This window comes from Trichomycterus rosablanca, chromosome 14, assembly GCF_030014385.1.
Source record: "Trichomycterus rosablanca isolate fTriRos1 chromosome 14, fTriRos1.hap1, whole genome shotgun sequence".
Lineage (NCBI taxonomy): Eukaryota > Metazoa > Chordata > Actinopteri > Siluriformes > Trichomycteridae > Trichomycterus > Trichomycterus rosablanca.
The window spans coordinates 32,448,884-32,520,972 of NC_086001.1; the positions used below are offsets into that span (position 1 = coordinate 32,448,884).

Genomic DNA, 72,089 nt, shown 5'->3' on the forward strand with positions numbered 1-72,089 from the left:
AAGCGTCGCTTTTTGCTTTCCTATGCAACGTGCATCGGCTGAAGATCGGAACATCGCGTTTTCAGCTCCACTGTCGCATCAGGGTCACATGGAGCCGTGGTCAGAGAAGCCCGCTTGGGACTGAAAGATCACCGGTTCTATTCATCAGACTGTATCAACGATTTTAAAGGAGCAGAGATGTACATGCAGGAAAAGTAAAGCCAAATATTACCCATAAGAAAAAGATTTTTCACTGATACTATCGTCAACAATAAATATAAACTCAAGACACACGAAATTCACTGTTGGTTTTAAACAGAAAATGAAATTGCTATATTAGATTTATATGCACTGCCCCCTGGTTCCATGAACTATAGCTACTGTATAGAAATCTGAATCTGTAACTGGTCATATTGTGTACACTGCCAACCCTGGTTACTATAACAACCACTGTATCAGAGAATGTAATGTGGCCTTTCATTAAAAAAATAAATCAATGTCAGGTGTAAAATGATAACCAGACAGTAGCAACATTTACAGTCACAAACAAATCAGGTTGGTTTACTGCAATGGTAGTTTGAAATGCAGTGGCATTAATAAAAATATTGTTTCAACAAGAACACAAAAAGCTCAATAAGAGCATTTTCCACACCTTTAACTGTATACACAGGTGTAAAATATGTAATTTTTAAGATATAAAATATTCTTTGCCAGCCCATTACAGCTTCACATAGTGCCCAGCTCACTCTCTTCCTGCCAGCAGCAACAGAATTTCTGTTATCCATCAATGAACATTTAAAGGAAATGGTATCCTACATCTAACACCAAAGATTGCTGTGGCCATTTATGATCTGATAAGCAAAACATAATTTATCATGTAATGTTGAGCATTTAGCAGTTTGCAATAAAATAAATCCTTCAGCTAATAATTAAGGTTGCTGTGGCTGTTTATGATCCAATCAGCAACACTTGCTTCATTTGTACATTAGGCTTATTAATGCTGGCAAATTTTCTCTTCTGATTTACAAAAAATGAATTTGTAGAAATGCTTCAGCTGATGCCAAGTAGCCTTTATTACATGGAAACTTGCAGAAAATATAAAAATATTATAAGGTCAACATCATACAACAGATAAAAATTGAGTTTAATGTGCATATAACAATATAGAACATGATGTAACCTTAAAAATAGTGAGCCTGCATGAGATTACACCCACCTGTAATATAGTTTCAGTTCAGAGTTGACTGAATAAAATATTTATCGATTTAAACACATTTACGAATGATGGTAGAACCAATCATGTTAAAATACAACATAAATTGAACTTGAGTTGCATTAGATACAGCTGGGAAGATGTGATACATTACATAAATTAAAATGAAAATGACAGCACTTTTCACAATCAGACTCGAAGTAGTTTACAAAAAACCCTGGTCCAAACCTTAATGAACAAGCTAAGCAAAATATTGGCAAGGAAAACTACTCCCTCAGAGCAAGAGGAAGAAACCTTAAGAGACTCATCCTACACTGGTCCAAACTAGAAAAATTAATAAGAATAACGAATAATTAGCCTTGGCCTAATAATTAGAGGACTGGGCTTGGTACCAGAAGGTTGCCGGTTCAATTTCCAGGATCTATGGCTGAAGTGCCATGGGCACCGGGGATGGCTGCCCGACACACTGGGTGTGTGTTGACTGGTGCACTGGTGTGTGCGTGTTCACTGCCACAGATGGGTTAAATGCGGAAGACATTATTTTATAGTCAATGCGAAATCTGACCGGGAGCCAGTGCAGTGTGCATAAGACAGGGGTGATGTGTTCATATTTTCTGGTTCTAGTAAGGATTCTGGCTGCTGCATTCTGGACTAACTGCAGTTTGTTTATACACCTACTGGAACAACCAGACAAAAGGGATTACAATAATCCAACCTAGAGGTAACAAAAGCATGGACAAGTATTTCTGCGTCATGTAGTGACATCATAGCTTAGCAAGGTTTCTAAGATGATAGAAGGCTATCCTGGTGGTGATAGCTACATGAGCTTCAAAAGAAAAACTGGAATTAATAATCACACCAAGGTCTATAACAGCTGTACATGGTGTAACTGAAATACCATCCAGAGTTACTATGTAATCAGAAAGTTTACTTCTAGCTGCCTGTGGTCCTAATATTTTTTATTATATAATTTAGTAAAAGAAAATTGTTCAACATCCAGAGTCTAAACTGGTGTCTCTTATCTGGATGTGCTTAAGTCAAGCAGTACAAGCAGGGAGACACAACCCTGATCAGAGGCCAGTAACAAGTCATTCACAACTTTAACACACAGGCCTAAACCCTGACTGACAAATGTTATTTCTATGCAGGTATGAACATAGCTGCTGTGCTACAACCTTTTCTAGGATTTTGGAGATGAAGGGGAGGGTTGATATCGGTCTGTAATTAGACAACTGGCAGGGGTCTAGGTTAGGTTTTTTGCCAGAGGTTTGATAACTGCTTTAAATGATTTAGGGACATAGCCAGTACTAAGAGATGAATTGATCTTTTTTAAAAGAGTTGTATCTGTTTTAGGAAAGTTGTGGGTACGGGATCTAGTATACATGTTGTCAAGAAATTAGTGAAATTAACTTGGTCTCACGGAGAGGGTTAAAAGACTCTAAACGCTGATCTGATGTAACTATACTGACATCTAGTTGGTTTGTCATCAGATTGCTCAGGTTTAGATTAATAGTATTAATTTTGTGCCATATGTTTTCAACTTCATCACTGAAAAAATTCATAAAGTTGTCGCTGCTAAATACTGATGGTGTGGATGCTTCTGTAGTGGTGGTCTTCCTAGTTAGTTTTGCTACAGTATTAAATGTAGGATTAGTTTTGTTTTCTTCTAGCGAGGAGAAATATTTTGCTCTAGCAGCACTAAGAGCTTTTCTATAATTTAGGAGACTCTCCTTCCATGCGGTTTGGAACACAACCTGGTTAGTTTGACTCTGTTCTAAGACAGTCATTCTGCTGTTCACTCAAGGGGAGGCTGCTACAGGAAGTCAGGGAAGGGTACACAGGAGGGAAGTGATGTCTTTGAACTTTTGAAGGTTGAAGACAACTTAAGCTGCTGCTCCATAAGATGATGTCCGTTGTACATGCTGAGATTCGAGCCAAAACCTGTGTCAAAAGGAAGAAAAGAAAGAGTAAGTTGAGTGTTGTTAAGCAAAACAATGGTAGACAAAGCCAAGTGAAGAAAAGATCACCAAATTAGGTTATGACGAACACTGCCATATTGTTATTGCTGTACTGTCCTGCTGCAGTGGCATCAGATCTGTTTTTTTTTTTACAAAATATATACACAACAAATGAGTGTTTCAGCTAAAATAGCTCAATAGATCAAGTTACAGAAGACAGTATATTTGCTGTACACGTTACATAATAACCAAACATTAAGTGGTTTAGTTCCTTAAACATCACATGTACTGCATGCAGCACCTCAGATTGATCTTTCAGGCAGTCCTTTACGCCAGACTTGTTTTTAGTAGGGTTGAACTAATAGAAAAACTAAAATTAGGGCAATAATCTTTGAAAAGCAATACAGCAGTGTATTCTGATAGTCAGTCAGACATTTTCTCATCTGCTTAGTCCGTCAGAGTGGTGGTTTGTCCGGAGCCCACCCGGAATCACTCAGCACAAAGCAGGAATACATATACCACATACCACACACACACACACACACCGAGGGGCAATTACGTGTATCCAATAAGCCTACCCTTTGTGTTTTTCAGGAGCAGGGAGGGAACCAGAGCACCTGGCGAAAACCCACACAGACACAGGGAGAAGCTCCAAACTCCTCACAGACAGATGCTGAAGCGAGACTCGCCTGTATAGTTTTTCAATTCTAGCAATATCTTTAAGTCATATATTTGACACATAAAACATTAAGTCTGGTAATACCTATAAACTGTGATTGCCTGTCATTATTTTCACATTTGTTTAATTCTGTTTTGTGAAAATAATAAATATTAAAATATAAAATATCACTCCAACGGGTCACATTTTTTACCCCAGTGGTGGAGCATGGAGTGATGCACATTCAAAGGGTAAAATATTTAAAGCATAAGACTGAATATCTGTGCATTAACACATCTTAGTGAATTATCCCATACTAAATTAGTCAATTTAGGGAACATTAACAAATAAGGCTAGTATACTGAATAAAGTATGCAACACATTAACCACAAACAGCCTATTTATTATGCTGTAGGCATTGTGATTCTCTTGACTATCACCTTATGTTGCAACTCATCTGATTTTAAATTAATAACAAAGGAAAAAGAGAAAGTTAGTGAGACTGAAAATACAAGGCGAGTTAAACGTCTTAAACAATTGATCATAATAGGCTTTATGGGAAGCTCATGCTCAGTACAAAAATATTGTACTACCGTATAAAAGTAAAATGTAAAAAATAAAAAAGTTACTCTTTTACTATATTAAATGTAAGTTATACTTAAGCAATCTTGATGGTGTATATTAATAACCTACTGTAGGAGCACTGGGTGCTGCATGGTGAAGGAGCAGTGATGCCACAGTGATGCTACAGACTGCCAAGTGGACCATGGCTAGATTAAAATTCAACATTTGCTGTGGCTGCAATTTCATTCAAGGTCAACACCCATTCCATTTCAAGTTATGTCAATCCATTTACCTTCAGTTTTAGAAAACCAAAAACCTCTGTGAACACACCAGGCCCAGTTCTAACACCCTGCATCCATCTTTGCAGGGCTCTTATTCTTGGTAGAGGAACCCTGCACTACCTGCAGGGTCTTGTAACCTGTTGGACCAGCAGCAAAGTGATTGATCTATTTCGTCCCTTTTGTGTTTAGTCTGACTAATGCCTCAATTTGGTCATTTTGAAAAAGTGGTCTTTAAATGATTTGTCCCCAATTCACTTTGTTTGAGAGCAGCATTATCGTTCTTTATTATTTTAGTGCTGCTTTTGCTTTTTTTCTTGTCTATATTTTTTTAACAGATCCCAATGACCTTTCCCTATTCCTTACTTTAAATAAATCAAACTTTAAGCTTCCCAGTGCTGTGGTTTTTGTTTGTAAAAAGTGCAAATGCAGTGTTTGAATAGGATTACCTCATTTTTGTTGGTGTAATCTCTGGTAATGTTAAGATGTGTGTCAGTCACTCTGAGCGACAGGAGCATCTCCAGGCAGCACAACAAACCATGGTGGAGACTATATGCAGGACAACGCAGAGGAAAGAGCACAGACAAACTGTTTAAGTTCATGAGACATTCATTTAATGAATTTATGATGAATGGTAAATAAGTGCATAGTAAAAACAAGGACAAGGCACATGTGTGTGTGTGCACAGATATATAAATGTGTTTTAATGTGTCATGTCCTGTCTAGACATGAGGCGTTTGAATGTTTCCCTTTTAATAGCAGATTTCTGCACCTGCAAGTCAATTTTGGCTTCTTCTCCTTCTGTTGTATTTAAAAGTCAAAGTTTACACTAGTCAGTAAGTTAAGATTACACAGACCCTCAGTTAAATATATCAATAAAAATTAGGATATGACTTCTTTTGACAACCATACCAAGTTTAAGAACATAAAGGTGCACTCACACTAGGCGCTGTTGCCTTGTACAATACCAGAGAATGATTGTACTCCCTTTTCCCCTGTGCACACTGCTATGTTCTGGGCCCGAGCACACTTGTGTCTTCACTATGCAACTGTTTTGTTGGAGAAAGGTATGTTTGCTACGACAGCATATTAGGGCCACTGCTAAATACATGAATAAATACATACATTCATACATGGATAAATGCTCTTTAACCAAGGTAACTCTTTTCTTTAAAAAAATGCATACTGATGTAACTATGTAAACATGTTGATGTGCTATATAAATATTGTTAATCAATGTATTTATGAACTATTGATTACCAAAACTCACTGTTTTGTCTGTGTATAGAGTCCACATGAATCTATTGACCACCAAGCGTACTGAACTGCCTTCGATGCGTCTCACTCAACACATCTATGCTTGCAGGCTTGTCACGTGTCACTTTGTTCCCTAATTTTGGTTCAACTGCAAATACATATGACCAGTATAAAAGCAAACCAGGACCCAATGTATTTGTTTCGTGTTAAATATAGCGTCATCCCCTGTAGCAAGTAAAAGTTTCTCCTCCTGATCAAATGCAATGAAGCATACCTTGGTCTAGCTGCTCTAAATCCTACATATACACCTAATAGGGACAAAAGTATTTGGACACCTACATATTACACCTACAGGAGAATTCATGACATCCCACTGTGAAGGCTTTCTACAAGATTTGAGTGTGTCTGTGGGAATTATTGTCCATTCATCCATAAGAGCATTTGTGAGGTCAGGAAGTGATGGACAAGAAGACATGGCTCACAATCTCCATTCTCCATTTCCCCCCAAAGGTGTTCGATGGGGTTGTGGTCAGAGCTCTGTGTGGACCGATCACGTTCTTCCAGACCAAACTCACCCAACCATGCCTTTATGAAGCTTTCTTTGTACACTGGGACACAGTCATGTACAAACAGAAAAGAGCCTTCTCCAAACAGTTCCCACAAAGTTGAAACCAAATAACTGTCCAAAATGACTTGGTGTAATGAAGCATTAAGAATTCTCATTCCCAGGCCTAGACCAAGCCCTGAAAAACCCCATAACATTATCCCTCCTCCACCAAACTGGGTTGACACAGTGCACTCATTCTCCTGGCATTCACTAGGTGTTTGATTTTATATACCTGTGGCAATGGGAATGAACAAACCCCCTAAATTTAGTGATTAGGAAGTGTGTCCCAATACTTTTGTCCATATAGTGTATAAAATCAAGCACTTAGTGAATGCCCATACAGAGCTCTGACCTCAACCCCCTCAAACACTGCTGGGATAAACTAGAATGAAGATTGTGAGCCAGGTCCTCTCATCCAACATCACTGTCTGATCTCACAGATGCTATATGAACTGATACATTTCCCACAGACACACTCTTGTAGAAAGCCTTCCCAGAAGAATGGGAGCTGTTATAGCTGCAGAGGGGAACAGACTATATATAAATGTCTATGGATTTAGAATGGGGTGTTATAAAAGAATACTTTTGTCCATACAGTGTAGCTGATGATATTTACTAGACTGAACACCCTGAGGAGGGCGGCGGGAAAGTGTGAAAGTGACTGCACGCGCTCGCAGTCTCGCGCAGTTTGAGGGTATAAAAAGCCGTTTTTAACCCTCAGTTCGTTATTTCTGGCTTTAAGGAGTTTACCGGAGCAGAGTTTAGAGGTAAGAAATAAATACAATAAAACACAAGATATGAAAAATTCATATGTTATAATGGGTGACAAAACAATATAATATACCGGTATATTAATCAGAATAAAATAAATCTTTTTAGATTAACCAGGTTAACTTGAGTTAGCTTTGAGGCTAACACAGATGGATTGTTGTGGTAAATAAAATACCAAACAATATTTTTCATTTTCAGTTTGAGAGGAACAACATTATTAAACTTTTAATATTTTATTAATTCTCGAAATATATAATTCAGAGGAGTCGATTCCTCTACACCGATCGCCAGAGGAGTCGATTCCTCTACGCCGATTACTGTTGTTATTGTAAAGTGTAACGGAATCGTGGATCCCGCTTTGGTCCGCGATGCGTGGTGCCGTGGTTAACATTGAGTCGACTCAGAGTCGTGATTTATTAGTTGACCATCGAGCACCAACAAAACGGAACACTGTAAATTATCTTAAGCTCTAAGATGTTCAGTAGTAAAACATTAGGCACAGTTTAAACACACACTTTAAACTAAATGTCCAACGTGTCTGACTCCAACAGGCTAAACAGCTGGGCTGCTCACGTTCAGCACAATATCACTGACATATACTGGACAATTACCATTTAAACAAGAACTTAACACATTACCGACATTTCTTAAAGCTTAATTACGTGCCACTACTGATAACAGAGGAGGACAAATCCACGAGCATCCCCCGTTCTGCTCCCACACGTGGACTAACTGTTTACAGCTCACTGCAGACAACAACCGCCTACTTTCAGAGAAAGATCTGACTGACATCCAGAACCACCAATCACCAAATTATGCCGATCGGACCAGCGAGCTGAGGGCGGGACTAAATTGATGTCCCATATGCAAATTAAATATGTAAATAATATAAAATGTTCGAATATTTTTTACATTTTAATAGATATTGTATTTTGTGATTTAATTAAAAGGGTAAAAAAAATTGAGATGCAATATTGTTATGTGCAGTGCGCTCTGGCCAGGGATTCGCTTACAACTCTGGGTCAGAAGAAGTGATTGACACTTCTGCAAACCAATAGCAGGGACTTGGAGGAAGACAAAAGGCTTGTTCGAGATGAACTGCGCCTCGCCTTGGTGGTCAGCGAGAGCTGCCGGTTGCAGTTGGGGGAGGAGGTTAAAAGAAAGCCGTCAAGTCGGACAGTCGCCACCTGCAACCCACGTGAGCTACAGCGGATCTCGCGGCGTTTGCGTTCTTCGTGGCTGATGAAGTAAATGCAGTAGAAATCGCTCTGCTTTTGCGTGAAATCGAACTAAACATTCTTGATCACTGAGCAGGTTAAACCCAGCGTTTGTTTTCCAAATCCATAGTGGTGAATATAGATGACCATAAAGTGTCAAACTAAGTTTCTGTAAAATCTGTAAATATATATAGTTTTACTCATCATTCATTTATCTTGTAGATTGGTGAAAAAGAAAAGTTCTAACAAACATGTTATCAAACACATATTTATGTTATTGAATAGATTTAAATATTTGTCTACAAAAATTTAAATGAATAGACTTAAACTAAGAAGCCTATTTTTCAAGACCATCTATTGAAACATTTCACATGAAAACGTGTGAATACATAATTTCAAATATATGCTTTGTTCAAGGTAGAATTAGTGAATATGATAAAACAATGTACGTAAAAGTGTTCTAGAAATAATTAGATGGAAATTATAAAGTGCACTCAATCAGACCTTAATCATTATGGTTGTGTATATGGTAAATAGACTGCAATTATATTGTGTCAAAGTGGCTTAAAGTCCAAACTGTCTAATTATATTGTCTACGTAAGGACTTAATCACATTTACCCTTCTTTAGGCTTGTTCCAAAAATACAACATTTTGTAGAGGATGTTGTCCCCCTCTATAGTCTCTCAGAATTTAGAGGTCATTTCAGACTCTCCAAAGGACAAGTGGAGGTACGATATGATGACCTTCTTTTCTCTCACTTACTATGTAGGATCTTATAAGCACCATTGGCCCTGTCTATATGAATCCACAGCAGACAAAATTGCCACTGACAAAGAGTGTCCTAGCCTGTCTATGGACACTGTCGAACCAGGAGTCATAAAGGGGTATTTCAGACCGATTCAATATCACAAAATCCACTCTTGCCAAACATCTCCATGAGTTTTGTACTCTGGTAAATACGCACATGGCACACCACATTTCCTGGCCTTTAGGACAAACCCTGCACAATTCTTTGTTAGGCTTTCAAGCAGCTGGATTTCCAAACACTATCTGTGCAGTAGATGGATGCCACATTCATATTCAGAAGCCACACTGTGACAACCCCTGGCATATTTTAACAGGAAACAGTTCTATTCTATCATTCTCACTGGATTTTGTGACAGTCACCGGCGGTTCACCCACATCAGCGTTGGTCATCCTGGTAGCTGGCATGATGCCAGAGCCTTTCGCCTCACAGAGGTTGCTCTTCTTTTGGAAGAAGATCCCCTGTCCCTGGTCCCACAAGAGATGTATATAATTGGGGATTCAGCCTACCCTCTATTGCCCCAACTGATGAGGCCTTACAGAGACAATGGGCACTTGACAGCTAGGCAGAAGTGCTTTAATAGAAAACTAAACACTGGCCGTGTGGTCATTGAGCATGCCTTCTGCAAAGTTTAGGAGACTCCGATGCCTGCACATGAGGAATGTCCAGTCCATCAGCTCAGCAGTGTCAGCTTGTTGCATTCTACACAGTGTTTGCTTGGAGCCAGGAGACCATGGCGATGATGTGCAGGATGAAGAGGATGATGAACAGCATTCACTACAACCTCACAACCAAGATGTAATTCATTATAGACATAATAAAAAAATGTTTTTGTGTCATCTTTAACTTCATGCCTTTTGGAGATCATTTTATCTTCAACTTGCTTAACTGTTCACAGTAACAGTAATTTTGACTGAGGTGCCCAAATGTTGGCTGTATTTTATAGATGCATTGTTAAACAGTAAACTTCAGTATGCTCACCGATGTGCCCGGTATGAGTCACTAATGAATAATGTGGTTAATATGTACATTGTACAATTGTGTAGAAGTTTGTGCTTCTTCGAGCACTGACAAATCAGTTATTTAGTCATTGATGATGAATAGTGGCTGTGGTTTATTGAAGATGAATCTCTTAACACAATCATCTTCTGAACAAGATTGTTTTGTTCTTCCAGAACAGCTTACCTTCTGGCCTTGGTTCTTGTAAAGAAACATGACACCATGCACATCCACACATTTTTATTTATGTAGCATATTTTAAAATGTTTACAAAGTTTACAGAGAAGAATGAAAAATAAATCAAAGTGTAATAGTGATAGTGGTATTAAAACAGTTAAGATATAAAATATTAAAGCAATTCAGATTGCTTTATATTAATAAAATTAGAAGACAAGAACCATCAGAAGTTCTAGAAAAACATCAAGATAAAAAGATATGTTACATTAAAGAAATATCAGGTAGCTTACTTGAGTCTTTTCATGACATGGAATGATAATTATGACATATGTCGCAATTTGTACGAAAATAAACTGTCATGCTACTAGAAAGCATGATAGTATTTCGCACATATCAGGTCTTTAAGACAAATAAACTGAGATTTACATTTTAGAATGAAACGAAACTACCGCCAGAGGATTCAGCGGAGCTTCTAGCCAATGAGGATTAAGCTCTGTCGTCATCAAGCCGTCTCTCAGGTAGCGCAGCCCGTGGAGAGCAACTGCAGAGACTGGTTCCGCCGCCTGCAGCCGCCCCGCTCTTGCGAGATTATAACTAGTCTGTCATTGTGACGCGCCGGTGGCGCCGACGCAAGTCGGACAAAATAAACTAACCGGCATGGACCGTACCGAGCCAGGCGGCGATCAGTCTGCGCAGCGCCGGGTTAAGTCGAACAAGCCTATTGTGATCAGTACCGTAAAACAGGGTGTAAATGCGCACTAAAACTTTATTAAGTAGAAATAGCGAGACCGAGCAAGTCCAGAAGATCTAAAACAAATGCAGCTCCCAGTTTCAACCTCAAAAAGCTTCATGAATCTCTTTTCTAGCAAGAAAACTCAATAAAAAACAAGAACACAACAAGAACTCAGCACGTTTTCTCCACTCAAATGATCCACAGGTGAGTTTAATAACAAGCAGCAGAAACAGCGTCCTGTAATAAGAGTCCCAATACCGCTAGATCCCACCGTCACTCTGTTCACTGTAGTGCTGCTGGGTCCTAGTGCCCTATAGTTCACCTACCATACTGCGCTCCATGTGTCTCCTACATGCAGTAACCCACAGTAATACTCAGTATGAGCAGAAAGACGCGACTAACTTACACTTTTACATTTAGTTCTTATTGTTATATTCTGAATTGTGTTTGTTTGTAAACTGTGAATTAGTTCTTAATCTGGTCGTGATGTTAGTGAATTAAACCTACATCTCTCTGATGGTCTGATCGATGAGCTGTCTGTTCTGACATGCTGCTTAAGTCTGTCTAGCTCAGTCAGTAGAGCGTAAGACTCTTAATCTCAGGGTTGTGGGTTCGAGCCCCACGTTGGGTGAGTATCTTCATTTAACATCTACTGAAACCAAAAGGACTTTGGACAGCTGGTCTCCGGTGACCTATCAGGTGGATATTTGTGCTTGTAGGACTGTTTTTTACTGGATGTTTTCAGTTACTTATTTTCACTATTCTGTGGGACTACACATTGTTGTTGTGAATTGTTTTATAGTGAGTTGAAAGTTACTAGATTAACTGGCCGGTTAACTCAGTTGGTTAGAGCGTGGTGCTAATAACACCAAGGTCGCTGGTTTAATCCCCGTACAGGCCACACCCACCTTAACGGTTAAAGGTAGCATGGTTGAGAGAGAGTCAGGTGAGCATGTGCTGTGTATCAGGACTTTCTAACCTGAGTAATTTAATCACTGAAAGTAAGAATACCACCCTGTTCTTCTGCCATCTTTAATTCTGGCTTCATTTCACCTAATGAATGTGGCATGACCTTTATAAATGCTTACAATCAATTTTGTTAATGGCAAAAATAAATAAATAAAAAGAGAACTGCTGTGTAACTTAGTGAATTCTTGCACTGCACATGGCAGAAGACTAAAAGAAATGTAGGCCGTGTAGAATAAAAGTATTAGCAAAGTATGAGGTTAAAAGCATCAGCTTTTATTTATTCTTAGAAGTAAAATACATGAACCTCAGTCATCTCACATGAAGATCTGTTCTGCTCAACTACAGTAAAGCTCTCCATCGTTTCTGTGTGGCAGCTCCATAACTGAAGGGCTGTCAGTGTAGAATCTGGTATGTGGGTATATGCCCTACCCTTGGTCATCGGCTGGTTAGCTCAGTTGCTTAGAGCGATCCCTGTACAGGCCACATCCACTTTTTGACTTAAACTAACAAACAAGTGATCCTTCTCTAACTAGCAGGTCCTATTGACCTGGGCTTCAAACGTTGTCTCTGACAAGTGTGAGATCTGTGTATGTTGGTCACTGGAAGTAGTTTTTTTAGTTTTATAAAAACATTTTACTTACGTGTCCAGCCCTGCTACACAAACTGTCATTTTTGTCCCTGTTAAAAACTTTTGCTTAGTTAAAGCAACTAAAGACACATTTAAAATGTTCATCTTTTATTACAGGTTTAAAGTTGCATAAAACAAATGTTTGTACAAATAATATAAAACCAAAGTACAAAATAAACATTTCACTTATTTTAATGATCTCACAAATAAAGGTCAAATGCAGCAGCATCTTTTAGATCAGAACAGCTATTAACATTAAATATCACTAAAGAGGAAATCCTGAAGACAGCAATAAAAACCTTTTATTTAAATACAAGCTTTAGTAAAGTTACATAGTTGATCCATGGTAAAAAAAGAACCTCACAACTCAGCACAATGATTAAACTGCACAACCCAACAAGTTAAAAATAACCCATCATGTTTTCTGTCCAATATTCACACAGTGCTGGGTTGCCAAATAACACATTCTCACCTGAATTCATCCTTTTCTTTCCTGTATACCAAAAACAGTCGCCATTGCAGGTCTACAACACGTTACAAAAACACTTGGGACAAAAGAGCCATAAACACTCTAATTTTTATATATTATAAAATCTGTACCCAAGCAACAAGATAATTTATTTTTAGCACCACTAGATGGCGACGATGTCTGTACAACATTTTGAACTTCACTTTAAAAGTCAGTTGAATGTGTTTTACTGTAGTAAGAATGAAAGTATGAGCTGATCTTTGTCTCATTGTGTAGCTTTGATGAAGAAAAAGCCGCTGGGTCAGTGTGTAACAGGAGGTTTGGAGTGAAGGTGGGTGTGTGTGGATAAAAGCTTCCAGCACCTGTTATTACCAGGCGGTCTACCATCTAACCAGGCCCGACCCTGCTTAGCTTCCGAGATCGGGTGATCTCAGGGTGGTGTGGCCGTAAGCGAGAGACGCTGTAAACAAGCTGCTTCTTATAGACGTCCGTCGTTCAGCCTTTCACTCCGCTGTGTCGTCTTTTACTTTCTCTGTTCTACACGCAGCTTTTCAAATAAAAGATCCTGAAACAGTGACCAATCACACAGAGAACCACACACACCGCTCAGCTGCTGCTGCTGATCCTCTTTCACCTGCATTTAGTACAAAAACACCACAACAAATCATCTGGATTCAACCTTTTCTTAATCATGTACCAGAAAAGTCGCTCACTGCTGCCTACAAAATCACACAAACACTTTATACACAAGAACTTTTAACTTTTATTTTACATTGTTCCTGCCGGCTTCATGTTAAAAGCTTAAAATTGTTTAGGTTAGGTTTGTGTATGTATGATTTGTGTACATTTTATTTATTTAAATTATCCTCTAGACCACACAAGGAGGATGGAGGTCCCTGCTGAGTCTGGTTCCTCTCAAGGTTTTTCTTGTAATTTTAAGGGAGTTTTTCCTTCTCACTGTCGCCCTCGGTTTGCTCAACAGGGGTTTTTGGTCTGTTGGTCCTGGATTCTGTGAAGTTGCTTTAAGACAATGTTCAGTGTAAAAAGCGCTATATAAATAAATGTGACTTGACTTTAATTATTGTTTGCCCCCCATTTTGTGGCACTATTGGATAATTGTTAAAAAAAATATATGATATGGAGATCTTGTGACCATTGTTCACACAGGCACTGACTTAATTAAAGTAAACATAAATAAAATTGAATTAAAAAACAATATCAAACAATAAATCAACAAAACCTTTTGAATGGATAAAAGAAATGGAATAAATAAAAATTAGGAAGAAAATGATTAACTTGAAATTAAAATAAAACCTGAAAGTAGAAATAAACAATAGAATTTGAACAATGCAAACTAAACCTTTCTATAAACGTTTACTAGGAAAAGTGAAGGTACAACCTAAAGCTAACACATACTGGAGCAGATATAAAAAAAAAAAAAAAAAAAAAAACACTTTTGCTAAAACACAAGTCAATTTTAATGAGTTAAGATTATATAGAATAAATTTGTGTGAATCTCCAAATGAACCTGCTAATATCATTTCTAACAGAACACTGTTTAACATAAGGAAAGAAAGTTTGTTTTGCTTTTTTATATATTTATTGTATATTACTGTCAGTGTTTTTAACAAACGTGTCCGTCCAGAAGCGAATATTAGAAATTTGTCCTTTAAAAGTCACTTTCTAGCTGTTAGCACAATAAAGTGTCCGTCTGTCCTTTTTATTCAAGCACCTACAGCTTACAGCCACACCTGAATCAAATGAAGACAGACCATGGGAACCATGTGATGATTGCAAGAAGGAAGTGCAAGCAATGATGGAGGAAAGGAGGAGGATGTAAGATGCTGTCTAGCATCAGTAACTGTAAAATCTTACCATGATTTGTTTTTGAGGAACTTGGCTTCCATATATTTTATTGTTTGCTGAATATTGAAGGCTAACACAGAGTATCACATCATGACCACAAATTTTTTACTGATATGTTGACAGTTTTGAACAGGAAATACAGACTACACAACAGTCTTAAGACTCCTGAGATTATATATGAAGTTAAAAATTAGAATAAGTACAAATAATCATCAATACAGTAAAAAGTAAAAAGTAGATGTATTGTGAGCTGGTGTGAAGAACAAAATTTGTTTTCAGATGTTCTCCTTGATTGCATGAACTTGTTAAATCACCAGCACACTTAATTTAAAATTATGAAGTGTTGATTAACCAAACTAGGTACTGGATGATAACCACAAATAATATTAAACTATACATTCACATACAGAAAAGCACGACTTACTGTATTAATGTTGGTTGTTTTTATTCTAACATTAGTTTTTTCTGAACAAATAAACTCTTACTTTTAAACAGTTTTATTTTTATAGCTTTTAATATCTCATTTTCTCAGGTGCCTAAAACGTTTGTATGTGTTTCACTTTTCCTATTTAGTTGTTTGCTAGAAGACAGATTGAGAATAAAATATAATCACAGTTATCTACAGTGTATCACAAAAGTGAGTACACCCCTCACATTTCTGCAAATATTTCATTATATCTTTTCATGGGACAACACTATAGACATGAAACTTGGATATAACTTAGAGTAGTCACACTGTAACAAATTGCTGTAGTTTTTACAGTAAAATCGTACAGTAAATTACTGTTTTATGCTTTTCCATGGTTATACTGTAAAACGCAAAGCATTTTGGGTCATAATGTGCTTACAACTGCCAGCTGTATATTTAGCAGTAAAATATGAGCAAAAAACAGGCGGTTATTTTGCCTGCTGTAAAATCGCAAAATTCCAAAGATTTACTGCTGTCAGGAGTTTCTTGCTGCCTCTATCAGCCGTTCAGACAAGTAACGGAGAGCTTTGTAAGTATAAACACCCGTTTCTTTTTTAAAACGCACCAATAGTGTGACCAAGTTTATAAAAATACTAAACGTTTAGTACTTTTATAAAACTAGCGCTAGCAACCTGTGTTAATACAGTCACTTGGGATATGTGCAAACTGCGTACCAACAAAGGTAACGTAAAAAAAAAACTATTGTTAATAGTGACACATTTATTAAGCGAAATCGTGCAGGTTAAAGAAGGTATAAATGTTAATGCTATCGTTTGTGTTTTGAAAGACTGGCTACGCTAAATAAGTAGCTCTATACTGACTACTTATTTACTATTTTGCTAAGTTCAAACGACTGCATTCCTTTAGTTTAAATATTCGTTTTAGACTTGAAATCAGCAATATACATTTGCAAGTTGTGTGAAAACGAATGTAATACTCTTCTTGCCTTTACCCAGCACCTGAAAGTGCATAAAATGCACCAAATCCACCGGACCTACTGTACTGGTACCATGCATTGTTCTTCTGCTAATGGCATACTTTAAGGAGAAGTCTGATGGACTGATTTTTGAAGTTGATGTAAGTATTAATTTGATTTGCTTTTACTTAGTGAAGATATAATTAGAGATATAATTATATCTTACTTAGTGAATATATTAAACTCTAATTCTAAGACTGCTTGTATTTATTCCAGAATGAATCTCAAACTGTGTCAATAATTTAAGTTTATATATATATATCCTGTGTTTTAGGACATGGCCACACCAGCCACTTTCTTTGCCAGACTCTCCAAGACTGATTTTTCAAGGTAGTGAACTAAAGTATTATTTTGGCATAAAGGGAAACATTTTTTTAAACTGGGCTCTATTTTCTCATTGTTTTGGGTTAATATTTTTACAAAAATGATCAGTTGATTCAGTGTTTATTTAAAACTTCCATTTTGAACTGATAATAACATTATAAACCGGTCTGTGGTAAAAAGTGGTTTATTTTTATGTTTTGTAACATTCTCTAGCAATATTGTTGATTCAACTCAACACTGAATTTATTATTTTTGTCTCTAAAAATATGAATCCAAAATTATTAGAAAATAGGGCTCAGATCTGGTTGTTTTCCTTTAAATATTTGCTTGGTCTTATTAAAGGTATTAATATGCATAAATGTTTATTAATTTAAGGTGAAATAATGACTTCAGTGAAGTGGATGATTAGTATTGAGGGGCAGGTGGTCATGTCTTCACACTCCAACTTTGCAGCAGGCCTGGCAGCTTTGTTTGACTCATTCTACAATTTCAACCTGGAATACCAAGAGGAAGCCTTATGCACTCTCGAATTCATCCATAGGTAAATTATGGTTTTTATGCGTGGATAAACTGTGAAATACAGCTCTCAGTATTTACAGATCGGTTAATTAATTTGAAACAAAACCTAATACATAGTACCACAGAGCAATGTTTCAATCATAATTATAAAAATTGTGTATTGCATATCACGATCATTGGTAGTAATCTAGAATGCATTTCTGTGAAACAAATCTCTGAGCAGAAACTAAAATTGTTTAGATTTTTATACCTTTTTTAAAATATTTAACTTTTTTGTAAGGCTACAAAGTATGGATGTAAGTAACTTCAAAGTAGCATTAAAAGTCTGCATTATAACATCTTTTTGTGTGATATTTCCAGGTGCTTCATGGGGATTAACCCAAACACTGGCTCCAAGAACTCTGCTGAAAAGGTTATCAGCAAAAAGTGGCAAAGTAGTGGAGAAAAAGAAACACTCAATGAATGCTAATGTTTGCAGTCTTCTAAGAAAACTAATGGATTTTGACTGGCTATCCATGTAAGTTTAATGAAAATGTTGTGACCACAGTAGAGATAGGCCTACACAAAAGTTCTCTGTTTTTCATGCTATGTTTAGGGTTTTAGAATGTAGAATGACTGTGTGTTAAGTAAGTTTGGAGTTACCCTTGTTTTTGTGGCCTACATTTTATATGCATTTTAAAAATGTCTATGGGGCTTTACAAAAGTTGTTCAGTCCAGTGTGTGCTTATTCTATGCCAGTTTGTTTCTTATGTAAAATTATATTTACACACACTGTCCATTTTATCAGCTACACTTGCCATATAGAAGCACTTTGTAGTTCTACAATTACTGACTGTAGTCCACCTGTTTCTCTGCATGCTTAGTTAGCTCCTTTCATGGTCAGGACTCTCCCAGGACCACCACAGAGCAGGTATTATTTGGGTGGTGGATCATTCCCAGCAGTGCAGTGACACTGACATGGTGGTGGTGTGTTAGTGTGTGTTGTGCTGGTATGACTGGATCAGACACAGCGGCGCTGCTGGAGTTTTTAAACACCTCACTGTCACTGCTGGAAGATGACCAACTCAAACAGCAGCAATAGATGAGTGATCATTTCTGACTACAAGGTGGACCAACTAGGTAGGAGTGTCTAATAGAGTGGACAGTGAGTGGACACCGTATTTAAAAACTCCAGCAGTGCTGCTGTGTCTGATCCACTCATACCAGCACAACACACACTAACACACCAGCACCATGTCAGTGTCACTGCAGTGCAGAGAATGATCCACCACCTAAATAATACCTGCTCTGTGGGGGTCCTCTGGGGGTCCTGACCATTGAAGAACATGGTGAAAGTGGGCTAAAAAAGTATGTAGAGAAACAGATGGACTACAGTCAGTAACTGTAGAACTACAAAGTGCTCCTATGGTAAGTGGAGCTGATAAAATGGACAGTGAGAGTAGAAACAAGGAGGTGGTTTTAATGTTATAGCTTATCAGTGTATTTACATATATTTTCTTAATGGTCTGCAGAAAAATGTCATTAATTTAACATATTGCATATATTATTTTGATATTAAAAATGCTTCATGAAACATAAGCTGTTGTATGGTTTGTTATTTGTAGATGTGCATAATTTATATAGTAATTTGTCAAAAACATTTCTCAAACCAGAGCTCTAATGAAGTAAGATAACAGATAGTAGCCGTAATTTTCCTGTACTATATCAGTTAATATTTTACAGTCTTTAATTGGCAACTGAGTTGCCAGGTATATACTGTAATAATAAAAAATTACAGCCAATTTTTGTATATATTTTTACAGTACTATAATGTATTTATTCTTAATGACTTGCTGTAAAAAAGTGGTAGTCAACTGTAAATAATTTACAGTAAATTACCATTCCAATAAAACAATAATTAATTGTAATTCAAATCCGTAGTAATTTACTGTAATTTTACAATACTTTATTGGCAACTTTTTTGCCAATAACTTACTGTAAAATTTACAATAAATTTTTTACAGTGCAGTGTACAGCTTGTATAGCAGTGTAGATTTACTGTCTTCTGAAAATAACTCAACACACAGCCATTAATGTCTAAATAGCTGGCAACATAAGTGAGTACACCCCACAGTGAACATGTCCAAATTGTGCCCAAATGTGTCGTTGTCCCTCCCTGGTGTCATGTGTCAAGGTCCCAGGTGTAAATGGGGAGCAGGGCTGTTAAATTTGGTGTTTTGGGTACAATTCTCTCATACTGGCCACTGGATATTTAACATGGCACCTCATGGCAAAGAACTCTCTGAGGATGTGAGAAATAGAATTGTTGCTCTCCACAAAGATGGCCTGGGCTATAAGAAGATTGCTAACACCCTGAACCTGAGCTACAGCATGGTGGCCAAGGTCATACAGCGGTTTTCCAGGACAGGTTCCACTCGGAATAGGCTTCGCCAGGGTCGACCAAAGAAGTTGAGTCCACGTGTTCGGCGTCATATCCAGAGGTTGGCTTTAAAAAATAGACACATGAGTGCTGCCAGCATTGCTGCAGAGGTTGAAGACGTGGGAGGTCAGCCTGTCAGTGCTCAGACCATACGCCGCTCACTGCATCAACTCGGTCTGCATGGTCGTCATCCCAGAAGGAAGCTGACGCACAAGAAAGCCAGCAAACAGTTTGCTGAAAACAAGCAGTCCAAGAACATGGATTACTGGAATGCCCTGTGGTCTGACGAGACCAAGATAAACTTGTTTGGCTCAGATGGTGTCCAGCATGTGTGGCGGCGCCCTGGTGAGAAGTACCAAGACAACTGTATCTTGCCTACAGTCAAGCGTGGTGGTAGCATCATGGTCTTGGGCTGCATGAGTGTTGCTGGCACTGGGGAGCTGCTGTTCATTGAGGGAAACATGAATTCCAACATGTACTGTGACATTCTGAAACAGAGCATGGTCCCCTCCCTTTGAAAACTGGGCCTCATGGCAGTTTTCCAACAGGTGATGGACTAAACCCAATTGAGCACCTGTGGCGCATTCTCAAGTGGAAGGTGGAGGAGTTCAAGGTGTCTAACATCCACCAGCTCCGTGATGTCATCATGGAGGAGTGGAAGAGGATTCCAGTAGCAACCTGTGCAGCTCTGGTGAATTCCATGCCCAGGAGGGTTAAGGCAGTGCTGGATAATAATGGTGGTCACACAAAATATTGACACTTTGGGCACAATTTGGACATGTTCACTGTGGGGTGTACTCACTTATGTTGCCAGCCATTTAGACATTAATGGCTGTGTGTTGAGTTATTTTCAGAAGACAGTAAATCTACACTGCTATACAAGTTGTACACTGACTACTCTAAGTTATATCCAAGTTTTATTTCTATAGTGTTGTCCCATGAAAAGATATAATAAAATATTTGCAGAAATGTGAGGGGTGTACTCACTTTTGTGATACACTGTATCTGTGTTTGCTTTTTTCTAGATATTGAGCAGTTTCAGGCAGTCGGGGACGTCTTAAACTGAGTTGAGGAACACGAAGGACTCGAGAGTGGACTTCCAATCCCAAAGGCTAGACCTGGCTAACATGAGTTATACCCAAACAGTGGACCAGACTGACAGCAATTCAACAGGAGGCAAAAAAGGACTTGAGGATGTGAGGAGTGCATCTACTCTGTTGCATTTGGAGAGCATGGCAAAGTTCCAGAGGGGAAGAAGAGGCTGGATAAATCCAAAGTGAATGGAATACTAAGTAAGTATCTTTTAGCTTTCTCATTTCATACTGAAGCAACCTTAGATGTATACAGTGTGGGTAGCAGTCATTACATTGTGGTCAGTATAACCAGTATAGCAGTGCTGTGGATAGATGTGTTGTAGACTCTTAGTACTCATTTATAAAGTCAATCACTGTACATCTGTTCATTTTATTTTCTACTGGAGCTTATACCATGATCTGTGGTAAACTGCATGGATGGGAACCAGTTGAGAAAGTCAAACTGAAGAAAGCCGTTATCAACAAATGTCGTATCAGGGCCAAGTCAAAGGCTTTATAAAGGAAGGGAAGAAAAGGACTCGAGGTGCTGTTTTTGGATACAGAAAGCCCTTTGTTTACATTTACATTTTCAGCATTTAGCAGACGCTTTTATCCAAAGCGACTTACACTTTGTCTTTACTACCCACCCTGTTTTGTGTCCCTGATCCATCCAGCATTTGTTATTTTGAGTTAAATTAAGACAAAGTTCTACAGTTTGTCTCAAATTAATCCTGTTATTGTGAAATCTTTTTAAATTCAAAACTTTTGACATCAGTTGTATTAGATTCACTTATTATTAGACGTGTTGTACTTGTATTAGGTCATTTTTTCTAGAGAAAGTTTTATTCCTTTGAACAAATTGCATTATCCAAGAAATAATACTTGAATCAAGCACGATTATCTTTCATAGGAACCAGACACTTTCATTAGGTAAAATTACTTAAAACTAGTTAAAACAATCATAAAATCATGACATATATGGACTAGATTTAAGATGATTTCACTTGTGAAGATGTGATGTGTGTTATGAACATAAGCTTTAAATTGATATTAGCTAATCATTTTAGACTGTTTTCTGAGGGGTTTATATGGTGTCAATAACTCAGTTGCTTTAGATTGTATCTGATTTATTATTGTAAGTTGTTTTGCTGGGAATATTGTGTTTCTACTACTGTCAGCTGTATAACCCATTTATCTGTTGTATAATGATTGCAGTCCCACACCACATTACGCATTCTTAAATATTTGCTACTGTTCAGTTGTATTCAGTTGTACATTGAAGTTTCAGCACCTGAAATTTTACTTATTTTATTTCTGTAATATGTTATTTTTTTACTATACAAAATTATTTCTGTTTAAAAATAAAAGGTAAAACTGATTGGACAGTTGTTTGTGTTGATTGAATTGAATGTGTTTAATTAGGGTTACAAAGCTTTAGTTCTTAACTTCTGAATGATTTTTCTAACTTAAAAAAAAAATACTTGTTGAATTATTAATTAAAAATAATATGATATAGGTAGATAAGATAGAACTTTATTAATCCTGATGGAAATTGTTTCGTTACAGCAGCAAAACACAGAACTCTACACAGAACTCTACACATATTGCACAATCATAGAATATAGAAATAAAAACAGTAAAGGAGAAATGTACAGGGGCACCGCTACATACAAATATGGAGTAAAAACAGTATACTGTATTAATAAAGTATCAATATACACATTTATTATTACCATTATAATTACCTCTACCATTATCACCACTATTATCAACATTATTACCATTACTATCACTAGATTATTAATAACAGTAATAATAATGACAATAACAAAATGTGACAGCAAATTTGGGGTCTAGAAAATAAAGTGACTTCAGTGAATAAGTGGTTTACGATAAAGGAAAAACAGCCCTAATCAGTCCAACAACATTAGATCTGGCTGCCTCGACTGTGAAGAGACTCGTTGTAGAGTCTGATGGCGGTGGGTAAAAAAGATCATTAAAGATTTTATGGATTTTACTGTTTTTACTTTAAAAGAAAGGAACCAGATCCTGAACCAACCCCTATTTCTGAATCCAGCCATAACATTAGAATATAAATGAGCAAAAATCAAGACATTTAATATGAATTTACACGGAGATTTTTACCCACACAGGCATGCACTGACTTAATGAAAGAAAAATAAGTAAATTTAAAAAATAAAATGGAAATTAAAAAATAATATAAAAAATAAAACAACAAACCATTTTAAATGGATAAAAGAAATTAAAGAGAATAAAACAGAGGAAAAAAATGATGAACCTGAAATAAAAGTAAAAATTAAAATGAAAACAATAGAATTGTTACTCAAATATTATTGTAACTCAATTCATAATGTAATAATACAGACCCTGTAGCGGTGGTCTAGCTAAAAGAATCAAGAAACAGTCATTGAATGAAAGCTTGGGTTCTCAAACATACCACATTTGTATGGTATAAAGTGAAAGATTTCTTCTGGAGAAAATAAACATTACATTGTAATGAAATTTTATTTTATTACAATAAATTGTATTTTTTGTAAGAAATTTTTTTTTTTTAATTTTATTTTAAAAATTAAATCTCTCTCTCTATACAGGCTCATCGTGGAGGCAAATTGGTGGTTAAGTGGGCAGGTCTAAACTGCTGTAGGCTGAATGAGCAGAGATAAACTGATGAAGGCTGAATGAACGTACCACAATACAAATAACTATTTTTGTGAAAGAATCAAATCCCCTCTGAAACCATCCACACGTATCTAAGTTCTGCTGTATTATTCCTCACCATGTGCTGGTTTCACTTTTAAACTTGTGTTTTACAGCTCAGGAGAAATCAGGTGAGAATCAGCTTCTCCAGGAGAGTCTAAAACACCTAATGTGACTTAATGTACTAAACAGCCTAGAAACACCAAACATCTCTCAGTTATTACTGCTCATAAGCGCTCGCTACTGCTGAAATGACCAACCTGTGGTTCAAAAGGAAAATTATCATTTTTATAATAAGATTTTTTTTATAATAGACTTGGGAAGAAAGAAGTTTAAGGTGAAAATGATCACATTTACCATTTTGTAATGTACACACATTTTCTCTTTTAGGTTTTTAAATATTCAGTTTGTCTTTTATTTAATTTAGTTTTAATATCTGAATCCATTTAGATGATAAATATTTAAGAAAAGAAATCAGAAAAGGGGGCAAAATTTTCACAGCACTGAATAAATGTTGGTTAATAAATTGAAAAAGAAAATCTTCATAAATGTATCACTGCCTCACAGATTCTAAAATCACTCAAACAGTACAATGTTACACTTTCATGTAAATTTTACATTTAATTTGTTAAATCTGACAGTTTCACTTTTGATCCTGAATCAAGATAAAACCCCGGGTAGAGGAGCTGAGTGAACGTGGTCTGAACTCTGTGGAGGAGCTTCATTGTATCAGAGACGCTGTAGAAGGACAGAGTTCCTGCTTCATAATCCACATACACTCCTATTCTAGAGGAACTCGGCATTATGGGAATTTCAGTCTTTTTGTACTTTTGCCAGAATAAAAATCTGGATGGAGAACATAACAAACTCCAGGACTGATCATTCCGTCCAAACACACACTCATAACCACCTCCCTTCCTGCTGATGCTTTTATATGACACTGCTATATAAACCCCATAATCCCCACTCCACTCAACCTCCCAGTAACAGCGTCCACTCACACTCTCTCTACACAGAACCTGGTAGTAACAATCAAATCTATCTGGATGATCAGGATACGACTGTAATGTTCCACTCCAGGTCGCCACTTTGTTCTCCTTAGACAGATGGAGCTTTTTATTTACTGTGTTTGGATCCAGTGTAAACTGACAAAAATCTGGAGATGAAACACAAAATAAACCAATTAACATACAAGAGAGAGAGAGAGAGAGAGTGTCTAAGTGTGTGTGTGAGAGAGTGTGACACTAAACAAACACTGCACAAATACACTCATGAACACTACACAGACATATAGACACCGCACAAACACGGCACACTCACAAAAAGTACACAGACACACACCAGTATGGCAAGCCGTTTTTAAGAGCTTTTAATCCTCTTTTTCTTGATATCAGGAATTCAATTTTTGATATCAAGAATTAAATTCTTACTAGTGAAAATTAAATTCTTGATATCCAGAATTAAATTCTTACTACTTTTAGAAAAAAAAACAGATCTTAGATTTTTTAAATTAAAGTCAATTATTGATAATTACATTTGATTTCCAATCACTTGCAATGCCTGTTTAAGTCAAAGCCCCTGATTCTCAGTGTTTCACATGACAGTGATTTATATACAGTAATGCCAGGTCTATGGTCAGTGTAATGGGAGTATGGTTGCCAGACACCTATGTAAGTCATCTTACAGATGGCAACAACAAAAGCGCTACAATAACCAAAACTAAAAAATATGAACTACCGTATTTTCCGCACTATAAGGCGCACCTAAAAGCCTTAAATTTTCTCAAAAATCTGCCGTGCGCCTTATAATCCGGTGCGCCTTATGTGTGCACTGAGTTCCAAAATCTGTAAAAATGTTGTTGTGCGACTTTGGTAAGCACTCCGCTTGATTGACTATCGGACCATTTCCCGCTGACACAGGGACGTAATACGTACACTACGTACGCTGGCAGCGATAAACCAATCAGAGAACATTACGTAATACGTACAGTACGTACGCTTACCTCCGCCATGCCTCCGGTAGGTATCCTTTTTTTGTAGACCGTATGTTTTAGCGCCTTATAATGCGGTGCACCTTATGTATGGGTTAAGTACAGAAATAGATCCCGTAATTGAGACTGCGTCTTATAAACCGGTGCGCCTTATTGGGCGGAAAATTGGTGTATTCAATTTAATATAATCTATTGTCATTTTATTTACCACTGTCATTTATCAAACTCACATTTCATTGCACACTTGGCAACTCTGAATATTTAAGATGATAAGATAAGATAAGATAAGATAAGATAGCCTTTTATTATCCCACAGGGGGAAATTTGTAGTGTTACAGCAGCTTTCAAGAATATAAAAAATAGAAAATTACAAAATTACAAAATGTTTACAGGTATGTACACATACATTAAAAAGTAAGAATATGTAAAAAATTACAAAAATATAAACAGTGTTTATGAAGGAAGTTAACCAAATATTGCAGTTATTAAAAAGTATTGCACAAAGTACAGCAGGTATTACACATAATTTAAAAGTGATTGCACAGAGAATATTAAAAACCATGTGAATTATTGTGATGGTGATTATCTACGTTTGGGGCGGTGCTGGTTGTATAGCCTGACAGCAGAAGGAAGAAAGGAGCTGTGGTATCTCTCCTTTGAGCAACGCGGGGGAAGAAGCCTGTCGCTAAAGGAGCTGCCCAGTGCAGCCACAGTTTCATGCAGTGGGTGATCAGTGTTCTCCATTAAGGATGACAGCTTGGTCATCATCCTTCTCTCCCCCACTGCTTCCACCGAGTCCAGGGTGCAGCCCAGGACAGAACTCGCCTTTCTAATCAGTCTGTCCAGTTTCTTCCTGTCTGCTGCAGTCATGCTGCTGCCCCAGCAGATAACACCATAGAAAATGGCTAATGCCACCACCGAATCATAAAAAGAGTTGAGAAGGGCCCCCTGTATTCCAAAAGAATGGAGCCTCCTCAACAAACACAGTCTGCTTTGGCCCTTCTTGTATAGTGCCTGTGTATTGTCCGACCAGTCCAGTTTATTGTTAAGGTGAACACCCAGGTACCTATAGGAGTTAACGATCTCGATATTCCATCCCTGGATGCTCACCGGTTTCAATGGATGTGGTTTAGACTACATGTGGTTTACTACAGCTGTGTACAAAGTGTGCCGGTGGCGCAGCGGTAAAACACACTAACGCATAAAAAATGACATGTGAAATTCAGGGGTTCGAACCCCGCGTCTGCTAAAAGTCTGAACACCACCCCGAAATATAACAAAATAACGACCCCTGCTGGTTACAATTCAGAGATCAGTGCTTGGCTGTGAAGCTTTTCTCTGAACTACAAAGAAGTGTAAGAATGTTTTTGCTCTAAAATAAATATATTTAAAGTCTATTTTCAATGTACTCTAAGTGCACTTGAAATACTGATTAAATGTGCTTCAACTTCATTTTAAGAGTATGTGAAACGGAATTAAATACACATGCAGTAGTATACTTAAGTTAAATTAAATATACTTGAACTTGTCTCAATTTAGTACAGTTTAGTACACTTAATACAATTAAAGTTGAGCTTCTGTATTATTTTTGTACAACTAAAGTATATTAAGTACAAAAATAGTTGTTCCATTTTAGCACTCTTTAAGTGTATTGATCATTAGTTTGACAATAATACACTTCAGTGCACTTTAGCATATTGAAGATTAGTTTGTATTATTACAAGCCGGAACTTACATTAATACCGACAACATTTATACCAAACAAACCAGCACAATCTCATGATCACATTTCTGCTGTCAGTTTTACTTCAAATAAATCAGCATCAAAAATATCCCAGAAAAGTTTCAAATCTGATAAAGCTCTGTCATCAATGCATAATCAAAGCGCTCGGTAAACCACAACACCGCGACAAAGTTATATCAAACAATAGCATAAGAGCTAAATCAGCGCATACCTGGTTCTGTTATCTTCAAATTGAGACCAAATTTATATCCATTAGTCGTTCCATTCGAGATAAAATCCACTTTTTTGTAAATGTTTACAAACATGGTGGCCATTTTGGATATGGGCAGAAAATATTTATAATTTATAATAGCAATAACTCGTGCATGTGAGCATAACTCTACAAAACCCTGCTCAGAACATTCAGAAAACGTCACTCTAACTGATACTGCTCATTGGTTATCCATTTTGTCACGTTATACCTTTACAGCCAATGTAGAGACAGTTATTTATCAGCAGATAAATAAATGATTTTCCTTGGAGAAATGCAAAAATATTAGCATATTTTGCTTTTGATTGGAGGACCAGCTAATATCCCACCCATCATTTTGAATTTGGCCGGTCTGATTGGTCTAAACAGCTGTATTTCACTGACCGGAGCTTTGGAAACACGCGCTCCGGTTTTGCGCACACACCAAACACACCACTGAGTCAAAACAGTGACTGATTCTTTACCTCAGATGCTTGGCAAAGCACTCTAATTCGATTCAAACGAATCTTTAGTTTGAAACAACTCATTCTGGCTGCGTGCAGCTCAGGTTACAAAGTAACATTTTCAGTCTGGAGTGAAGGGGGAGGGGTGCCTTATAGCTGCAAGGACAGAGCGTGGGAAAGTTTTACACCCCAAAACACACACACATGTTATAAATAATCACTTTATAAAGTATAAATAATGCATTTTACACATTTGATATGCAGTATAATCTGTTTATTTTGAGTTGGAAAGCTTGGAGAGATTTGGAGAGCAGCGGGGTCTCATATTGTTCCAGCTTCAATAACTCCAGATCAGAATGAGTTAGAGGCCTAAAATTTGGGTTGGTGATAGAAACCCCCTTTGGCCACAACTCTATAGTGTTGTTAGGTGATCTGCAGACCTGCAGTCCTACTTATACTCACTAAAACTTTGGATTTTCAAAAAATAAAAAGCGCCTACATTTTTGGTTTTGGAACAAAAAGTACCTTGTATTCATAATAATCAATAGGCCTTAGAATGAACATGTCGATCTGCACGTACACCGGAAAGTAGAGAGATAAAAGCGGAAGATAGAACTTACACAAAACAATCAAAAATACATAAACGAGAAGTGTATGCTAATTCAGACTAACAACTTGAGTTAACTTTGGAATCTGCCCAATAAGACATAATGTTCTAGAAATCGCCATATAAGGTAACAACTAAGACTTCGACCACACACCCTGGTGGGTATAGCTTAAAAGGGTCAGATTCTAACAATTCAGAGAGAGATAAACAGAGAGAGACAGAGAGAAACTTGCAGTGATCGATCACTTCAGAGATCAGAGACTTCCTTTCTTCTTTTCTAAATAAATAATTATATTTTATTTGCTAATTCTGAGGTTACTGGTCCTCATTCAATAAAAGATTTCATCGAGATTCTGACAAATTGGTAGCAGAGGATGGTTGAATGAGGACAGTTTGAAGCCGTCCAAGGTCGCAGACGTCATTGGCTGATCCCGTGCAGGGCAGAACCAAGAGTCTAACTGATCATCTACACTCACTCAGTGTGCAAAAGGTAAGACCCATTGTGTCTATATTTAGTTGCATTTTATTTAGTGAAGTGAGTGTGGAGCATCAGACAGATTTTGTAAGTGTTTTAAATGCAAATCTAAAATTGTTCATAGGCTTGAATAAGGAGTCTCTGAGTTATTATATGTGTTTGTAGAATATTCGGAAGTACATAGGGGTGTTCATAGAGTCCATGCTGCTTATGCTGTTAACGAGGTCAGCGGAGGGTGTTAACGAGATCACCTAGGTACTAGTACTGATTGTGTAAGGACTCTTTTGAGGTATAATCAGGACTTGTACGCCGGCGAGACAAGTAACTTGATTTTTGGATGTGCTGTGTCTGGAGTACACGGCTAGGAACTGGATAATTCAATTTGAGATCAGGGTTATAGGCTGCGGAGTATTTCCCAGTTCTCCATTGCACGCAGATAAATAACCTTGTACCTACCGGGTGGTAGGTTTTGGAATTAGACGGGAAGGGGTTAGAACTCACACGTAGTGGAGTCCCAGAAAAGCAACATGACACAGAGGCGGCCGCCACGCAGCTGAAACTGAGTAAGCTTGCGCTGAATAAGGAAGTGAAACCAAAAACACAGATGTTGCTCACTGACGAGCCCTCTGCTGTGACCACGGTCGCGGTGCTTCAAAATTCATCAACCGGCAGAACAGAGCAGTCTCCAACTTCGGCACCTGTGCCACCTGTTGTTCAACCTGCACCTGTGGCTGCTCCTACCGTGGTGTATGTGCAGGCACCTGATCAATACCAAGGGAACAGATATAACAATCAGGGCAGAAGGCCTTATAGAGGTAACCAGGGCGACAGACAAAATTACCAAAATTTTCCGGGACAGCATAAAGGTCATAGACCATATCAGGGACAACAAAACTCACAGGCTTCTCCCAGATACCCGTTCTATGGCTCCTCAGGGTGTTGGATCTGTAGTCAAGAGGACCACTTCTCCTATTATTGTCCCAATCGGGGACAGCCGCAAAAGGGGCCATATCCTGTGCCAAATCAGTCCTTGACCCCCTACCAAAGCCCTGGGGGCCCAGAAGGGCGAAACTACTGATGATGCCCAGTTGCCACACCCTCCTCCAACCTGTCTCCAGAGCCAATATTATTTGCCAAAGTAGGAGGGGAAAGCATTGAATTCCTTGTGGACACTGGAGCCACCACATCAGTCCTAAAGGACAGTGTGTGGGCTTCCAGGTTGTCTGACAGGTCAATCACTGGCTTCTCGGGAACACCTAAACAACAGTACTTCACAGTGCCATTGGTTCTGGAGATGGGAGGATTGCTGATTACACACAGTTTCATATTTTCACCAAGTTGCCCAGTCAACCTTTTAGGTAGAGATTTGCTTTGCTACTTTTCTGCCACAGTACAATGTATGTCTGACGGCACTCTGTCCATTTCCTTTGGGGAATCTCAACGGGGTGTAACCAATTGCAGACTTTTAATGATGACTATCAACCCTGACATTACACCTAGGTCTTGTGACATTGACTGGGGACGTCTTTTGAACCCAGAAGAAGTGGGGGGACCTGGTAACATTTCCTATGTTTTGCATGTTTGGAAACCTTGGCTCATGTCCATGTCGTGTTTGGCCCCACCTGAGGATCCGTTGCATTGCACGATGTATTATGCTAGGGAGCAGGATGATGTTTACCAGGATGACTGGGATCAAGATTGGACTAACCATTTGGGTCTTTTCCACAGCAATGCAGTTTTTCTGGGTCCTGAGGGAGTGGCCGCCAGCGTACTACTCACACAAGATCAAAAAGAGGTCTTCAGGACTAAACCTGACCATCCCAGTTTTCCTCACATTTCTTTACTTTTATCCACAGGACATGAGGCCAGATCTTTGGGCCCTATGGTCAACAAAGCCAGGTCCCTGAAGTTTCATCCCACTGAATTACAGCACTTGCACCGGTCTGAGTGTGGCAAGTATTGGGAAATCACCTGTGCATGCACTGACATTGCACTGTATGAACATCTTCAGGTCTCCAGGTCACATGGCAGAGAACATTCAAATCACCCAGATTCTGATTCCGTCTTGTACGTGGTTCCGGCTCACCTTTGGACCACCTGTAAGGTAGACGTGGGATGTGTGCAGCATCACATCGCCCCAATCTCACTGAAGCCAAATGCGCCGGTTGTTCGAAAACCACAGTACCAATTAAAGCAAGAATCCATTGACGCCATTCAATCTACAATTTCAGACCTACTGAAGGTGGGTGTTCTTGAACTGACTTGCTCTAATTGGAACACGCCTATTTTGCCTGTCAAAAAACCTGGCAGAGACGAATACAGGATGGTCCATGACCTTAGAGCCATCAATGAGGTCACTATCACTGCAGACATTCCTGTTCCTGATCCTTACAGAGCCCTACAGAACATTACTCCAGACCATTGTCATTTCACGATGATTGACTTGGCCAATGCTTTCTTCAGCATTCTTTTACCATCACACATCAAACCAATCTTTGCCTTTACTTTCAAAGGCCTGCAGTACACCTACACCAGATTACCACAGGGTTACAAAGACAGTCCTGGCATTTTCAATCAAATGCTTGTTAAAAGACTTGACTGTTCTTACAGACAGAGGGCAACTTTCCATTGGTACTATTCTTATTCAGTACGTAGATGATCTACTCATTGCTTGTCATACTGAACCTTCTTGTCTTTCAGACACTCTCACAGTGTTGACGCATCTTTCTGAACTTGGATACAAAGTCAACAAGTCCAAGATACAGGTTTGTAGGCCAGTGGTCACTTTCTTGGGAAGAGTCATTTCCAGCAGAGGGCATGCCCCTACTGCTTCCACTCAACAATCCATCCTGCACTTCCCACGGCCTATCAAGGTCAAACAAATGCTTTCCTTTCTTGGCTTGACTGGTTACAGCAGGAATTACATTCCTGATTACACAGGTCTCACCAGCCCACTGCGTGCTGAAGTCACCAGACTAGGTCACAGAAACACATCAGCCTTTCTAAAATGGTCTGTTGACCTGGAACAAGCCTTCATTGCCACAAAACAGTCTCTTGCTAACGCCATTAACCTACAGTCCCCGGACTACGCCAGACTTTTCCAACTTGATGTTTCTGAAAGAGCTGGCATTGTACAGTGTATCACAAAAGTGAGTACACCCCTCACATTTCTGCAGATATTTAAGTATATCTTTTCATGGAACTGCCTTAACTCTCCTGGGCATGGAGTTTACCAGAGCTTCACAGGTTGCCACTGGAATGCTTTTCCACTCCTCCATGACGACATCACGGAGCTGGCGGATATTCGAGACTTTGCACTCCTCCACCTTCCGCTTGAGGATGCCCCAAAGATGTTCTATTGGGTTTAGGTCTGGAGACATGCTTGGCCAGTCCATCACCTTTACCCTCAGCCTCTTCAATAAAGCAGTGGTCGTCTTAGAGGTGTGTTTGGGGTCATTATCATGTTGAAACACTGCCCTGCGACTCAGTTTCCGGAGGGAGGGGATCATGCTCTGCTTCAGTATTTCACAGTACATATTGGAGTTCATGTGTCCCTCAATGAAATGTAACTCCCCAACACCTGCTGCACCCATGCAGCCCCAGACCATGGCATTCCCACCACCATGCTTGACTGTAGGCATGACACACTTATCTTTGTACTCCTCACCTGATTGCTGCCACACATGCTTGAGACCATCTGAACCAAACAAATAAATCTTGGTCTCATCAGACCATAGGACATGGTTCCAGTAATCCATGTCCTTTGTTGACATGTCTTCAGCAAACTGTTTGCGGGCTTTCTTGTGTAGAGACTTCAGAAGAGGCTTCCTTCTGGGGTGACAGCCATGCAGACCAATTTGATGTAGTGTGCGGCGTATGGTCTGAGCACTGACAGGCTGACCCCCCACCTTTTCAATCTCTGCAGCAATGCTGACAGCACTCCTGCGCCTATCTTTCAAAGACAGCAGTTGGATGTGACGCTGAGCACGTGCACTCAGCTTCTTTGGACGACCAACGCGAGGTCTGTTCTGAGTGGACCCTGCTCTTTTAAAACGCTGGATGATCTTGGCCACTGTGCTGCAGCTCAGTTTCAGGGTGTTGGCAATCTTCTTGTAGCCTTGGCCATCTTCATGTAGCGCAACAATTTGTCTTTTAAGATCCTCAGAGAGTTCTTTGCCATGAGGTGCCATGTTGGAACTTTCAGTGACCAGTATGAGAGAGTGTGAGAGCTGTACTACTAAATTGAACACACCTGCTCCCTATGCACACCTGAGACCTAGTAACACTAACGAGTCACATGACATTTTGGAGGGAAAATGACAAGCAGTGCTCAATTTGGACATTTAGGGGTGTAGTCTCTTAGGGGTGTACTCACTTTTGTTGCCGGTGGTTTAGACATTAATGGCTGTATATTGAGTTATTTTGAGGGAAGAATAAATTTACACTGTTATATAAGCTGCACACAGACTACTTTTCATTGTGTCAAAGTGTCATTTTGTCAGTGTTGTCTTATGAAAAGATATACTTAAATATCTGCAGAAATGTGAGGGGTGTACTCACTTTTGTGATACACTTTAAATGCTGTACTCTTTCAGAAATGGGGGAGTACGACAGACAGGAAAATTTTGCAATTTCACAGTTCTAAACTTGATCCAGTGGTGTTGGGACAGCCTGGATGTACAAGGTACATAGTTGCTCTAACCATAGCAATTGAGAAAACAGTGCACATTGTAATGTGTCACCCTCTGAACATTAACACCAACCACGGAGTGGTGGCATTTCTGACTTCATCAGCATTCACACTGTCACCATCCCGAAAGAACAAGATCCAAAATGTCCTGACCCAACCACACATTTCTTATGTGACAAATAACAATCTAGTTAACATGGCTGAGGCTATCCAGATAGACCCTGAATCAGAACCACATGAGTGTGAAATGGTAGTGGAAAAGTTGTTGAAACTAAGACCTGACTTACAGACTGAACCCCTGGAGAATCCAGATGTGGTGCTGTTCTGTGATGGGTGTTGCTACAAAGGGGAACAGGGACTAGTGGCTTCCTATGCAGTGGTAGAAATGACTAATGAAGGGTTCATCACCAGAGAGGCAGAGATCATTCTACAGCCTGCATCAGCACAGTTGGCAGAAATCAAGGCACTGACAAGGGCACTGAAGTGGGTGTGGAGAAGGGATGCCAACATTTACACTGACTCAGCGTATGCTTTTTCAGCCGTCCATATAGACGACCCTCAATGGTTGAGGAGAGGTCTAGTAACAGCACAAGGTACACCCATAAAACACCATAGGGAAATCAAGGAACTCACTGAAGCAGCTCATTGCCCAAAAAGGGTAGCAGTGATGAAATGTAAGGGACATGCAAAAGGCGATGACTTTGTGGTAGCTGGAAATGATGCAGCAGATGCAGCAGCCAAAGAGGCTGGAGGTTATTGCATTACTAAAATAATGGTGTTGGGGGAAGTAGGACTTCCAGAATTGACCACTGAACATGTGCAACAGATTCAATCTAAGGCCATGGCATATGAGAAAAATGTGTGGCTCAGTATGTGTTTGGCAAAGGAAATTGATGGTATCTGGAGGGGTCCAGAGGGAAAGATGGTGGCTCCAAACGCTCTGTTGCAAATGCTAATGAAAGAAACTCATGGACCCACTCATGTAGGGGTCCCTGTGATGCTGCTAACCATCAGTGAGAACTGGTGGCACCCGTGTTTGAAAGACATGATCAAACAACATGTCCGTGAGTGTGAAATTTGTCAGAATGCCAATCCCAAGCAGACTCTCAATCCAGGACCTGGACGCTTTCCTGCTCCCGAAGGCCCATTCAAAGAGATATGCATTGATTACACAGACATGGGCCCAGAAAGGACAGTGAGAGGATACAGGTACCTATTGGTCATGGTGGACAGATTCACCAGGTGGGTAGAAGCCATACCTACCAAAAGAGAGGACGCCAAAACAGTAGTAAAATGGCTAAAGACTGAACTGGTTCCAAGGTATGGAGTACCAAAAGTCATCAGGTCCGACAATGGGACTCATTTCAATAACCAGAAGCTCCAAGAAGTGGAGAAATATCTGGGGATCACTCACAGGTTCGGCTCTGTGTACCACCCTAGCTCCCAGGGGTTGGTGGAAAGAGCAAATCAGACAATCAAGGCTAAATTGAACAAAGTGTGTGGTGAATATAAATTGAACTGGGTGGATGCCTTGCCACTCATCCTGATGTCAATGAGATCATCCCCTAGGGGGGATACTCACTATTCACCACACCAGCTACTCACTGGCAGACCAATGTCAGGACCACCCAGAGAGACAGTGATAGGGAAAACTCTGGAACTCTGGAATGACGAGCTAGACAAATACATGAGGGCCTTAACCAAGCTTATTTCTAGCCTACCTTCACAGGAAAAACCAGGAAGACCAAGAGAAGACCCAAGAAAGACGACTGAGGTCTCAATAGGAGATTGGGTAAGAGTGAAGGTCCACAAGAGGAAGTGGGACGAGCCAAGGTGGACAGGACCTTGGGAAGTGATGGAGGCCACCTCACATGCGGTGAAAGTGCGAGGGAAGAAAGGTAACAACTGGTATCACCTCACACATTGTGCTCCTGCAGATCCGCCCAGCAGAACCAGAAGAGAGATTCGGGAAGACCTCGGCAACCTGACCAATGATCCTGAAGAAGGTTGGTGGATTGAAAAGGAGGGAGATCTGGTGAGAGAAGGTGGTAGGTATATAGCACATTGTATCAGTGCAGATCTCGCCCTAGGTGCTGGAGTGGCATTGCAGATCCGAAAGGAACTTGGCGTGGAAGGATTGGAGTCAGGCCCTGTAGGTGAATGTGTGGTGCACCAGGGTAAGGGTGTGACCATTTTTAATCTCGTTACTAAAGAAAGATCATTCCATTTGCCCAGAATCGAAGACTTTGAAAGGGCTGTAGAAAGCCTGTTAAAACAACTGCAACTACACAAGGTGACGAATCTATCCATTCCCAAACTAGGTTGTGGGTTGGACAAATTAAATAGGGAAAAGGTGAAAAGAATCCTGATAAAGCATCTGGAACCACTGAAAATTACTGTCACCGTCTACACTTTGCCAAAAGCTGGAAAAGACTAGTTGTAAGATGCCTTTCAACCCTCCTTCTGACATCACTATCCAAGCCTGCAGAAGGCTAGGCTGTGCTTCCATGAGAACAACGGTGTGTGTGCTGTCTATAATAATAGCAGTTGTTCTGTCCATTGTTTTCTTACTGACAGCTGAGACACACAGAAACCAGACCATCCATAGACTTTTTCGAAGTGTGAATAAGGGTATCCCGACCATAACGTGTACAGAAGGGGTGGATTGTGTGGCACAGTTTGTACAATTTCAGATTGTGCTAGATATGTTGAAAAGCAGTTAGGATGGCCAGAAAAGTACATATGTAACACAGGAAGCGTCTGTAACACGTGGAAAGGGAAAAAATTGCCTAACGCAGGCAGTCCGTGCTCCACAGCACACTACGGCTGTGATGGAAGGTCTGAATGTCATTGCAGCCGCTGGAGCATGATATTAGCCAACACAGGTTCACCTTGGGGATATCAGGAGTGGGTAGATTATCATGAGGGAAACCGCTCTCCGGGAAAGGACCTTAGCGCCAGGTTGTCCTTAATAAAAGGCAACACCCAGTATCCCTGCAGCAAAGGTGCTTGCAATCCTTTAATCCTGACTTTGAAAGATCCAAAAAAAGGGGACGGCAGGTATCTGTTGCTGGGCAGTTACCAATCAGGCTCTGATAATCTGGGGTTGTTTAAGCTGACAGTGATCCCAAAGTCAAAAACTAACCTAACCACTGTCGTCCCAGACAACAGTAGTGTTGTGACTGGACCCACCACGGAGGCACCTGCGCTGATAAAGACCATAAATATAACTGACCTAAAAGACACATTTGCAAGTGAAACAGGTTTTGAGGATGAAAATCAATGGTTGAATTGGATAATGTACACCGCCCGTACTTCAGGCAAAGCAAATTGTTATGCCTGTTCTTCAGCCAGGCCACACCTGGGTACAGTCCCGTTCCCTTTAGATCACCACAATGATCTAGAAGGCCTGAAGTGTGTTGTTTCCCTATTCAGTAACAAAACTGTGCACCTCTGTACATTACTTATTCCCAAAAGTGTCAAACAGAGTGGTACCTCCTGCATACATGCCCTACGCAGGTAATTATACTTGCTTCTACCGACAGACAGGGACCCTGGAAATAGGGAACCTGCCATGGTGTGGGGACACCATAAATGTGGACAACGACGCGAACGGCTTCCATCCCATTTGGTTCAGTAATCAGGACGTCACAAGAGCTGATTTGTGGTGGCTTTGCACCCCCCGAAAACCTTAAGATCAAAGCTTCCCAAAAATTGGAAAGGCAAATGTGCCCTTATACAACTTGTTCTCCCGTTGTGGAACCTGAATGACAGTCAGACTTTGGGGCGAACCAAGCGTTCGGTTGTTGGCCCATCCGGCTCGTTCGACCCTCACGTTCATATCGATAGTATTGGGGTACCTCGTGGGGTACCAGATTAATTTAAGGCAAGAGACCAAGTTGCAGCAGGATTTGAGAGCCTGCTTTTCTGGTGGGCCACCAATAACAAAAATGTGGACTGGATAAATTACATTTACTATAATCAACAGCGCTTTGTAAATTACACCAGAGACGCTGTGAAAGGCATACATGAACAACTTGACAAAACCAGCCTGATGGCTTGGCAAAACCGAATTGCTCTGGATTTCCTATTGGCAGAAAAGGGTGGGGTTTGCAAAATGTTTGGTGAACAATGCTGCACATTTATTCCCAACAATACAGCCCCTGACGGTACCATATCCAGGGCGCTTGAGGGTTTAACTTCACTAAGCAATGAATTGGCCGAAAACAGCGGCATTGAGAATCCATTCAACAAATGGCTAACCAAAATGTTCGGCCAGTACAAGGCCATAATCTTGAGTTTGTTAACCTCTGCCTGTTGTGCCGCTGCACTGCTTGTTGTATGCAGACACACAAGTCTCAGCTCGCATCTCAGCATGTCTGCGAGATATCTCACAATGGATGTCAGCTCATCATCTAAAACTTAATCCCAGCAAGACAGAGATGTTGCTTATTCCTGGAGATCAGTCTCCAACCCAGGAACTAGTCATTTCTCTGGATGACTCCCAGATCAGACCATTTGATAAGGTAAGAAGTCTTGGTGTTGTCTTTGATAACCAGCTGACCTTCTCTCCTTATATAGCCAACATGACAAGATCGTGCCGGTTCCTCCTGTACAACATCAGGAAGATTCGGCCATTTCTCTCCAGGGAAGCTACCCAGATTCTGGTGCAATCACTTGTAATCTCACGGTTGGACTACTGCAACTCCCTTCTGGCAGGAGCGCCCATGTCCAACAGGAAGATTCGGCCATTTCTCTCCAGGGAAGCTACCCAGATTCTGGTGCAATCACTTGTAATCTCACGGTTGGACTACTGCAACTCCCTTCTGGCAGGAGCGCCCATGTCCACTATTAGCTTGCAACTCATTCAAAATGCAGCTGACCGTCTTGTTTTTAACCAGCCCAAACACTGCCACATCACCCCACTGCTGCGTTCTCTTCACTGGCTTCCTGTAGCTGCACGCATTCAGTTTAAAACACTGACGCTCGCCTACAAAGCCAAAAATGGACCAGCCCCAAGCTACCTTTGTGGTCTAATCAAACCCCGCTCTGTACCACGCAACCTCCGAGCCACCAGTCTCGCTCGACTTGAGCTTCCATCCAGGACTAAATGAAGACAAGCATCAAGGCTCTTCTCTGTTCTAGCGCCCAAGTGGTGGAATGAACTTCCTCTGTCTGTCCGAGTCTCTTGCTGTCTTTAAAAAACGATTAAAAACCCACCTTTTCATGAAGCACTTAAGCTGACTTGTACTTATTTACTAACATTTTGTTCCATCCTTTTCCATTTCCAAAAAAACAACAACAAAAAAAACACTTTGGTTCTAACAAGTTTTAGCAGATCTGTGTTCTTCGACTGTTGTTTACCTAAACTTGAGAAATGAAATGTTCACTATGGAAGCACTTCTGTAAGTCGCTCTGGATAAGAGCGTCTGCTAAATGCTGAAAATGTAAATGTATGCGGATGTTGCTGCGTTCCTTGTTTCAGGTCACTAACTGTAAGGCTGATTGACGGAGTTATCCAAAAAGGTTCTGCTGACGCCAAGGCCACCCAGATGGTACTGAAAGATGGCACCCGGCTGGAGCTGCAAGACGTCAGCACAGAGACTGACTTGCTAATTGCCGACGAATCTTTAGTCTTCAGAATCTTTAGTTTGTGGCTTCGTTAGCGACAAACCATACTCATTTACCTTTTGCTGTGTTTTGATATTATGCTAGATTAGGCTACTGATATACACATTACATGCACATTACACTTGATACATTAAAAAGTAAAATAAGAATTAATTACAGTACACATAGAACCACGCACTCACTCACACCTATAATCCCACACCATTGCTTGCTGGAATTAAGAGATTGTTGTTTTTATGCATTCAACATTTCTATACACATTAGCATATAACTACTTACATGGGAAGAGTTCAGGATACCGTACTAATCCGGCAAAGGGGTCAAATTTGGGAATTGGTTTACAGGTTCCGATTCTGCTACAGTGATGGCAGTGGGCAGTGATGCCGTGAGTCCTTAAAACTGCTGCACACCATTGTCTGGGGGAGTCGGTTTAACAAGGGCGAGAGAGCTGTTAGCCAAAGACGGGTAAGATCTCCTGCTGGAGACAACCTATGGCAGGCGCAGCTGCAAAGCCCGGTCGCTGGTCTAGGTCCCTTGTGGTCCAACATCTTTTTGAATTGTGAAATTGTACCGACCTTCTTCTTGGCAGTGGGCGGACGACGTACGGGCCTGACACTGTTTCATTCCTTGGCATTACCTGTCCTTGTGTGGGACAATGTTTTCAATATCTATCAATCTAACCGTATAACTACCAACCTGTAAATGTTGTCCTGACCTCTACCAGGTAACCACTGTCTACATGACACCTGTTTTCATTATTTACTTAGTTATTTAATTTTTATCATAATCACACTCACATATCATTAAGGTTGCTTATTTGTCTTTACAGTCCTTTGCGACCATGTACTTTCAGGAACTCCGAGATGTACTGAGTGATTGTGTTCTGATGAAGTTTCTCTCTGCTGTTCCTGTTTTGGGAACTTTTAAGTTCCCAAGGGGGGAGTTTGTAGGGATTTTGGAACAAAAAGTACTTTGTATTCATAATAATCAATAGGCCTTAGAATGAACATGTCGATCTGCACGTACACCGGAAAGTAGAGAGATAAAAGCGGAAGATAGAACTTACACAAAACAATCAAAAATACATAAACGAGAAGTGTATGCTAATTCAGACTAACAACTTGAGTTAACTTTGGAATCTGCCCAATAAGACATAATGTTCTAGAAATCGCCATATAAGGTAACAACTAAGACTTCGACCACACACCCTGGTGGGTATAGCTTAAAAGGGTCAGATTCTAACAATTCAGAGAGAGATAAACAGAGAGAGACAGAGAGAAACTTGCAGTGATCGATCACTTCAGAGATCAGAGACTTCCTTTCTTCTTTTCTAAATAAATAATTATATTTTATTTGCTAATTCTGAGGTTACTGGTCCTCATTCAATAAAAGATTTCATCGAGATTCTGACACATCATTTGAGCATGGTAAAATATCATCATGGCATTTGGCTGTGTTTTTCTGATACTTTAAAGGGTTTTCTATAACACTGAAGTATAATTTTTGTGTTATCTTATAAACTTTCTGAATGAGAAGCCTTAGAAACTAGGTATGTCTTTCAGGCGAAAAATGCACAAAAATAGGCTGGATCGCTAAGGGGTTAAAGATGACCTGGACTATCCCACACAGCTGGTCTGCACAGTGTCTCAGAAGCCCGGGGTGGATGCCATCAGGGCCAGCAGACTTCCTCACCCTCATCTTCCTCAGTTGCCTCCTCACTTGATCACTGGTGAACGATAGAGAAGAGCAGGCTTGGGTGCTGGGTGCTGAAGGTGGAGGTGTGAAGCATCGAACTGTGGTGGGTGAAGGTTGCAGTGGAGATGAACAAAGGAGTTGGGAGTTGGGTGTTAATAGCCCAAGGGTAGGCATTACAGAAACAGTAGACGTTGGGGGCAGCTGCATAAATTGATCCATGGTGTTTGTGGGGGGAGCAAGTGCCTGATCAAATCTGTTAAAGAATGTGTTATGTCGTTTGCCCACTGTAAGTCTCCTACAGACTGTCTGTTGGATTCCTTAAGTCCCGAAATTGTTCTTAGGCCCCTCTAGACTCCATTCTTATTCTCATTATTCTGCTGCAGCTGGTCCTCCATCCTCTTCCTGTAGCCGTCTTTGCCTTCCCTGATCTTCTTTTTCAGTGAAGTGTTATATGCCTCCTTGGTGTTTGCATATTTGGAGACACTCCCACATGCAGTGACAATGAGCTACTATTGGATATATTTAAACAGACTCATTTGAATACAATTTTAACTAGTAAAAATTTAATTCTTACTAGTAAAATTTTATTTTCTGATATCAAAAATTAAATTATTGATATCAAGAATTAAGTTTTTACTAGTAAGAATTCAATTCTTAACTTAAAAAATGAAATTCTTGATATCAAGAAAAGGAGGATTAAAAGCTAAAACAGCTTGCCATACACCAGCAACACAATTCAAACACACACAAACACATACAAAGCCTACACGTACACAGACACTACACAAACACACACATTACACATACACACACATTACACAAATACTACAAAAACGCATACAAACTCTACACATACACACACTACACAATCACACAAACTCACACATACATACATTACACAAACACTGCACAAACCCTACACATATACACAAACTCTACACAATCACACAAACACTACACAATGACACAATCACACAAACTCACACATACATTACACAAACTCTACACAATCACACAAACACTACACAATCACCTACAAACCCTTCACATCCACACAAACAATTACACAAACCATGCACAAATACACACAAACACTACCCAATCACACAAACTCACACATACACACATACATTACACAAACATTAGACAATCACACACACTACACAATCACACAAACACTACACAAATACATAGACACTACACATACACACAAATACTACTCAAACACACACATTAGACAAACACTGCACAATCCCACAAACTCTTCACATACACACAAACACTACACAATCAAACAAACCCTACAAAATTGCATACAAACCCTACACATACACACAAACACTACACAATCACACAAACTCACACATAGATTACACAAACACTACACAATCACACAAACACTATACAAACACACACATACATTACACAAACACTACACAATTACACAAACACACACATACATTACACAAACACTTTACAAATACACACAGACACTACACAAATACAGAGATGTAAAGACACAACACATACACATAAATACTACTCAAACACACACATTGCACAATCACACAAACACACACATACATTACACAAACGCTTTACAAATACACACAGACACTACACATACACACAAACACACAAATGCAACACAAACACACACATGCTACACAATCACAACACGAACACAAATACACACAGACACTACACATACACATAAATACTACTCAAACTAGTGCTGGACAATAATTCGATATCGATATATATCGCGATAGAAAATGTTTTAATAACGGTGATATGATTTTTAAACAAATTCGATCGATATGCATTACGTCAGTGCGCTTTGCCGGTGTTACTTTTTTGCGGAAGCATTTCTGCTCACAGGTGTTCCCACAGGGACGCAATTCAACAGCGCACCTCAAGCGAGTAGTTCTCCATCAAAACAGTGCAGTTACACACTCAACATAAATGTCAACCACCAACACAATTACAGAAGAAGTACTAGTACTGAGTACTAATACCAGTTATTACTACTACTTCTTATTACTTGTGGCGCGCTACGAATAAAGGCACCAACGGGAAATTCGCATTCCACTGTTGCCAGATTGGGCTGTTTTCCTCCTAATTGGAAACAATTTCAAAAACAATTTAATAGCATTTAAATAACACTTCTATTGAAAAGAGAATATTCAGTTTTAAGAAGCCCCAGCATTGTAGAAGGCTATTAAAAGTAAAGTCAATTTTCAATGCTGATTTGGCTTAATAGTGTTGGTCAGAATGTATCATATTCTTGAAAGAAAATTTAAATTTGTTTTCCATGCATTCACACTGGCATGTTCTGGGGTTCAAATGAGTCTCATCAGTACACACAAGTTTGCAATCAAATGATCAAGTATTGCAAAGGAATATCTTTGAAATTCTGTTAAGGTTCTAGGCTATATTTTAGTTTTTCACAGGGAAAATGAGAAAAAATAAAAAGCTTATTATGCTAGGCTTGATGTAATTCTACATGGTACTCACTGCCTGTATAGGTAAACGAGTAAGTGACCAAAACACTACTAGATCAACAGCTACTAGCCACATACAAAAAAAAGGTATCAGACAGTTTCTTTGCCACCCCTGTGTGAGCAATGGTCTCAGTCTGGCCACCACTATGAAAATTGTCTGGCTCCACCACTGTCCACAGTTGAAAAAGAAGCAGATGAAATAGCTGATAAGAGAGGAAGGACTAATTCAGTGGTGTAATCAGCTTGTATTTCTTGCCAGAAACCAGAAAAGAGGTTTGCAAATGGCAGTTTTTCTGACATTTGTGTTATTCATATCGATATCGGAATTATATCGTATCGACCGAAATTAGGAGTTACTGTAAATCGTGATATAAATTTTAGACATATCGTCCAGCCCTAACTCAAACATACATTAATGCTACACAAACACACACATACACACAGACACTACACAATCACTCACAAACACTACACAAACGCACACATACACAAACACTACACAATCATACAAACACACATACATTCCACAAACACTACATAAACACATGCAAACCCTACACATACACACAGACACTACACAATCACACAAACACACACATACATTCCACAAACACTACATAAACACATACATACACTACAAACACAAATACTACTCAAGCACACACAAATGCTAACACTACACAAACACCCAGACACTACATATACACTACACAAACACTATACAAACACTACACATACACACAGACACTACACAAACCCACAGACACTACACAAACATTATACAAACACATACAAACACTATACGTACACACAGCCACTACACACACACACACACATATTACACACACATACATTACACAAACACTACATAAACACATAGAAACCCTACACATACACACAGACACTACTAAAACACTACATAAACACATACAAACCATACACATACACTACACAATCACACAAACACTACACAAACAAACAAACACATACAAACACTACATGTACACACATACACCCAAACACATACATTACACAAACACTACATAAACACATACAAACCATACACATGCACACAGACACTACACAATCAGACAAACACTACACAAACACACACAAATGCTACACAGACATACAGACACCGCACAAACACGACACATTCACAAACAGTACACAGACACACACCAGCAACACACAGTCCAACAACAAACACAGTCATACTAATAAAGCTTTTTGAATTGTGTGTGCGTGTGTGCGCATGCGTGTGAATGTGAGTAAGCATGTGTGAGTGGGTGTGTCTCTGTAACTGTGTAAATGTGTGTGTGTGTTAGTGTGTGTGTGTGTGTGTGTTTAAGTGGTTTCTGTGACTGAATGATTGAGACACAATTGAGACATTGTGACAAATATGTAAAAATACAGATAACTTTTTTTTACTGCACTGTGTATGTTTGTGTGCTTGTGAGAAACTTACATTGTAGAAAATCTTCTCTGATTTTAGGTTCAGGAGGTGAAGTAATCCGGACTTTCTTCACTTGCAGAAAGAGTAACAGTACAATCACTAATCACAGTAAATACATTCATACACGTAGGTATTATTATTATTCTGTGTAGCCCACTAGGTAAGAGGCGGGTGCCACCCCTTGTCTTTTTTGTGTGTGTTAATTTAGGCCTGGTTTGGCAGTTTAGCTGTTTTGCTTATTTCTTTTATTTGGCACCATCTACAGTTTATTTTGTGAGTGGGAGTTTTGTTAGATTTTAAGTTGTATTTTCTACATTTATGTTGTCTCAGAAGTGTCTTTTTGTTATTACCTTATGGGATAAAATAATATCGAGATATACTGTATATCGTATATCGCCGTTCAGCAAAAAATATCGAGATATTATTTTTGATCCATATCGCCCAGCCCTACTACACATACACACAAATACTACTCAAACACACAAACACTACACAAACACTACACAAACACACACACATACATTAAACAAACACTGCACAAATACACACAGACACTACACATACACACAAATTCTACACAAATACATACAAACCCTACACATACACACAAATGCTACTCAAACACACAAACACTACACAAACACAAGAACACCACACAAACATACATAAACAGTATACCAACACTACACAAACACTACAGACATAGAAACCCCCCCACAAACACTACACATTCACAAACAGTACACAGACACACACCAGCAACACAAACTCCAACAACACACACACAGTCATGCTAATAAAGCTCTTTGAATTGTGTTTAAGTGTTTGTGTGTGTGTATTTCAGTGTGCTTGTGTGCTCACATATGAGTGTGTGTGTGTGTCTGATTATATGTAAGTGTGAATGTGTGTAAGCATGTGTGTGAGTGGGTGTGTCTCTGTAACTGTGTCTGTGTGTAAATGTGTGTTGGTAAATGTTAGCGTGTGTGTGTGTTTCAGTGGTTTCTGTGACTGAATGATTGAGACTAAAATCTCATGGATTAAAATATACAGACATCAGTTTAAAAGATTGTTTTACTTGTTTTAACTTCATGCCCTCTAAAGTGTGACAAATATGTAAAAATACAGATAACTGGGGTGCAAATACTTTTTCACTGCACTGTGTATGTTTGTGTGTTTGTGAGAAACTTACATTGTAGAAAATCTTCTCTGATTTTAAGTTCAGGAGGTGAAGTAATTAGAACTTTCTTCACTGCAGAAAGAATAACAGTACAATCGCTAATCACAGTAAATACATATTTACACCATAAATTGTCGCAGGTACAGCCAGTAAGAAATTTGATATGTTCTCCCAGTGTTTGTCTAAAGAGACCTTAAGTCTGAGTAACTGACTCACTGTGACCATGACCAGTACTGGGTTAATGAGTAAATGAATGATGTTGTTAAATGTAAAATGTTCATGTTGATGGATTTGATTGTTTTGTTTGATGTTTGAGTACCGAAGCATTTTGGAGACAATGGAACACTGAGGGCATAAACTGACCTTCATCTGGTATCTTTTCACACTGATCTTTCCAGAATTCTTCTACTTTCTCTCTCAGCTGAGATACAGACTTTGTAACATCATCAAATGAAGGACTGATTGTAATGGCGGCTGATTCTGCAAATCCAGCAGGAGCCGAGAGAGACTGAAAATTCTACATCCAGACAAATAATGTTCACAGAGAAACAACAAGATATGAAGCACAGAGTGATGTTTCTCCAAATAACATTAACAGTATTTCATGATCTCTCAGAAAAGCTGATTCTGATTCTCACAATTTCACAGAACCCCGAGTGTTACGACTTTATGGGTCATTATGTGTTTTGTGTAGGGGGGTTTTCCCTATGTTACAGATTTGTGGAAGATGTACGAAGATGTGCCAAGCTACCACCAGGGGGGAGACGCCTATAAAAAGGAGACCTCTGAGAAGACAGGAGAGGATGCTTTGCTTGTGACGTGGTTGAATGAATGCTAACAAAAATCAAGTTTAAAAGAAACGTCAGGTTTAAGGGAACAAAGGTGTCAAGCTTTGCTTGTGACGTGGTTCTCTTGCATTTCCGGCTCTCCCCAACATGCTTGAATGAATTCTAACAATAATCGAGTTCAAGGGAACAAATTTTTCAACGAAAGGCATCAAGTTTCAAATATTTTGAGTTGAGGGGATGTCAAGTTACTAAGTACTGCTGTAATTTATTACTTGGACTGGTGCAGCAATAATATAATTATTTGTAGTTCTGTTACCTGGAGGAAATGGACGGGATCCTCTGTGTGTGAAAGCTGTTCCAGTTCAGCATCTTTCCTCTTCAGCTCTACAATCTCCTGCTCCACCTGCTTCAGGACTTTTTCAGCACGACTTACTTCTGCTGTCTCTCGATCTCTGATCAGACCTTTTAGCTTAGAGCATCTTCTCTTAATTGAGTTGATTAGTTCAGTACAGATCCTCTCAATGTTCTTCATTGCTGTCTGTGCAGAACACTGTTAGAAGATTCAGAAAGAGGGAACAATTCTTACTTTGATATTTGTCCATCCTTCACATTTATATGTAGCTGCATGTGTATTTAATTCCGTTTCACATACTCTTGATGATGAATGAAGTTGAAGCACATTTAATCAGTATTTCAAGTGCACTTAGAGTACATTGAAAATAGACTTTAAATATATTTATTTTAGAGCAAAAACATTCTTACACTTCTTTGTAGTTCAGAGAAAAGCTTCACAGCCAAGCACTGATCTCTGAATTGTAACCAGCAACCAGTAGGGGTCATTATTTTGTTATATTTCGAGGTGGTGTTCAGACTTTTAGCAGACGCGAGGTTCGAACCCCTGACTTTCACATGTCATTTCTTATACGTTAGTGTGTTTTACCGCTGCGCCACCGGCGCACTGTAAACACAGGTGTAGTAATACCTACTTTATGGATTCCTTATGACTAGATATGTAAATATGTTTGTTGGTAATGCTTTATTGTTCTAGTCAATTTAAAATACACTTGGAACGTAAATTTTAACTCGTTCATTCAAGTACACTGAATAAATATTTATGTAGTGAATTCTTTGCAAGTATAATCACAGCATCATGTGAAATCCATTAATTACATGCAAAGTAAAAACACATAACATAGTATTAAAAAGTACCTGAATATGTTCTTTAATATGATTAATTTATTTTCCATATTAAAATTAAAGATTAATTAAATATTTTTAAAATAACAAAAATACTATTAACGTTTTACCAATAAGTAACTTCATGTTAAAAAATACGAATCGTTTAACATTCTTTGCAAAAATATACCAAACATCTATTATGAAAACAAGTACATGAGATGTATATTAAATTTAATGAAAGTTAATTTTAACTACAAGTATACTTCATGGTAATGTATTTATTAAAAGTATTATTGTAAGTATATCTATAAAAGGTTGGTATTGTTACATATGTCATTACAGTGCTCATAAATAAATATATTGATAAATATATTGCTAGAATCAGGTCTAGAAAGACAGAAAGTGGATATTTTAATGTACTCCAAGTGCACTTCGACTACTGATTGTGCAGTTGTGAAGTGTGCTTTAATTTCACTTTAAGTGTATGTGAAACATGGAGTTCAATACACATGCAGTAGTATACTTAAGGTAAATTAACTACTTAAAATAGTTCCAATTTAGTACAGTTTAGTACACTTAATCCAATTAAAGTTGATCTTTTGTATTATTTTTGTACAATTACAGTATAATTCGCACTCTTTAAGTGTATTGATCATTAGTGTACTGATCAATACACTTAAAGAGTTTTACCAATTCTCCATAACACCGGACTCCGCTATTCAGCTAACTGGGCTAACATGCTACCACGCTGACCAAGCCTCTACTGAAGGAGGTAAGACCCGTGGCGGAGGAGTGTGTGTCTATATTAGCAATGCTTGGTGCCGAAATGCTACTGTTTTGCATAAATACTGTTCTCCACTGGCGGAGATTATCATTATAAAGTGCCGACCCTTCTACCTTCCGATGGAGTTTTCATAGATTCTGCTCCTTGCTGTTTATATACCCCCCCACGGTAAAAACAGACATCAGAAGCGAGGCACTAAATGAACTTTACCAAGCCATCAGTGACCAACAGACAGCGCACCCGGACGGTTTTATTATTACAGCAGGCGATTTCAATCATGTGAACTTAAAAACTCTTTTGCCTAAACTACACCAACATGTGGATTTTCCAACAAGAGGGGACAACATACTGGACCTGGTCTATACATTCCACAAGAGAGCATACAAGGCCTCTCCCCTCCCTCACCTGGGTCTCTCTGATCACATCACCATCATGCTGAGACCAGCATACAGACCCAGAGTGCGAGCCATCAAACCAACACGAAAGCAGGTACGCGTGTGGCCAGAGGGGGCCTCTAATGCTCTAAAGGACTGTTTTAGAACCACTGACTGGGACGTCTTTAAACAAGCAGCCACTTACAATGACCATGTAGGAATATACTGAGGTAGTCACAGCACATATTGCTAAATGCACGGATGACGTAACCCACTTTAAAACCATCACTGTTCATGCAAACTAGAAGCCTTGGCTTACAGGAGAGGTATATAGGCTCCTGAGGGCTCGGGACACAGCCTATAGGTCGGGTGATACTGCAGGACTAGCAACAGCCAGAGCTGTCACGAGGCATCAGGAAGACAAAACGACAGTATAGTAAGAAAATATCTGGTCACTTTAGCAACACCAGAGATACACAGTCTCTCTGGCGTGGCATTCAAACCCTCACAAACTACAAATCCCCACTACCAACTTGTGAGAGTGACATCACATTACTCAACTGCCTAAACGACTTCTTTGGACGCTTTGAATCACATAACAGCATATCGGCACAAAAGACTACTCCTTCCCCAGAAGAGCAGGTCATATGTCTGGCTCCAGCCAGCGTGATGAGGACCCTTTCTGGGATCAACCCTTGCAAGGCAGCTGGACCGGACAATATTCCTGGTCGTGCTTTGAAGGACTGTGCAGAGGAGCTCAAAGACAAGCTTGCTAATATCTCTCTAAGCCAAGCTGTTGTCCCCACATGCTTCAAAGCTATAATTCCAGTCCCAAAGAAGCCTCTTTCATCTACTCTAAATGACTATCGGCCCACAGCACTGACCTCTATTATCATTAAATGTTTTGAACGGCTGATTTTGAAAGACATTAAATCCATCCTCCCTTCTTCCCATGACCCGTTTCAGTTTGCTTACAGGTCAAACAGGTCTATAGAGGACGCTATTACCTCTGTTCTCCATCCAGCGCTCACTCATCTGGACTCAAAGGAGTTCTACGTGAGATTGTTGTTCTTGGACTTTAGTTCGGCATTTAATACAATCATTCCACAACAGTTAATATATAAACTCGATCAATTGGGATTTAAAACCTCGCTATGCAGCTGGGTGTGGGACTTTCTTTCTGGGAGGCCACAAAATGTGCGGGTCAGCAGAAACTTCTCCAGAACCATCGTGCTGAGCATGGGAGCACCGCAAGGATGCGTGCTCACTGCTCAGCCCACTGCTCTTCACTCTGCTGACTCACAACTGTGTACCAACCTACAGTACCAACCATATAATCAAATTTGCAGATGATACGACCATTGTGGGTCTCGTCACTAAGAACGACGAGACCCACTATAGGCAGGAGGTGTGGCAACTGGTCCAGTTGTGTAAAAATAATCTCTTTCTAAATGTGGGGAACACCAAGGACATAGTGGTCAACTTCAGAAGAAGTCACTCACCCCCCCCCCTCCCCCCCGATCATTGACGGTGCTGTGGTCGAGAGGGTGTGCAGCACCAAGTTCCTGGGAGTGAACATCTCAGAGGACCTTTCCTGGTCGGACAACGTAACATAACTGGCTAAGAAGGCTCAAACCCGCCTCTAATTTATTCGCAAGTTGAGGAGTGCACAAGCCTCACCCCCCATCATGTACTCATTCTATCGGGGAACTATTGAGAGTGTCCTTTCAAACTGTATCACTGTGTGGTTTGGAGGCTGTACTGCCTCCTGCCAAAAGTTACTGCAACGCATAGTGAACACAGCCAGTAAGATTATCGGTACCACTCTGCCCTCCCTCATAGATATCTACAACTCCCGCCTTACCTGCAGAGCGATCCGTATTGCCAGTGACACTTCCCACCCTCTACAATCATTCTTCAGCCTCCTGCCCTCAGGGAAAAGGTACCGGAGCCACCAGGCCCGCTCCACAAGGCTGCTAAACAGTTTCATCTATCAGGCCATCAGGATGCTGAATTCTGTCCACTACATTACCCCCTTGCCCCTGGCCCCTGGTCCATAACACTCTTCCTGATCAAACACACCCCCTACTCACAAATATAAAACTACACCTAGGCTGTTCCAATAAGGTTCAGTTTTACTTTCAAATCTAGTATTATGTGTATTTGTTGCAAACTGTATTAAATTGCACTGTGCACCATTATTGCACATGCTGTTATCAGACAAGGTACAAGGAACACCTTATATGCTGCTCTTCCAAGAAGAATATATGTATTTTTTGTACTGCAAAAGGAATTGCACTTGCACACTTTTTCCTCTTTTTTTCTTTGTATTAAGGTGAGAGAGAAACAATATCTCAATTTCTACTGTACGTAGTGAATTGACAATAAAGAAATTTTGAATCTTGAATTTTGATTTAAAAATAATAGGTACATAGTATTCACACCCTTTGCTATGACGCTCAAAATTGAGCTCAGGTGCATCCAGTTTACACTGATCATCCTTGAGATGCTTCTACAACTTGATTGGAGACCACCTGTGGTAAATTCAGTTGATTGAACATAATTTGGAATGGCACACACTTGTCTATAAAAGGTCTCACAGTTGACAGTGCATATCAGAGCAAAAATCAAGCAATGAAGTCAAAGGAATTGTCTTTAGACCTCCGAGACCGGATTGTGTCAAGGCACAAATCTGGGGAAGGATACAAAAAAAATTCGGCAGCATTGAAGGTCCCGAAAAGCACTGTGGTCTCCATTATTCGGAAATGGAAGAAGTTTGGAACCACCAGAACCCTCCCTAAATCTGGCCGCCCGACCAAACTGAGTAATCGGGGAAGAAGGGCCTTGGTCAGAGAGGTGACCAAGAACCCAATGGTCACTAAGGCAAAGCTCCAGTGTTCCCTTGTGGAGATAGGACAACCATCCAGTAGGTCAACCATTGCTCACTAAAAGGCACATGGCAGCACACTTGGAGTTTGCCAAAAAGCACCTTTTTGGCCTGAACTACAAGCGTCATGTCTGGAGAAAAACAGGCACTGCTCATCGCCTGGCTAACACCATCCCTACTGTCAAGCATGGTGGTGGCAGCATCATGCTGTGGGGATGTTTTTCTGCGGCAGGAACTGGGCAACTAGTCCGCATAGAGGGTAAGATGAAAGCAGCCAAATATAGAGAGATTCTTCAAGAAAACCTGCTCCAGAGTGCACTGGAACTCAGACTAGGGCGACGATTCATCTTTCAACACGACAATGACCCAAAGCACAGCCAAGATAACAAAGGATTGGCTTCAGGAGCAGTCTGTGAATGTCCTTGAGTAGCCCAGCCAGAGCCCGAACTTGAATCCAATTGAACATCTCTGGAAAGACCTAAAAATGGCTGTCTACGGACACTGCCCATCCAACCTGACTGAGCTTGAGAGGATCTGCAGAGAAGAATGGGAGAAAATGCCCAAAAACAGGTGTGCCAAGCTTGTATAGACATACTCAAGAAGACTTGAGGCTGTGATTGCTGCCAAAGGTGCTTCAACAAAATATTAAGCCATGGGTGTAAATCCTTATGTACCTATTATGTTTAAATATTTACATTTGTAATAAATTTACAAAAATGTCTGAAATCATGTTTTCACTTTGTCATTATGGGCTATTTCATGTAGATATTTGAAAAGAAAACTATACTCAAATCGGATTTCAAATATGTCTGTAATGTAACAAAATGTGGAAAACGTATAAATAATAATAATAAATGTGGAAAAAATGTGAAAAAAAAAAAAAAAAATAATATATATATATATATATATATATATATATATATATATACGTATATACAGTGTATCACAAAAGTGAGTACACCCCTCACATTTCTGCAGATATTTAAGTATATCTTTTCATGGGACAACACTGACAAAATGACACTTTGACACAATGAAAAGTAGTCTGTGTGCAGCTTATATAACAGTGTAAATTTATTCTTCCCTCAAAATAACTCAATTTACAGCCATTAATGTCTAAACCACCGGCAACAAAAGTGAGTACACCCCTTAGTGAAAGTTCCTGAAGTGTCAATATTTTGTGTGGCCATCATTATTTCCCAGAACTGCCTTAACTCTCCTGGGCATGGAGTTTACCAGAGCTTCACAGGTTGCCACTGGAATGCTTTTCCACTCCTCCATGACGACATCACGGAGCTGGCGGATATTCGAGACTTTGCGCTCCTCCACCTTCCGCTTGAGGATGCCCCAAAGATGTTCTATTGGGTTTAGGTCTGGAGACATGCTTGGCCAGTCCATCACCTTTACCCTCAGCCTCTTCAATAAAGCAGTGGTCGTCTTAGAGGTGTGTTTGGGGTCATTATCATGCTGGAACACTGCCCTGCGACCCAGTTTCCGGAGGGAGGGGATCATGCTCTGCTTCAGTATTTCACAGTACATATTGGAGTTCATGTGTCCCTCAATGAAATGTAACTCCCCAACACCTGCTGCACTCATGCAGCCCCAGACCATTGCCCCAGGCATTCCCACCACCATGCTTGACTGTAGGCATGACACACTTATCTTTGTACTCCTCACCTGATTGCCGCCACACATGCTTGAGACCATCTGAACCAAACAAATTAATATTGGTCTCATCAGACCATAGGACATGGTTCCAGTAATCCATGTCCTTTGTTGACATGTCTTCAGCAAACTGTTTGCGGGCTTTCTTGTGTAGAGATTTCAGAAGAGGCTTCCTTCTGGGGTGACAGCCATGCAGACCAATTTGATGTAGTGTGCGGCGTATGGTCTGAGCACTGACAGGCTGACCCCCCACCTTTTCAATCTCTGCAGCAATGCTGACAGCACTCCTGCACCTATCTTTTAAAGACAGCAGTTGGATGTGACGCTGAGCACGTGCACTCAGCTTCTTTGGACGACCAACGCGAGGTCTGTTCTGAGTGGACCCTGCTCTTTAAAAACGCTGGATGATCTTGGCCACTGTGCTGCAGCTCAGTTTCAGGGTGTTGGCAATCTTCTTGTAGCCTTGGCCATCTTCATGTAGCGCAACAGTTCGTCTTTTAGGATCCTCAGAGAGTTCTTTGCCATGAGGTGCCATGTTGGAACTTTCAGTGACCAGTATGAGAGAGTGTGAGAGCTGTACTACTAAATTGAACACACCTGCTCCCTATGCACACCTGAGACCTAGTAACACTAACGAGTCACATGACATTTTGGAGGGAAAATGACAAGCAGTGCTCAATTTGGACATTTAGAGGTGTAGTCTCTTAGGGGTGTACTCACTTTTGTTGCCGGTGGTTTAGACATTAATGGCTGTATATTGAGTTATTTTAAGGGAAGAATAAATATACACTGTTATATAAGCTGCACACAGACTACTTTTCATTGTGTCAAAGTGTCATTTTGTCAGTGTTGTCCCATGAAAAGATATACTTAAATATCTGCAGAAATGTGAGGGGTGTACTCACTTTTGTGATACACTGTATATATATATATGGCATCCTTCGGTCTTCGAGAGATGATGATGTAGCATTGAGTCGCACGTTGTGGTTGAGATTGCTGCGCCTTCCTCCTGGCTTTCTTGTCAGCAAGATGCTTGAACCTGTCCTCCTCTGCTTTCAGAGTACCCCGTCTAGCAGCAAGTCGCCAGGCTGTACGGTCTTCAGCGCTGGATTCACACGAACTAGGGTTGATGCCGCATAATTTCATGTCCCTCTTGCAGACATCTTTGAATCGCAGTCGGGGGCGTCCAGTCAGCCGTGGACCATCAGCCAGCTCACCATACAGAAGATCTGTATGACCTGGATCCATTCTTCTAACGTGGCCAAGCCAACGGAGACGCTTCTCACAGAGGCTGGCAAACATGCTTCTCGTGTTGGCGCGTTCCAGAACTTCTGTATCGGGTACTTTGTCCTGCCACTGTACACGCAGGATGCGTCGCAGGCACCTCAGGTGAAAGCTGTTTAGCTTCCTCTCATGCCTAGCGTAGGTTGTCCAAGTCTCATTACCATAGAGGAGTGTGCTTAACACGCAGGCTTGGTAGACACGCAGCTTGGTTTTTACAGAAAGGTTGGAGTTTTGCCACACTCTGTGATTTAGACTGGCCATAACTGCTGCAGCCTTGGCAATCCTGCGATTTACAGGGGTTGGACAAAATAACTGAAACACCTGGTTTTAGACCACAATAATTTTGTGGGGGCTGTTACCCCAGAAGGAAGCCTCTTCTGAAGTCTCTACACAAGAAAGCCCGCAAACAGTTTGCTGAAGACATGTCAACAAAGGACATGGATTACTGGAACCATGTCCTATGGTCTGATGAGACCAAGATTAATTTGTTTGGTTCAGATGGTCTCAAGCATGTGTGGCGGCAATCAGGTGAGGAGTACAAAGATAAGTGTGTCATGCCTACAGTCAAGCATGGTGGTGGGAATGCCATGGTCTGGGGCTGCATGAGTGCAGCAGGTGTTGGGGAGGTGTTGTCAAAGTGTCATTTTGTCAGTGTTGTCCCATGAAAAGATATACTTAAATATCTGCAGAAATGTGAGGGGTGTACTCACTTTTGTGATACACTGTATATATATATATGTATATATACACTGTTGTACAACATCAATCACAAATTTACCATGCAGAATTTTTAAATTCATGATCAAAAATGCTCCATCACTTGCAAGTTACCCAATAAATAAAAGTTTTTAATGGATATTGGTTTAATGGAGAGTCGGACTGATCCTAAGAGTTTTGTTTATAAAATTTACCTTGTGAGACTCGACAGCGTTTATCAGCTCACAAAGTTCCTTCTCTCTGTTCTGGATTTTCTCCTGGAATTTTCTCTGGATCTCCAGCAGCTGCTTCTACATAGAATAACAATTCAGAATTTACTCGTATTGTGTACGAGCACCACAAAAACAACGTCAGTGTAAATGCTAATGAGTTGTTACTTGTTAAAGAGAGCTGTATAATATGTTTACCTGTTTCTCAGTTCTTTCTGCTGCAGCTGATATTGTATCATGTCCTTTATGATTGTCTAGCATACACAACACGCAGATACACTGCTGATCAGTACGACAGTAAACCTCCAGCAGTTTATCATGCTGAGAGCAGATCTGATCCTGCAGTCGTCTGGAGGCTTCAACCAGCTTGTGCTTCTTATAAGAAGGAATTTGATAATGAGGCTGAAGGTGAGTTTCACAGAAAGAGGCCAAACACACCAGACAGGATTTAACAGCTTTGTATTTTTTCCCAGTGCAGTAATCACACGCCACATCTTTAGGTCCAGCAGGAGGTGGAACTTGGGATTCTCTCTTTTTCAGATTCTCCACAACGTTTGCCAGAATAATGTTTTTACTCACTTCAGGTCTTGGAGTGAAGGTTTTTCTACACTGTGGACAGCTGTATGTTCCCTTATCATCCGCCTGATCCCAGCAGTTATTAATACACATCATACAGAAACTGTGTCCACATGATGTAGTCACTGGATCCTTCAGTGTTTCCAGACAGATTGAACAGCTGAACTCGTCCTGAGTTACTGAAATTTTTGACTCAGCCATCTTTCTACATGGAAACAGAAACACCAGTAAACACAGCAAGTTACTTACAGCAGCTCAGACTTCCTGGTTAGTTCGTGAGCGTTATGTTCATGTTTACGTTTTTTGATTTTTGTAAATTTAAATTTTTTTTTGATTATCTACTGTACTCATGCTGTGGGACTTTTTGCACATTTGCAGTGTTGTTGTAGTAAGCAGTATAAGTCACTAGTTAACTACTACAACCTTCATCTTATCAAAACTTGCGTTTCTTAATTTCTGTTAATCTTTTATAATTTAATATTACTGTACCTTTACTGTAGTACATTTTATGATTCGTTACTGTACCCATGCTGTAGGACTTTTATAATGTGGTTGTAGTAACTAGTACAAATGACTAGTAACTACTACAACCCCTGGCAAAAATTATGGAATCACCACTCTTGGAAGATGTTCTGTCAATTGTTTAATTTTGTAGAAAAAAAATTAATCACAGACATGCCACAAAACTATCATTTTTCAAAATGTCAACCTTCTGGCATTAAGAAACAATAAAAAAAAGAAACAAATATAATAGTTGTGGTCAGTCACAATTGCTTTTTTTAGATCAAGTAGAGGAAAAAAATATGGAATCACTCAAATCTGAGGAAAAAATTATGGAATCACTCTGTAATTTGCAGTTTAAAAACAAAACATCTGCAGCAGATTAGATTTGCTAATTATTCTTCAGTTTAAAAAGAGTGCTTACACCTCGGAGAGCTGTTGCACAAAGCAGATTGTCATGAATCATGGTTCCAACACAAGATATGTCAGTTGAAACAAATGAGAGGATTATAAAACTCCTTCAAGAAGATAAATCATTGTGGAATGTCGCAAAAGATGTTGGTTGTTCCCAGTAAGCTGTGTTTAAAATCTGGACCAAGTACAAACAAAATGGGAAGGTTGTAAAAGGGAAGCATACTGGTAGACCAAGTAAGACATCAAAGCATCAAGATAGAAAACTTAAAGCAATATGTCTTGAAAACAGAAAATGCACAACAAAACAAATGAGAAACAAGTGGCCGGAAAGTGGAGTCAATGTCTGTGACTGAACTGTAAGAAATCACCTAAAAGAAATGGGATTTACATACAGAAAAGCCAAACAAAAGCAATCATTAACACCTAAAAAGAAAAGAACAAGGTTAAAGTAGGCTAAAGAAAAGCAATCGTGGACTGTGGGTGACTGGATAAAAGTGATCTTCAGTGATGAATCGCGAATCTGCATTGGGCAAGGTGATGATGCTGGAACTTTTGTTTGGTGTCTGTCCAATGAAATTTATGAAGATAACTGCCTAAAGAAAACATGTTAATTTCCACAATTGTTGATGATATGGGCCTGCATGTCGGGTAAAGGCACAGGGGAGATGGTCTTCAATAAATGCCAAAGTCCACATTGAAATTTTGGACGCTTTTCTTATTCCATCAGTTGAAAGGATGTTTGGTGATGATGACTTCATTTTTCAAGATGATAATGCATCTTGCCATAGGGCAAAGGACGTGAAAACTTTCCTTCAAGAAAACATATAATGTCAATGGCATGGCCTGCAAATAGTCCGGATCTCAATCCATTTGAAAGTCTCTGGTGGAAATTGAAGAAAATGGTCAATGACAAGGTTCCAACCTGCAAAGCTGATCTGGCAACAGCAAGAGACAGTTGAAGGCAGATTGATGAAGAATACTGTTTGTCATTAGTTAACTCCATGCCTCAGAGAGTTTAAACCATTATAAAAGCCAGAGGTGGTGCAACAAAGTAATAATGGTGCAGTGTTTTCTAATGATTCCATAATTTTTTCCTCAGATTTGAGTGATTCCAATTGTGACTGACCACAACTATTATATTTGTTTCTTTTTTTTATTGTTTCTTAATGCCAGAGGGTTGACAGTTTGAGAAATGATAGTTTTGTGGCATGTCTGTGATTAATTTTTTTTCTACAAAATTAAACAATTGAAAGAACATCTTCCAAGAGTGGTGATTCCATAATTTTTGCCAGGGGTTGTACATCCTTGGTTATATGAAAAAAATAATGTCCTTCCTTTTTTATATATATTTTTTTAACTTTTAATTCTTTATTACTGTACCCATACTGTAGGGTTTGTTTCTGTAATTTAAGTGTAGTGGGTAGTACCTGGCCATAGGTAACTTTTGCATCGTTTATTATATTAAAATGGTTGATTTTAGAATTGTTTACACTATATATTGTTACCCAGCTAGCCTTGTAATTGTGGCCCACTTCCGGCGCAGCTCCTGCCAGCCGAGCCTGCCGCATCTGGTTCAGTGCCGGCAGCCCGTGTCGGCTCTGACTCTTTTTGAATGACTGCCCAGAATCGGCCCAAATACACTGGCCCAAATCCGGATGCCAGATCTCCGCCGACTCTCCCATAACTGGGCCGGAATTGCCCCCGAAACACTGCGATACTATTTATTTCCGGTTTTCTTCTCATTTCACATATTCTCATAGATAAAATAGTACATTTATGCTACAGATTAACTACAGATTGTGCAGCAGAAAGTATTTTATTAAGATAATTGCAGCAAGTAGTATAATAATAATAATCAGAATATTATAAAAGTGAACCAAAATGACAACTATATGAATATTATATTTAGAAAATAACATATACACTGCCTGGCCAAAAAAAAGGTCACACACTCTAATATTTGGTTGGACCGCCTTTAGCTTTGATTACGGCACACATTCGGTATGGCATCGTTTCCACAAGCTTCTGCAATGTCACAACATTTATTTCTGTCCAGAGTTGCATTAATTTTTCTCCGAGATCGTGTATTGATGATGGGAGATTTGGAGCACTGCGCAAAGTCTTCTCCAGCACATCCCAAAGATTCTCAATGGGGTTCAGGTCTGGACTCTGTGGTGGCCAATCCATGTGTGAAAATGATGTCTCATGCTCCCTGAAGTACTCTTTCACAATCTGAGCCCGATGAATCCTGGCATTGTTATCTTGGAATATGCCGTGCCATCAGGGAAGAAAAAATCTATTGATGGATTAACCTGGTATTTCAGTATATTCAGGTAGTCAGCTGATCTCATTCTTTGGGCACATTACGTTGCTGAACCTAGACCTGACCGACTGCAGCGACCCCAGATCATAGCACTGCTCCCTTAGGCTTGTACGGTAGGCACTAGGCATGATGGGTGCATCACTTCAGCCGCCTCTCTTCTTACCCTGATGCACCCATCACTCTGGAACAGGATAAATCTGGACTCATCAGACCACATGACCTTCTTCCATTGCACCAGAGTCCAATCTTTATTCTCCCTAGCAAATTGAAGCCGTTTTTGCCGGTTAGCCTCATTGACAAGTGGTTTTCTTAAGGCTACACAGCTGTTTAGTACCAATCCCTTGAGTTCCCTTCGCATTGTGCGTGTGGAAATGCTCTTACTGTCACTATTAAACATCCCTGAGTTCTACTGAAGTTTTTCTACCATCTGATTTCACCAAACGTTTAAGTGATTGCTTCAGTTAGGGTTAAATAACTTGTTGCCAGCTAAAACATAATCACCCATGCAATAATTATCCAATGGGAGGCTCTTAATTGCATATAAGAATAATAATAATAAATAATAATTATAAAAGTAAACAATATTGTAAATATAAATACTATACTCCACATACACAATACTACTAAACATACTACCACTACATCTACTAATACATCCTATATACATACCATAAATATTTATCACACACACATATATATATATATATATATATATGGCAAATATTAATACTATCCTATACATACATAATAGTACTATACATACTATGTACTACTTTTTTCTGCCGCCATCTTTTCATATATTTTTCAATTTCCTCATCGACTGCTTTGCTGCAGAATGAATTCTGTCTCACTGCACCTGCAGAAGTATAGGGGTTTGGATAGGATTAACAGACTGAAAGCCTATTATTAAGTTTTAGTAAATCTGCTAGTTTATTGCAGTAAATAACCTGAAATAGAAAATCTGTGCAATTTAGATTCTGTATTTTTTGTTTATTCATTTATCTATTTAGAGACAGGACATTCTGTTTATGTTGTTCTGTACATCTAATAACCCCATCTACCATATGGAAGACTACCATTTATTTCAGCTCAGTGTCTGTCTAATTCACATTCATGTCTGAGTTTATTAACATGGTGCATAGTGCTGATCTTTTACAGGCCAACGAATTAGCAAAGTTCTACCTTCTGTCCATGTTCACTGCATTGTCAGAGAGAAAACTTATGTATAACAAGTATAATAACAAGTATTTTAGTAAAAAGTATTTTTAGTAGTGAGAAAGAAAAAGTTTCCCATAATAGAAATAATATAAAGAAGTACAGACACTTCAGTTAACTGTCATCTACAATTAACTTTTAAAATAACTTTCTACAAAAATAAGTTTTTTGTTCCAGTTATTCAGTCACACAAAGAGAACAGTTGCAAAAGTCACTGAAAAGATGCCACGGTCTTTCACAAATGTAACTAAGTAGAATACCGAATAATACACCAATCAGCCACAACATTATAACCACCTCCTTGTATGTATACTCTTTTTCTATCAGCTTCACTAACCATATAAAAGCACTTTGTAGCTCTACAGTTCCACTGTTGTCCATCAGTTCCTCTGCATACTTTGTTAGCCCCCTCTTACCTAATTCTTCAATGGTCAGGACCTCCACAGGACCACCTCAGAGCAAGTATTATGGGTGGTGGATCATTCATGTGTTAGTGTGTGTTGTGCTGGTTTAAAAGGATCACACACAGCAGTGTTGCTGGACTTTTTAAACAATGAGTCCACTTACTGTCCACTCTATTATTGTACACACCTGCTTTGTTGGTCCACCTTGTGGATGTACAGTCAGAGATGGTAGTTCGTCTGTTGCTTAATATTGTATTACTATTATTATTATTATTATTATTATTGTTGTTTTGTTGTTGTTATTATTATTATTATTATTGTTCTTGTTGCTTATTGTAGCTTTTAAATTAACGTCATCCACAGTATTCAATGAGCTTCAATTATTTAGCAGCTGTTGTCTAATGCTAGAAACTGTTAGCCTTTTAGCTAACGTTACCTGACGTGTTTCAGTTCAGACCAGTTAACCTGAAACTCACTAGATAACATTACCTAACAGTTTCCATTTCCAAATTGCTCTCTTTATCTTAATCCAGAACTCATTAATAGACTTTCTGCTTACTTTTTGCTAAGTAAAAAGTTGTTAAGATTAAACGTTTATTTACCTCACGCGAACGAATGATTCCTCTTTTTTAACGGCTCACGTCGCACTGTTGCTATGGTGACGCTCGTTCTGCCGGTGCTGAATCAGAGACTGCACGCGTTTCTATGAGCACCAGCCAAACCCAGCTGTGGCCGGATCTGGCTACATTGATTCTCGGCCGACTGTGCCAATAGAAAAGTGGGAACTGGGCCAGATGATTGTGCTAGCTGGGTACTGTACCCATACTGTAGGACTTTATACACTGTAAGTCTTAACGCTTAATTTAATTAGATATAATGAGTGTGCCTGACTCAGTTTTCATCAACTTGTTATTAACACTCGTTTTAAATAAGTTATCTGTAATTTGTGGTTGAAAAAGTTTTCTTACTCAATATTCTTAATTTAAATTCAGTTTAAAAAAACAAGTTTCTGTATTCAACCTAATTTGGACATGCGCACTTCGGACATCTATTTGTCGCTAAACGGCAGTTGGAGCATTTCTGGACAAGCCTGAACTGGAACTGAACGTCGCTTATATAATTGTCGGGATTACCATGATACTTGTAGAACACTGATTTGGTAAGTAAATTTTATTATTATTTTATCATAAACTGTTGCACCGTTGTGTAGTCAGCGTCAGGTTTATGTGCTTTCTAGTTGTGAAGAAAGTTACCGTACAGTTACATCACGGTGAATGGTTTAGTTTAGCACCCAGGTACTTTTATTAGAAACGACATATATTGGCCTTCTCTGCTGGCCTAAACACTGTCAGAATCACTGACTTATGTTTTAATATATGTTTCCATGAATATTTATAGAATAATTCCAAAAAGTCTGTTTTCTTTCTTTCATAGTTTTTTTATTGGTTGCGTGTATATTTATACTAGAGCTATTATCCAATCATATTTCAGTCATCATGTGTTGCCAGGGTCAAATAAATCTGCCTTAAGGCTTCAAAATCAGTAGCGCGGGCGCCTCGAGCCTAAAATAAACGGCAATGAAATTGATACAGTAAACAATCAGATTTTGAGTCGGCGTTGCTAAGGCCAGCTAGCTGGCGTGCAATTACGTTGGCGTTTTAAGTCCTCTGATTGGATGGTTAATGCCAATTATAAAACGGATAGTTCCGGTACTGAAATCTGATTGGCTGAGCCGCGTTCGAAGCCGTTGTAAAATCCCCGATAAACGCACACCTATGACCAGTTCAGTTCAGTTCAGTGGTGCTTTACTGGCATGAATGTAATTAGATACACTATTGCCAAAGCAGTAAACAATAAACAGTAAATAGAAATGAGAACCTCACATCATTCCATATTAATACGTCACTGAAAAGAAAAAGTTAATGTTATGTTCGCCCTCATGTTGCCTAGCAACACTGTTAATCGAACTACCTTGCGTCGCGGAAGAATGCTTTATTGTAAGTTTATACACAATAAATACATTTATGAATTAAACATTGTTGTATTTATTGTATTTTATGTTGACCGCCGTTTTATAAAAGCAATAAGCCACTCGAGACCGTGCGTTACTGCTATGATTTTAGCACGGGAAAGAAGTTTTAGGCACTCCGATTCGCGTTGTGCCAAAAACGTCATCCCCATGCTAAAATCACAGTAATGCACAGCCTCTCGTGGCTTATTGCTTTAGTTCACACTACACGACTTTCTAATTTGCCGGGTCGCTGTACAGTTCACACTACACGACTGATCGGGAATAAGGGGGTTCACACCACACCATCTATCACCAACTGGAATCACAGACGAGCTTCTCTGATTTCCCAAACTACGTTTTTTTTTTTTACAAAAACAAACGTGAGAAGTGACGAGGGGTTTAAAGATACCACGTCCAAAAATGCACGTCAACATGTAGCGAGCGATCAAAGTTTGTGCGCTGATGTGCAGCGTAAAATCAAAGAGGAAAAATAAATGAATCTGAGTGGATTTGGCAACCCGAACAGCATGGATTGTTTTATAGGTTATATATACTATATACTTATATACCTATATATATATACTTCTGGTTTGATGACTATTCATGGTAAATGAACATATGTTTCTTTGCAGGGTACGGTGAGAGATAATATGTTAGCAAGTGGGTGTGCTGACCATTCTGAGTGAAGATAATCCTGAACTTGGCTTGCTTGATAATCATTATTGCTGTAATGTTTTATTCATTAATTCATTTAATAATAAATATAATATAGCTACATCAACCTTATGAGTGTTCTCAGTTGTATTGCTTGCACTTTAAGTAACAATAAACAAGTTGATTTAGGTGTTGCACACTCACAATAAATAAGTTAATTTAAGTATTTTACACTCAAAATGAATAAAGTTGTTTAAGTATTGCTTACTCACAATAAATAAGTTATTTTAAGTGTTGTACACTTAAAATAAATAAGTTATTTTTACTGTTTATCTTGAGTTTACTGTACATGAGCTTACTTAATTTTTCTAAGGCAACGAGTTTGCATATTTTTTTTAATTAAAGCCAACTGATTAAATTTTACAGTATACAGTTGTATTGAATGGTACATGCCACTGGATAATAACTACACCTCGGCTTCATGCACTTTGTAGACGCTCCCTTAGCACTTCCTTATCATTTCAACGCGGATGAACCTCACATTTACAAAATAACAGAAAATAAAAATGTACAGAAAAAACGTTTTAAACATATTTGATTGTAGTTTGTTCCTTGTTTACTGCAGAATCAGTTAATGCAGTTTCACTCATTTTTGGATGTTTATTAGCCGAGAACGAGCCGAAAGAAACTCGAATGTCAGGCGAATGTCCAAGACTTCCTGGTTTAGTTCGTGAGTGTTCTGTTCAAAACAAGTGTGTTTAAATCAAATCAACAATCTGAACTACATAAAGTAACAATACACAGTAATGTACAGAAGTGTGGAAATGTATAAACTCACCTGCGCTCATCAACTTCAATTATCAACAAAACTACAAACACAGACACGGAACAGATCCGCACTCGAACAGAACAGAATCAGATCAGTTTCACTTCTGCTGAACTAAAGGAGAGAGAGAGAGAGAGAGAGAGAGAGAGAGATATTTGAAACAACTTTATTTAGTTCTGTTTAACATAAATTCACCATTTTACAAAAAAACAGTATTTATAAAGACTGTTCTTTTAAAAGCTTAAAATATTTCATTAATATACATTAAATGCCTGGATTAAAAATTAAAATTTAAGACCCCATATGCTGCGTCACATAAAACTCCACCCTGTGCCCATTTTTCATTGAACTCATTCAGTTTGTAAGTCATAGTGTAGTACGAGAATTAAATTTTGACCCTGGCTTTAACTAGCCCAATTAGCATTCCTTTGGGGTCCTCAGGACCCACCCCTTGAATTCTATTCCTTCTAGTGAGCCAGATTGCCATTTTTGCTTGTCCTATAAAAAAATTAATCAGACATATTTGTATTTTTTTCTCTGATGAGTATTTAGGCCCAAAAACAAACAAGCTATCTGACCACAAAGTCCCAAGATTCTTTATCCAGTTTTTTAACAGAATAAATAACCATTTTAATCTTGAGCATTTTAAAAAGAGATGCTCAATTGTCTCATCCAGTCCACAGAAGGGGCAATCTTCCTTCACTGCTGGGTCAATGTGTGCCATGTGTTTTTTGGTTGTAATGGCTCCGTGTACGATCCTCCACTGTAGATCCCCAGTTCGTTTTTCTATAGGGATTTTATAGAGGGACCTCCAGCATCCACGTGGGGAGAAAGCCTGATCTTGTAGCGCTGTCCATTTAGTCTCTTTCAGTCCAACAAGAGATTTTTTGTGCGACACTTTAACACTGACTGCATAGAGTGCCCTCTTTGATGTTTCCTGGAAATGCGTGAGTTGTGGAGTCTTGAGGGTTAACAGCATTCCCTCCTCCTCTTTGTAGTCTTCCATTGCTGCAGAGATCTGGAGCTTTGGAAAAAGAGGACGATCTCCTCCAGGTTCACATTTTAATGCTTCTTTAAAATCAGCAGGCAGTAGTGATGTCACCTCTTCCAGAATTTTCTGCATTAGACGAGCAGATTGGACTCCAGTCTCAGCTTTGAGGATTTCCGCAGATTTCCAATCCCCATCAGCTCTTAGTCCTCCAATATTTAAAATTCCTGCTAAGTGGAAACGTTGTTGAATACATTTTGATTACAAAAATCTGGACTTAAGAAGAGGATTAAAAAACAATGGTTCCTCCTTTAAAAAGTCAGATCTGTTTCCACTTCTGTTAAAACAGAAAGTACAACACCAAGCTCTTGGTGTGTATGTCGTCAGCGAGTCCGGGTGTGGAGCTGGACTCGCTGACGACAGTGTCAGAGAGGAGGATGCTGTCTAAGCTGAAGTCCATTATGGACAATACCTCTCACCCGCTGTACAACACACTGGAAAGACACAGAAGCACGTTCAGTCAAAGACTCATTCCACCCAAAAGCACCACGGAGCGCCACAGGAGGTCATTCCTACCTGTGGCCATCAAACTTTACAACTCCTCACTTAAGTAATAGACCTTACAATACGTGCAATATGATAGTTGTATCATAAATAGTGCAATATACTGTATGTCACCACTGCATCTGCCACTTTATTTTAAGAGCGTTTTAAGTGTATTTTAAGAGCGTTTTGCCACTTTATTTTAAGAGCGTTTTTACTTTACTTTACTTTTTAATATATTCTTACCTTTTAATATTCTTAATACATATATACAATCTGAGCAACTGTAACATCTGAAATTTCCCCTCGGGGATCAATAAAGTATTCTGATTCTGATTCTGATCTTAAAACAGTCTGATAAAAAGGGGTTGTCCCAGACAGGTCCATTAGTTTTAAATTTAAAACAAAAAGCTGCTTGCCATAACCGAGCTTTTCCACTCTGTTTAATAGAGCACAGGCTGTGTCTCTCCACACCAGTCCTTCTCGATATAAAAATCTTTTAGCTGACTGAAGACGAAAAGTCTTTATACTACAGTTCAACTCAATGAGTCCTTGACCCCCCTCAGCGACTGGCAGATAGAGTACAGAAGCTCGGGTCCAGTGTTGTCCTCACCAAAAAAAGTCGACAATTCTCTTCTGTATTTCTAAAACCAGTCTACTCGGAGGATCCAGTACAGTGACTTTGTGCCATAACCTGGAAGCTATTAGGTTATTAGCAACAAGGACTCTTCCCCTGTACGAAAGTTTGGGGAGGACCCATTTCCACCTTGCCAAATCAATACATACCTTTTCCAAAAGTCCATCCCAGTTTTTATTTTGGTATTCAGGGGTTCCGAGGAATAAAAGATATTTTATTCCATTTGTGCCCCACTGTAGATCTGCTGGTAAGGAGGGGGGGCTTCTTTTTCTTCCACTCGCCCATCAGGAGACTCTCACTCTTCCTCCAGTTCACCCGAGCTGATGAAGCTTTCTCGTAAGTAGCGAGGTTTCGTTGAAGTATTTGGACATCATTTTTTATGAAAATAGTTATGTCGTCAGCGTAAGCTGACAGGGTCACCTTTGTTAGCCCACCATCTATTGATAATCCATTTAACTCAGCTCTCAGTTTGCACAGGAGTGGCTCTATCGCTACACTGTACATCTGGCCAGATAGTGGGCATCCCTGTCTTATACCTCTCTTCATTTTCAGAGGACTGCTTAGCCCTCCTCCAACATTTAACATCAATGAAGCGTCTGTATGTAAAAGTTTAACCCACGATATAAAACCATTGCCTATTCCAAAACTTTTAAGAGTGTTAAAAAGATAGGAATGATCTACTCATCAAAAGCCTTCTCCTGGTCTATAGATAAAAGCTCCAATTCAAAGGAGTTCAAGTTACAAAGGTCAATAACATCTCGTGCAAGAAATAAGTTGTCCATGATGCTACGATCTGGTATACAATATGTTTGACTTTCATGTATTATTGTATTCAGGTATTCTTTCAGTCTGTTAGAAAGGCATTTTGATAAAATCTTATAGTCTGTACATAAAATTGAGACAGGTCTCCAGTTCTTCAAAAGCCCCAAGTCCCCTTTCTTTGGAAGCAAAGATAAAACTGCTCTTGTGCAGCTCATTGGTAAAGATCCGTTTGCCAGGGAACATTTATAAACCTCAAACAGGTCCTCCGCTAAAATATTCCAGAAATGTTTATAAAAATCAGCTGGAAGCCCATCGATGCCTGGTGCCCGTCCTGATCCCAATTGTTTTACAGCTGCAGTGAGTTCACTCGGGTCCAGCTCTTCATCCAGGGCTTCTCGCTGAGCTGCACTTATTTTTGGCAGGTCTTTGTGTAGTTCTTCTGCACAGGATGGATCACATGTTTCTGCACTAAAAAGTTCTGTGTAAAATTCTTTAGCAATTTTTCTCATTTTACCTGGCTCGGTTACTATACTTCTGTCTGGATGCTGTAGATATAGCATGAAGTTTTGAGGTCTTATTTTTCTTTGCAAGTTAAAAAAAATTTACTTGGAGCATCCATATCTTTAATGCTAGTAATCTTTGACTTAATCAAAGCACTTTTCACTTGCTTTTGCAGGTAAGAACTTAACAAACATTTTTTATTTTGAAGTTTTGTCTTGATACTTGTGCAATTTTTGTTTAATATTTCGTCCTCCAGTTTTAGCAGCTCTCCTTCTAGGTTTTTTATGAAAGTGTTTTCTATTGCTTTTGAGTGGGCAGTAAACTCTTCGCAATATACTTTAATTTGTGTTTTTCCTTCTTCCCACCATGAGGTTAAACTATGAAATTCTTGCTTTTTTCTTCTCCATTTTTCCCAAAAAAATTTGAAATTAAAACAGAACATATCATCATGCAAAAGTCTGACATTAAATCGCCAGTAAACTCTAGGGGGTCTTTTTTCAAACAGACAGACATTTATAATAACTAAATGATGATCAGAGAAACCACTAGGATGAATTGAAACCTTAAAAACCTGGGCCCGTATGTATCAAACTTCTTAAAATTTCTCCTAAGAATGCTGCTAAGAATGGACTTAAGTCTAAAATTATTCTTAGTTAAAAGCTGAGACTAAAAATTATTTATTAAGCCTCTCAGTCTCACTTTAAGCGAAGTGTAGGAGTAATTCTTAAGTGTCAGTCTAAGAGCTAATTTACGACACCTGTCAGTGCCGCAAAGCTGATTCTGGGATGACGTCATTTCCAAACCCCCGGCAAGAACCAATCACTGCATCGGATTTCAAGTTTAAGATTATTTCCTGAGAAATGTCAAGATCAAAGTTTTAAAAATGTTGAAATACTTTCACAGTTAACTTAAGAATGGTGCAATTATTATTTTTGTGAAGAATGTCTGAAATAAAACACTGTATTCACGTTGTTAATAAATAATCCGAATAAAAACAAGTCTTCATGTTGTTGCAATCATTTATTTGTTGGTGACAAATTTAAACAGGTGCTAGGCTGATTAAACAATTTGTCATGTGCATTTAAAAGCTTTCATTGATGCTGTGATCACTAAAGCCATGGATTGTAAAAGGAAACCGAACTGGAGAGAGGAGGAAACACTTACACTTGTAGAGTTAATAGAAGAACGAAAAAATATTATAAAAGGGAAGTTCAGTCCCACACTAACTAGTGCGGACAAAAAAAATGCTTGGGAGGAAATCTCACGACTTATGACTGCATCTCATGTTGCCTGCATTCGCTCACCATCTGACTGTGAAAAGAAATGGTATAATATTCTGTCAAAAAGCCGCACAGAAATATCCGCCTATAAGTCCTATATGACACGCACTGGTATGTATAATTTTCCATTCTTTCTTTTGTTTTCATATATTTTCTCTGATTTATTTTGGAGACTGTATACATTCTAACTGAATCACATTCAGGCGGTGGACCACCGGGAAAGCCTCTTAGCGCAGTTTGTGAAGTGGTACAGCGTATCCTCGGGGAAGACAGTGCAGTGATTTGTGGTGTGGACGGGGGTCAGGATCCTGCATTATTGAAATTTGAAAACCTATCTCAAAGGCAAGTTTTTTTAGTCATTTATTTACATTTTCACACAAACACTGTGATGCTAATTATCACTTCAAATTTATTGCATCGTTGGTAATGAAGAAGCTGCTCGTGCTATGGACCCTGCTGGCTTGAGCACAGATTCTCCATCTGCTCCTCCGTTTTTGACCGAGCTTCCAAACACCTCAAGTCATGACTGGCCAGAGGAAGAGTGGGCGTCTGAAGGAGGTCTGGTAGAGGACTCACTCCCGAATGACATACAGGAACTGAAAAGGCAAAAGTTAAAGCTACAAATTAAAGTATTGAAATTGCAGTATGAATATTATAGTCTAGCGCTAAAAAAACGAAAGGAAGAACAATAAAAATGTAAAGCCATGCTTATCTTGATGCCTAATTATTGTGCATATTTATACATAAAATTGAAATCTGTACCTAAAATGAAGGATTGCAAAGTGTTGTCTGTAGCCTGTCGCATCACGTGTGCTGGCAGGGGTGCTCTCATCTCCATCTTCATCACCGTCATCACGGTTCTCCAGTGTTGGGGGGGAAGGGATGTTGCGCTTCTTACAAATATTATGCAGAATTGCACATGCCATTATGATTCGGCACACTTTTTCCGGACTGTGCCGAATTTCAGAATGTAAAATGTGGAATCTGCGCTTTCACTGGCCAATCCCTCTTTCTACCACACTTCGTGTAGAACGGTGTGCCCTGTGAGATGATTTCACGAAAACTAATTAGCTATAGCCTAAATTAGGATTATGCAAAAAGAAAATACATATGGATAACATAGTAGACATACCTATTGTAGTCGATTTGGGCTTCCGTCACTGCTCTGGAAAACGGTGTGAGCAGCCACCTGCATAAGGGATATCCTTTATCACCTAAAAGATGACATCCGGGTGGCACAAGTCCTGTTTCAAAGAGTTTGTTCAGGCCGCTTTCAGTGAAAATCCGAGCGTCATGGGTTGACCCAGGCCATTTGGGTACAACATCTAAAATGTTGTATTCTGCATCAAACACAACTTGAGTGTTGATGCTGTGGTACCTCTTTCTGTTCACATAAACATCCTCATTAATGCTGGGAGCAATGATCTTTATGTGAGTGCCACCAATTGCACCTACAACTCCTGGAAATCCAGCTATCTGCATAAACTGGGTTTGCTTCTGTTGGATGACACGGGGTGTTGTTGGAAAGTCAATAAAACGGGTGACAATGTGTTGCGCTGTAAGTGCCATAATTGTTTGCATGACAACTCGGCTAATTGTTGGTTGGGATGGTCCCAAATCATCAGCACTACACTGCTGCATTTTTCCTGTAGCAAGAAAACGAAGCATCAGCACTACTTTTAATTCAGCTGGGATGGCGTTGCTGCGTGTAGTTGATGGTGAGATGACATCTCTCACTAAGTCAGTGACAAATATGATTCCTGCTCTGTCCAGTCTATATCGTTTAATTAACTGAAAGTCATCAAACATTTCAAAGACATTCTTCCGCTCTTGGAAGGTTCGCACGCATCTCTGTCTTCTAAGTGCCATCTCTGCCCCCCGGTGGTGACTCTTAACAACTTAAGAGACCTCTGGAGCAGTCTTAACTTTTCAGGAGAGTAAGAGTGATTCTTAGACTTCAGAGTTTTGATAACTGCCACTTACACTTAACTCGGTGATTAGGAGCAAATCTAAGAATTTTTCAGCACTTAAGTCCAAAATTCCACGCTAAGAAGTTTGATACATACGGGCCCTGGTTTCTATTTGCTTTTCTAATATAAAATCTGTCAAGTCTAGCTGCACTTATTTTGTCCCCAGAGATTTTTATCCAAGTGTACTGTTTTGTATGTGGATTTTTTATCTCTCCATACATCTGTCAACTCCAGTTGCTTGTTATTTGATTCAGTACTATGGAGGACTGAATGAGGCTCTTCCGCATT

At 39.4% G+C, this 72,089-nt stretch overlaps 1 protein-coding gene across 1 annotated transcript; it reads right to left on the reverse strand.

Moving 5' to 3' along the window:
- Positions 1–8,307: 8,307 nt before the first annotated feature.
- On the reverse strand, positions 8,308–56,973 carry LOC134326308 (tripartite motif-containing protein 16-like). Its single transcript, XM_063008459.1, has 8 exons — positions 56,395–56,973; positions 56,182–56,277; positions 47,414–47,647; positions 46,673–46,826; positions 46,322–46,381; positions 45,145–45,204; positions 24,287–24,803; positions 8,308–8,524 (listed from the first exon to the last, which is right to left on the reverse strand). Exons 1-8 carry the CDS (start codon positions 56,971–56,973, stop codon positions 8,308–8,310), a joined length of 1,917 nt encoding a protein of 638 aa, XP_062864529.1.
- Between the last annotated feature and the right edge of the window lie 15,116 nt (positions 56,974–72,089).

Excerpts from the sequence above, each read along its gene's own strand:
- LOC134326308 (XM_063008459.1), bottom strand. The coding sequence starts at position 56,973 with ATGGCTGAGTCAAAAATTTCAGTAACTCAGGACGAGTTCAGCTGTTCA. Across the intron at positions 56,278-56,394 it reads CAGAAAGAACTGAGAAACAG|AAGCAGCTGCTGGAGATCCA; the intron begins GTAAACATATTA and ends TATTCTATGTAG. Across the intron at positions 8,525-24,286 it reads TCAGGATCAAAAGTGAAACT|CCACGAAGAACGCAAACGCC; the intron begins GTCAGATTTAAC and ends TTACTTCATCAG.